We start from the raw sequence: 72,089 nt of genomic DNA on the forward strand, positions 1-72,089 counted from the left end.
TTCAAGGTTAATATACGCAATTTGAGATATGGGCTGTAGAAAACGTCCTTATCGTTTTGTTACTCAATATTCATTTTAAATGGATTTTATCAATAAAAGAGTTCGAAAACGTTATGTTAGGAAGTGATAAATTCCAGTTCTTTCAAAGGAATTATGGCGCGATCAGGCAAACATGTGTCGCAAACCGCCAAAAATGTGAAATCTATATTGTGACAAATCGCAAAATAGTTTATAAGTAAATTTCAAGTGGATTACTGTGTTTTGGTCAGCTTGATAAAGGAAAACCATACAATACGCTGTATAACTGAGATTTTTCAGAACTGCGAGTGGATTCCGCAACAGGTCAAAAACAGATTGGTGCAGATTCCGCAATACTGCTTGTTTTTCAACTTCTTTCCTGTTTTGGATTACACGAAAATACTGTATTGCTCCGCGTTGCTCCGAAAGCAAGCGAACATGCGGAATCAGCATCAAAACACGCGGGATCCGCAAGAAAGTTGGCAAAAAAGAAAATATGTGTATAGTAAAATTACGCTTTTGCAACGAATCAACGGAAATTTAGTCGTTAATCCACGTACATTTTCGAACAATCTTAATAACTTGTTGTTGGATTCCATTGACTAACAGACACCACAAACACAAAATTGTGCGTCATTCCAGTGCTTAGTTTGGCCTTGTATAGTGATTTGGCGAGACCCAATTTCAACTAAATTGATGGCGATATTTTTGGTTAAACTGGAGTTACATATTTTACTATCATTTCGGATGCAAAAGTGATACTTTGTATCAACACTGTAATGATTATTTAATTTTTTTCATTTGTTTTTCTTTTTTTCCCATTATTTCTTTTTTCTATTTTTGGGCATTGTTGGTAATATTTGCGGACAAAATAAAAAACAGACCATTTGGTCTGATGAAATTCTCTCAGGGTTACGACCGTGTTATAAGGTGTTCAATTTTTTTTTTGATTATACGTATGAAAAAAAAAACAATTTTTAGCTACATTTTTGGATAAAATAATGATGTCAGGAATGTTTTTTCCTCAGTTTGACGAATTGTTCCGTTAAAACAAATGTAACAAATGCTTTTTTTCGTGCCCTTCCTTTACTAAGTCAGGATTAGGTAAAATGGCGTTGTTTCAAAAACAATTGATAATTTCAGACGATTCGCGAAACTTGAAAATTGAAGAAACGTGGAAGAATTCGACATCATTAGAGCTCACAGTTGCTGCAAATGAGAGTGTGACTGTCAAAAAAGTTGACTGCTCCACTTCTGTTGGACTCAATTGCAGTGATAAGTACAGAAAGCAGAGTGAATCAAACACAACCATGTATTTGAAAATTGTGCTGCATGACTTGAACCCGGCCGAGCTCCATACCATTACCTTGACCTTGGAAACTGACCTAGGAAAAAAATTTGTCAAAGATGTGCTTGTCTGCATGGGTAAATATAATAATTCAATCAATCAATGGGCTGTTTAGTTTTCAGGAGAGATGATTAAAAATAACTGGGAGGCAAAAAGGCACATTTTGTCTCATGAAGCCTATTATATTCAGATCCTGTCAACGATCTAGATTGGCTCCATTCACCTAACACATTGCTTAAAATAACAGCCTCCCCGACCAAGTGTTCTGGAGAAAACAAGATTCTGGACCCAAGTTCTTTCCCGTCCCTAGACGATCTGGAGAAAGGTTGTGAATACAGGATTTTCTATGTCGCAGAGTGTCCATTGTCAGCCGGATCTCCCTTGAGCTCAAACTCTATTGAAAATGTCGAGACTGTTTGCACCAGTAAGTCCGGTTTCTCAATTTTGTGCCAAATTTTATGGTACTTTTTAAATTCTTTTGATTGCAAACCACAGTTTTTTTTGTCCAACCACTAAGTATGGGAAGCATTGACAACAAAAACTCGTTGCCAACCACAGCCAAAATTTATGATATTTTTTTTATTTCTTCTGATGGAAACCCCCGTTTTTGTTTCGTCCAACCGAAAAGTATGGGAAGCATTGACAACAAATAATTGCAAATTGTATCTCAAAGAATTCTTTTGGCGATTATATGAGTCATAGCAATTAATACAGAAGAGTCGGGAAAAATTTGCTGTAACAGTTGTCACAATGTCGAGAGAAAATTGATTCGTTTCCATTTTTTTGGGTGTTCTGCTTCTAGAGAAAAGTAATCTTATCCGAAGCGGCTATGTTTTACAGATGACTTATATCTAAGAAATTCAGTAACACCAAAACGTTATAATGAAAAAAAAGGTTTATAGTTGGAAAGAAACAAATGAAATAATACACTAGCAGAATCTTGTTAACTCCCTCCGACTATTTCGGTTTTCAGATATTCAACTTTGTTGCCAAATTTTGAAAAGCGTAATTTTTTAAAATTATGTCTCAATTAAACAGTACGCAATAGAAATAGAAACGCACAAAATTGAAACCTTAACTTTTACAGAAATGGTTGTCAAAAATATATCATGCATAGGAGGGAAAATATTTCACAATTTAACAATGATTAGGGGATTGGAAATAGTTAACAAGATCCCGCAGATTCCACTGGAAAGTTGATCTGTCTTCTGGATTAAGATTCTACGAAAAAATGATTAAACAGCATAGTGCTGCTTAAAATATATTTTTTAGTCTACCAACTCCGGAGGTCTAACCAAGAGGTTAATTATTTAGGTTGACATGAGCGCGTATATTCAGCGCCCTTTAAGCTATGACTTACTTGCAAGAGCTCACCTCACAAATTGCAGCGCACGTGCGATTTGAACCAGCAGCCATTTGATTGCTGCGCACCATCAATACCGGAGCGCCCTAATAATATGCGAATATCTGTTTTCCAAACATCTTCCCTATTCCCTATCGTTTTAAGTGAAAAAACCAATATAAGAACTAATCATTTTTTTTCGCTGAAAATCATGGGTGAAGACTTTTGAGCAAAAAACATGTGCGCTTGATGCTAATCCTACAATTGCTACTCTTATTTTAGAACTTATTATATGAATTTCAGAGAACTTTTGCTATCTAACAACTTTCTTATAAGAAAAACTTATAGGATAGTAACTTATTTTCAAAAAAACAACAAAACATTCAAAAAATCACCGCTAACCATTTGAATTAGTTTTTGTACCGTAATTAGGAAAAAATGTAAATTTTGGAAATCTTTGTTTTTAGGAAGATAAAGTTTTCAGATTGTGATTATATTGTATCCATTTTCTACAAAAATTCTGATCAAAAAATTGAAATTTAATTTCAGTAAACCTCTAGTTATACATATCAAGCAGTTCGAATCATTTTCGTGAAAAGAAAATCCATTTTACTGAACCTTGTCATTTTTGTTTCGGACGTGTTGTACCTGAACTTTGGATGTATATCCACAAAAATTCTAGAAAATGTAAGAACATAACTCTTAAAAAGTTAGTGGTCACTCCAAGAAAACTCATGGGGCAAATAGTTAACTTTGGTCTATGAGTTTTATTCATTTTCAACTGGGACAGTGGAAAACATGAACAAAAATGTGTAAAATTTTTGTTGGAAAAGTCACTATCTTACAACTTTCTGTTCAAAAGTTCCTTAATTTTGGAAGAAGCTCAGTTTTGTCAGAACTTGTAATGTTATCAAATATTTGTAAGAAAACTTCTAAGATAAAATATTTTGGCCGACCCGGCAAGCCTACGATACTGAGCTCAGTTTTCCAATAAAGTTTTTAACTGGTGATTTTTAAATGTAATATGCACGCGCTCTTTATGTTTAGAGCTTCTTTTCTCTCCAAAAAGAAAAAAAAACTGAAGCAAGTTTGTATGCTGTCTAAAAAATCCTTTTATTGATGAAAAGTCATACTTTAAATGAAAATATTTTTATCGACAAAAACGCAGGTGATTGCAAGTTTCACAATCTCACACAACTTTCTGTCTTTAAGAAGATTAAAATGAATCTGTTTCAAAATAATTGTCAATGACGAAAGCACACAAAAGTGTAGAAATCACTGATTTCTTGTTTTAAAACCTGTGCGTCCTATTTTCTCTTCAAAATATTGAATTAATTTGATTTTTGATAGAAAAAGTGCAATTAAACGAAAGTAACGAAAATGGTTCTCTTTTTAATATGATTCATTTTTACTGTTAACCAAGCATTAATTAAGCCGCTATTACAACTATTATTAAACACTATACAACTATAAATTAAAAGCTAATTCTTCTTTTTTTCTCTGAATTGCCTGTTTTCAAGAATGATTTTGGACAAATTTCACATAGATTATATGCAAAAACTTTACATAGATCAAGATCAAAAGATCAGAGCTGCCTCTATGAATTTATCAAAATTTGGTTTCAAAGAGTTACCAGTTTTTTTTCGGGTCTGAAAATGCCAGTTTTCACCATCTGCACAATTTTTGCATCATAATGGACTCTTTCTCGAATAAGCTGAATAAGTAAATTGTTCTGTGGCGTTAAACATTCTCAGCAAAACAATTAAAATTATCAGTGCCTACTTTAGTAAACTCAGCTGTTTCTTACAATTTCACGCGTTTTGAAAAATTTAGTGCGCAGCAAGATGATGAAAACTAATAATGAGATAGGCAAAGTGTGATAATTGTTTTAAATTGAAAAATCAGACGTTCCGAGAGGGTAATATACATCAGTTGCTGTTGGTCGATGTAAACATTTTGTTAAAATTCAAAATAAATATTGCCCAAAATGTTCCTTGAAAATATTTAGAATTTTTTAGAGAAGAAAAATCTTAAATTGCCTTTAGTTTTTTCCTTTAGTGCACTATTTATGTGTATGATTCTCTTCTATGTTAGGCAGTCAGCAAATACATATATTTCTAATCTATCCTAATATATATCCTAATATTCAATTTTCTAACATATATCCTAATATTCAATTTTCTAAGACGAATTTAATCAGTTTTATACATATATTTTTAATCTATCCTAATATATATCCTAATATTCAATTTTCTAACATATATCCTAATATTCAATTTTCTAAGACGAATTTAATCAGTTTTCGTGTTGCATGTGTTTTTAGCTATCATCAATATAACTTTCCTGATGTACTTTTTGAGGTTTTAATCTGAAGATAAAAGTTTAATTGTACAGCCACAGAACAGTAAGTTCAAACCCAAATCATCCCATTTATTATAAACCAGGAAGTTTTTTTGACAACTTAGCTGACGCAAAGAGATTAAAAAGTAAACTTTTAAATGAGATGAACGGATTTTCAAAGTTATCATTCATTCTAACTCCGCCCCAATCAGTCTCTAACTTCATTTATCTGGCTGCATTTTCATTTTGACTGTAGGGCCTGAAGCACCGGTTAATGCTATTCAACTTGTGGAAGCTACTTCAAGAGAGCTGACAATATCAGGTTTCGGTGTCAATTTTGACTCAATTGACGTGGAAATAGTTAGTCAAGATTGTCCTAAAAATAACATTACGATAAAAACTAAGTCTGGTAGTCTTACGGTGGGAGAGCTGGCTGCTGGCTGTAGCCACCACATGAGATATTCGGCCGAGTGCCACGCTAATCCGAGGTCAAATGACGAGATAAGAACAAGTGATTGGACTTCAGTTGGAGATACTCTTTGCACATGTAACTACATTAAATATTGTTAATTGGTTTTGGTTGAGAAATCTGGGAGTTGTGATTTTTATGACTGAAAAACAAAAATATAGCCAAAAATTTACGCCAAACTGAACGTTAATAACGCCAAAACAGTCTGATTTGTGCTCTCATTTATTTCTCTGAAATAATTTCTGGCGTTCGGTCTTTCAGACATGAGGTCATTGTAGTAACTTAAACATGAAACGCAGTCTTTCTGAAGATTTTCTGATATTGAATAACCAACTGTATTATGCGTTGCAGTGCCCCGTGGAATAGATCTTTCATCGATGTCCATGATACAAAAAAAGGACAGCGTTCTTTTCGGAGCCTCCTATCACTCTGACGTTAAACCAGTTGGTGGAAAAATAGGCGGTTTTAGAGTCAAATCAATCAAGCCAAATAGTTCGCTAAACTTTCCGACTGGTCTCACATTCGCATCCATGGACAGTACTGTTGCTGTGCGGTTTCCACCCGCAGAAGTTTTTTTGCTTCAATTTGAAAGTGTCACGTCGGGATGTGGTGGAAATGTAACATCAAATGAAATTGCTTCACTCAACTACTGTTCACGTAAGTTTTTTTTATCAAGTCTGATCTATAATCAACCAAAATTTTTCAAAATTGGCAAGCCTTTTTATGTTTTTTTTCTTCAAAATTTAGTGAGTTTTTCATTTCAGTTGAGGAATTTTTTTGTAATCGGCTGATAATCATTGTAGAAAATTTGTAACAGCTCTAAAATTGATGTACTTTCAAAATTTTTTAATCAGTGTGTTTTAAGGATTTTGTGAGCTGCGATGATCAAAACGCTTTGGAAAAATCATAAAATACAATTTTTAGCACTCATTACTGAGAAGACATACTGAATAATGATTATATTGGTTGTAATTTAGGACCTGATCCAGTTCGAGGCTTAGAGCAAACCCAGTCAACCCCAACATCTATCAAGTTGACCTGGAACGAACCCACCTCCGGAACTATCAAACCAAATGGTTATGAAGTCATCATTCAGACCCTGAACGGGCATACAGTGATTGCTGCTAGTTTTCTTGTGTTGTCACAAAATAATAACCTTGTTTCATTTGAGTCTTCGGACTTCAATCAACTCCCACTCGCTTCAAAGTTATCTTGCGCTGTTCGGCCGCTAATACCAATGCCGTGTCGCTACAGTGACGACCTCTTATATGTGGAATACGATAACAGCCCGAGTACCGTGGAAATTGAATGCGAAACGACAGGTTGATAAAAAGCCTTAACATCGCTACTTTATAAATACCCAAAAAATACCATAAATTACTCGTCCAATAAATCAGGATTTTTTCTAAAGTGCCTGGTAAAAAAAAATTAGTTTGAAATTTTTAAATAAAATTGAACTTAACCAAGCCTGAAGTTTATTGTTCGATCTATCTATAGTACTGATGATATATTTTTGATATATATATGGAATTTTCAAAATCATTTGCTCTTTTTATCTACAAAAGCTTCACTAAATGAAAAATACGAAAATAAAAAAATAAAAAACATTTTTAGTATAACTTCAATAAACGGTTTTCCATGATCTACAGTTACAATCACATTTAATTATGCAAGTAGAATTCAAGTGTAATTTTGTGAAACATTGTTTCGTAAATTTTTCCGGAAAAAAAAATTAAATAAAAGTGTAACTTTATGCCTTTTTTTCTCGACTTTCTTAAACCTTTGCTTTAGAAATCAAAAGTGTTTTTGCCCAAGTGTTTTTAGTTCAAGTTCATTTTTTCTGGCAATTGTTTATAAAAATTCTCTGGGTTTTTATGATGCAATTCAAAATTGAATTACTGCTTCACTTCTAAATTTGGTTGGACTACGCTAGTTTGTTTGAAACTTAGTAGGCTATTTCAGATATTTTAGATCACTAAACAAAAAAATAGACTAATTCAAGCTAGCTAATTGGCTAAACAATTTTCCCATAGACTTTTTCCCAATAAGCATGTAAAACAAACTGATTTTTTTAAGGTTTCGGTGGACTACCTCTCAGCTACAATTACTTTTTCCTCACCCCTACTCTAATCTTCATTGAATGGGATATCCCTGAGGATTTTTTCAACCAATTCAGCAACGACTACTACTCACTTCTGGTCAATGGACTTGAAAAACAGTCCATCAGACCGATTTCAAGAGGTAAAATACTTATACTAACCGAACCTACTTTAACTCAATTTTCAAGTTTCACTTAAAATTTAGGCCAAAAATTAGTCTTTTCAAATTAGTCAAGGGGGTCTTTTCAAAGAAGGGCAAAAAATTTCATTGAATCAATTTAGGTAGGTTATTTGTGATAAGGTTTGTATGGCTATTCAAACTAACAACAAAAGCTTAACTTTTTTTAAACAGTTCAAGTTCACTAATCATCAAATTTGAATAAATAAGAAAATTTATGCATTCAAATAAAAATGGTTTTTCCTATAAAAACGATGCTTCAGGGCTTAAATTGCCACTGAATAAAACATGTTTAGTTGGAGTTATTTTTATCAAAAAAGCATCAAATTTGTAACAGTTTGGAAATTTAAGTTTTAGAGAAGAGGTGTTCTAAATCAAGATGATTTCTTCTTTGAGGTCTTTTTAGCACTCAGCGTTCCCATTAACGTGGACCTGTGCATCTCGCAGAATGTGTCTATTGTACCAATGAGAGAAGGACTAAGTGCAGGAACTGTTGAATTCTCAATCAGAAACTGTTAGTGAAAAATGAAATGGAATCAAATACTTTCCTATATAGCTTTTTGATATTATCGAAAAATTAATTTATTTTTGTATGACATAATTTTGAATACCTTATTGAAGAATTTATCATATATTGCAGGATAGTTTCAAATGTATGCTAGGTGACCACGGTTTCAAAATGCAGATTGATAAAACTTGCGAGCAACACATTAAGCACAACCTTTTTAAATTTTGAGTTTTGCCGTTGGTATTCTGCATAGTCAAGAATTTGCAGGCACTTTGAATGTTTTTGGCTGATTTATTGCTATTTCGGTAGAATAATTTAATACCAAAATTTTTGACTTTTTTTGGATCAACCCTTTTAATCATTTCAGATAATGGCAGTTTATTTTCATCTGCAATGAAAACTGAGAAACAGTAACCAGAAAACTTTGAAAACTTGACGATTAAACCAATATGAAAATGTTAATTTAATTGGCATCATAGTTAACTGTTTTCAAAAAATCAATTCAAAATCGGTTTTTGATTTTTTTTAACTTTAATCCAATTATAAAAATAAAAATTATTTTTTTTGGTTTTTTTTTAATTATTTTGTTCAAAACTCAATCAATTCATTGTATTTTTTACTCTAAACGTCAATTTTTTTTTTCTAAATTAAATTTGGTTTCTTCTTAAATTTCATTAAATTTTTTTAAAAATCCAAAGTAAAACCCAAAAACATTGATTTTTATTGATGACAAAAGAGCGGCTCCAGAAGTTGATTTCAAGTTTGGCTATTTCTAGTTGGCAGCTGTAAAAGTTTTTCTGCACTTCAGTTTTAGAAGCCAGAATTAAATATCTAAGAACTTATCGACATTTGAAGGTCATTATTACCTAGATAGCCATATTTAAGTCCACCATACTTTAAAAAAAGCTGTGTACGCGAGCATTATTTTTCAGAATTTCAAAAATAATGATGCATTACTTAAAGTTCCAGTTGAATGTGACCTAGTTGTGTTATGTTTTAGGGGAAGATGAAAAGTTCATCAAACGGGATATGGGTAAATGCATTATTAAAAAATGGTCTCAAAATTCTCATTTTTGAAGCGGTTGTAATACATTTTTTTTTATTTAGAAAAATTCGGAGACTACGTTATGGGCGAGTCAATACTTCTAACAATTATATTCTATATGCTACATGTCAAAAAAAAATCAACCATTTTGCGTAATTTTCAATTATTTTCCATTCTGGCTACCCATTAAAGTACGGGACCAAACGTTTCTTGAAATTGATTCTCTGATATTGAATTTTTTCTCTTACAATTAAATTAATCAATGGTTGTTTTCTATTTCATTTTCAATTTCTTGCACCATTGCATAATCAATTCTCAGCTTTAAAAGAGTGGAGTTGCTTAACGCTTTAATGAAGTTGTTTTAAATGTCAAAGAATATCTTTTATGAAATAGGAAAAGCGAAAGGTATCTAAAATTCGGTTTTTGTTTATCTTTTTCAGAGCAATGTGGTTTCTGTCCTGGAATACATCTGGACAAACTGTGTGAAATCCCTTTTAAGCATGACAGACAACTTCACAATACTTGTATTCCCATCACAAGCAAGAACAACCTGCAATGCAGAGATAGAAATGGATATGTTTTGGATTGCTATTACAGCGGCAAGCACGACTACTGCAGTTAGTTATTAAAATATTTGAACAAAGGTAAGAGTTGCTTTTTGTTATAGATCAGATTTACACGAAATCTATTTCGGGAGTGGATGCAATTTATCAATTATCTAGATTTCTGCTTAACAAGTTATAGTCTTGAACTTTCTTGACAAGGTTTTTTGGGTCGATTATAGTTGAATGATAATTTGATAAAGCAAACTTGAATTTTTTAGAACCCACTGCACCTGAGCTTGGTGCCATCTTCTTTACTACTCTGGTAGCTGGCGAATCAGTCCGTCAGTTCTGGAATGTATCTTCTGATTTGTACAATGACTTTGAAGTCCTCATCAATGGTAAAGAGCAGGCAGTTGTGATCACAACAGGTGAGTTTATGAGCATAATGTCGATTGCCATGCAAAGATCACAACAAGGCTTGACCGCTATATTATAAAATGTTTTTATTAGTTAGTCAATTTTTAAACTTATTCGTTTTCAGCCTATCTTTTGGCAGTGATACACAACTAAAACAAAACCTTACACATATAGGAAGCAATCAAATATATTTTAAGCATAAAAACTCATCGGAACTGAAAATGGCAAGAAATTATGTGAAAAAAATTTTGTTTGAATGGTTGAAGAATCAGAGACTAGAGTCAGTTGAATTTTTTCATGAGTTTCGAGAATCATGTTTAGTTTCAGATTGCAAAACTAATAATACTCTGATTCTTGCATGGATTCTACATTTTCTTCACTGTTTTTTCACAAACACATCAATTCAAAAACAAATTGTGTTTTTGAACAAAATAATTTTCAAGATAAAAGGTTGAGTAAGCAATCAACAATTGCACGTTAAAAAAGCTATCTAGGTACTTGTATCTCGTGCAATATTTCCCTGTTTAGCAATTGAGTCATTTTTCAAATGAAACTGACGGATGTATTCGGAAAGCAAACAGACTTATCTTTTATCAGGTTTTCTTTAAGCTAGTGTATATGTTATCACTTGTTGCTCTTAGGTTACTTCGTATGATATTGAATGAATGTAGTTCTTTTTTGATTTCTAAAGCAGCACTCATATGCGCAAAAAACATGAAAATTTGAGTTTTTCAAATGTTTCCTTTTAAATGTTACCATAAGCTATGGTATTCTTATAGCGAGGCTGAGGATTTATAAAATGAAAAAAGGAGGGCATTGAATAGACCTAATACAAACTTAAAAACAATCAATTCTCCTGATAACAAAGACAAACAGAAATTGGAAAAGATGGATTGAAATTGATTTAAAATCTGTTTGGATCTTTTTTAAGCTTGAATATAAGATCAACTTGAATCAATTCTTATTTTTTCATTGTTAATCTTTTGTATCTAAAATGCATACTTTTTTCATAATCAAACCCTTTTCTTCAATTTTTCTATTTGTTTCGTGGTGCTGGGACAACAAAACTGCTCGATTATTAGCTAAAAAAGTCCCGCTAGTCGAACGAAAGAATCTAGTCAATTAATGAAAGGCAGCAGCACAATTTTTCCTTTACTTAAAAATTAAATGTTTTGCAGAATACAACGCAACCAACTTGACAGCTGGAGTGAACTACGAGGTGCAAGTGTACATGAACAGCTTTCTAAGGAAGATCGGGCCCCAGATTTTAGTGTTTAACATGAGTAAGACACCGCAAACTCTCACAAACGGATATACTGAATTCAAAACCTTGGTTGAAAAAATTAGAATTTGAAAAAATATATATATTGTACAAAATATTCTTGTTTCAAATTTTATTTTTTTAAGTTAATTTTTTTAAAAAATGATACTAGTGGTTCAAAACGGATTTTGATTAGTGAAAATTTGGTCAAGAACTATCATTTTTTTTAAAAATATGGCTATGTACTCTTGCAGATTGTATCAAGCTTCCAATTAAGCTTCAAATTGGAGTTTCTTAGCTTCAATTTTTTTATAGTTTAAATGAAAACAAGTAATGTTTTGTTTTCAGCGAACTCGACCGATAACTTGGCTGCTGCTGATATCACTTCTCAGTCCGCTACCTTGATTGTCGACATAAGCAAACAAACTGGCTCTCAAAACTCAACTCAAATCTGCTCAATTGATCATCTGGAACTAAAAACAGAAATCAAAACAGCTGACTATGTGGCATTATTTCTATCTGAAACTGAAATTGAGTCCAAAAAGTCCACCAAAAGGATTGAGCATTCTAATGCCCTGAAAGTGGACGGATTAAATTCTGGTATAGTTGTCTGCTTCGAAGTGTCTCCAATTGATGCGTGCACCAATGAGACCATGCTGAATCGAACTCTAGCTAGCTGCGCGCCAATCGGTAAAGGTCTTAAATTATATGTTATCAGTATTATAACAATGGGACGCCAAGAGCGTAAATAAAAAGATTAGTCCAAAAAAGAAAAAATTAAGAAAAACAAAAAGTATTAAAATTTGTTTTTTTTAGGATATTTTTCTCTAAAAGTTCTTTCCTATTTTTAGCACTAAGTTTAATTTTTTTGTTCAATTTTCTTAATAAATTTCTAGTATTAAAAATTTAACACGCTTTTTGATTTTTACGTTTGAAACAAAAACTTTTATTGTAGCTGATAGGTTCAACTCAGAACTAAGTGAACATCCTAGCTCTTAAACGTATTTGTGTTTAATTGGTCAGTTGTAGATGCCAGATAGCTCGTGGTATAATAGTTTGGAGTTCGTAGGAACTCAGAGTTACTTGTTGCTTTTAAATATATAAGTTTTTATTTCAGTTAGATTTTGGACCCGTAGTTTTACTAAACTGCTTTCGTCTTTTTTAGTTTTCCATTGCCTCTATATGAATGCTGTGGAGCACTTCTGAATGCCGTGAAGCCCTTTTGAATGCCGTGAAGTACTTTTGAATGGCGTGAAGCACTTTTGAATGCCGTGAAGCCCTTTTGAATGCCGTGAAGTACTTTTGAATGGCGTGAAGCACTTTTGAATGCCGTGAAGTACTTTTGAATGGCGTGAAGCACTTTTGAATGCCGTGAAGTACTTTTGAATGGCGTGAAGCACTTTTGAATGCCGTGAAGCAATTTTGAATGCCGTGATGCACTTCTGAATGCCATGACGCACCTTTGAAACGTTTGCTATAGTTCCAGGCGAGTAGCAATACATTTTAAACGTGTTGTGTATTTCCAGTACCGCAGCCTCTGAACAAATTCACTAGCAATTTGACCTTTGTGATTGACCCCGCAGAATTCTCTGAGGGAGAAAAAGGAGGGGGAGTTCACATCAAAGCTTCCCTAAGTCAGTTCACTGCTGCGGAATTCATCGACGTTGTCATCTCATGCAGTGTGCCAAACGTGAAAATTACTGACAGTTTGTATTTTGATGTTGGTTACCTCTTCTCTTCATTAAACATTTTTTACTGTGATCAAAGCTAAGAGCAGAGAGAAACTCTTAGTGAAAAATGTTAGTTTTTTAACCTGCTCCATACAAAATGCTAACCGTTAACTTTGATAATGCAATGTATCCGTTGTTCTTGTCGAGGATTATTTCATAAAAATGTAGGAAATGATTAGTGGTGGTTCAGACATTTTTTTGTTTTTTTACTTGATCATTAGACCTCACGATTTTTTAATTTTTTATCATTAGACCTCATTCAAGTTCCAACGTTTAAACAAACCAAATGTAGATTTATTTGATAAAAATCAAACCCTTTTATAGACATAACGATTTAAAATTGTTCATACAACCAGTAAACTCAGTCATTACTTATGTGTTTCATGGTCACTCTGTGGATTTCGATTTTCCCTATACATTTCAGATTAACAGTTAAAAGAGTTTCCGATGATGAAAATTTGATCAAAATGTTAACAGTTTTTGAACAATTTAGTTGCTCATTTTAGACAATGGTTTCAAACTGATGAGCGAGAAAGATGGAGAAGTGGTGAAAAACACAACATGGACTGAGTGTAGAACTGCCTCTTGTGTCTTAAAAACTGATTCGGGTGAGGTTCTGTTTGAATCTGAAGTTGTGTCACAAAATAGAAGAGAGCCGGGTCTGAGGTGCCATGTTGACATCTTCACTCGAACTGGACCATCCGAATCAGATCACACAAGTGTTTCTCATTACGAAAGTAAGAGGAGCTTTGAAATTGTTAGAATTTTTTGTTAAGAAACAAATTTACATCAATATTGTACATATATCCTTGCAGTTTTTTGTCAAAACTTTCTGAAAAACGACCAAAAAGCGCAATTTTGGATTTTTTTGTTTTAAAAACAATCAAAAATAGGGATAAGTTTGTATCTGTGTATGTTTTTATGTATTCTTGTATGGGTATACTACTTTTGAGTGACAAAACAAAAATAGTTAGAAAAAAATCTATTTGAATGGCTTTTAAAGAGATTATAATTAATTTTAATTTTGAAAAAAAAAATCAGTGGCCTATCGATTTGCTTTCCATTTTGATGTATGGAAGCAATATGGGAATCAATTATAATGATAAAAATTTAATAATTACTCACAGTAATTCTTTTCCATTTGGTCTCAATAATTTTTTTTTACTTTTCTCGGATGCGGGCAAGCTAGCCAAAGAGGCGCAGACCAAAATTCTTAAAGTTTGTCGGAACTTGTTTAGCAAATGCAATTCAAATTTTTTCAAAAGATTTTTTTTTGATATATTGGCAATAAAGTTTTTAAAATTGCAGGACAGCTAAATCCAAAACTTTTCATACAAATGGCCCTCCTGCTCAACCGTGCAAAGACTAAGTATAGACTACTGTCTGATGTCGATTGTTTTGAAAGGTTTTTTGACCCAATAACTTGACGCTTCATATAAAAATCACGCTTTATTTTCGTTTAGCAAAATTTTACACCTCTCAGACTTACGGGAAAATGAAAACAAAATTGTTTTCATTTTTTTTTCAAAAATTTTCCTACAACCAATGTAAAAATTCACCGCAGGTTGCAATTACGGAAACTCGTAGACTAAATTATTTGACATGTAGCTGACACACACCGGGGAAGAAAGTTATAAGATAAAGAAATTTCCCGCAAATCTTGTAAGATGTTCGGGGGATTTTTTGTAGTTTGATCAACCCAGGCATGAAAACTCATAATGGTTTTTGAAATGAGCTGAACTTTCTAGCGCGGAGTTATAAATTTGCAAACTTTTTCAAATCGATTCATTTTTGTTCTAGAAAAATAGCAGCAAACGAAATGTCTAACTCAATGCAGCGATTTATATAACTGCTCATTTTTGAAAATCAATCGAAACATGACAATTTTTTTAGGTTGTGAAGTTTTCTTTTTGTTGGAAAAATGGTGACAATATTAACGTGCTAATTTTGTAATAACATAATTTTCTCATAGTTTACGGCTTATTTGTCTCATCATACATATCGCTCAATCGTGCTTTCCCACTGTATCTTAAGTGAAATTTTTTTATGCTTAGTGATACATTTGGGCTAAGCGAATGAAAAAACTAGGGTTGAAATAGATATGTTCTGAATATTTGATTGAGTAAGGGGTCAAATTGGGTAAAAATGGAAGGTACTAGCAAGACAAAACGGACAAACTGTGTCAAAGCAAAAAAAATTGAGGGGCAGAACAAGTCAAAAGTTACTTTTTAAGGTTTGAATTTTGTTTTATTTTCTATTTTTGTTGACTATAAGGCAAGTTACACTCTCCACTGAAAATACCGCAAAAATGCGAATGAGTTTTTCAAGTATATTTTATTCTTTCGATCAACAGTGATTGGAAAATTACTCCAGATTTCACAAAACTGAATCAGTTTTATCAGCGTTATCAGAAAGGTTTCATCATAACTGTGATAAAAGTTCATTTAATGCTAGCCTGATATATGCTTTCTTCAAAAATCAAAAATTGATTATTAATTAAGAAAAAATTTATTTTTGGTTATAGTAAGTTCACTATGTTATTGAATTTTTTGTGTCTATTGGCATTGTTTGCTGTTTCTCTGGAATTGGAAATTCAAATTGAACTGAAACAACTCTGGCAACGCTTAGACACCTATTGCCTCATTGTGCCTTTTTAAACAAACATTAGAAAATACCGTTTAAGATATCTGAGTTTTTGGTTTTGTTTAGAAGATTTAACTTTAACGCTGCTTTTCTTCTTTAGTCAGTTTCAATTAGTCTTTTTGTATCATGAAAAGGCTGACCAAAACTGGAAAACATCAGTTGCGTTTCCTCCGATCGCTAAACAAGAATCCCATCTACGATCTATAATTAACTTATTCTTATTGACACGTAGAAAACTGCTTTGCAAATTTTCGAACTCAAAATGTTACCCTAAAAGCCATAGTCTTTGACTCTAAAAGTTTTTTTTGTAATCTAAACTTGTAGTCTAGCCCATCCAATACTGAAAAGTCCTTGAATATGTTTCGTGCAAATGAAGAATGCGCTGGATAACGGTTAACGAAAGAGCAAGCATCAAAAAATGTAACCCACAACTTTCTCTAGTGATTGGAATTTTAATTTTTTTTTAGTACCGAATCCTGTAGAAAATGTGAACATATACTTGGTGGAGGAGACTTCCCTTGGTTTTTCCTGGTTCCCGCCATCAATTGGATATTTTGATCACTTTCTAATAGAGGTGACTCTGCTGAGTAATTTGATATCATCCGAAAAAATGTGAGTAATCGTTGTCTTGTTATTTTTTTTCTAATTAGCTCTAATTGAAAGTCAATTTAATTAAATAGGGTAGCATTCACAGGAGTTCGACTATCTGATCACCCAAAGGGTCCCTTTTTGATACTTTTTAAAATATCCATGCTTTACTGGCGATAATTTAAAAAATATGCAATTTTGTTATTGAAAACTTCCAGAAACCGCCCAAAAATGAAAACACAATCATTATAATTTTGTAAGATAGCTCGGAGAGTCATTTTGGCGGGCTTAAGCGAAAGCAGTCAAAGCTCCAAAAAAACAATATCCACCCGCCTCTCAAGAATATGTTCGAACATCGCCCGTTGGTTCAGCTTGAAAAGCAGTATCTGAGAAATTACAACAACCTTGAGTTTGAGTGCAATTTTTTTTGGGTCCTTTGAGTGCATAGAAAAATTACAATGGGTGATTTTTTAACCATCAAACTTAAAAGAAATTGGACAAAACACAATCGTAGAATAAGAGACCAGTCACTTACAGCACAAATGGAATTCAAAAAACAAAATAAAAAACTCAAAAGACTGGAATTTTCAAAAGTCTGTTTGAGTAATGTCCGAGTATTAATTCTCAGTATAATCAAGAAAATCAACACTTTCAGTTTGTTTTAAACAGAGACAATTACTTGCAATACATTGTGACTGACCTGGTGCCTGGTACAGAGTACAATATCTCCATCTTCTCAGTCTCAGACTCCCAAGGTCGAGTGAGATCGACTCCAGTCACAATAAAACAAGACTCAGGCAAGTGCGCAAAATACTAGTTGACACTATCTTTTCATTTTTTATCTGCGAACAAGAACTACACCCTCACTTGAAAATGAATCAACCCACAACAAACCCTTAACACCCAATTTGGGCTCAAATAGAATTCACTGACCCAGACTTGCAATGCAGAGGCAAAAATTGTCCTCGTCTCAAAACCGAAAACCGGTTTGGTGATGAGAGAAGATATTGTTTAGACTTACCTTTTCTGATCCGGCAGCTTTGAACAGTTTCATATAATTGAGTTTAGCTCTTTTAATAAAACTTCCTATTTATCTGTAGGCTCATTTCTGTCACCAAGACGGATGAAAACTTTTCGCTAATATTGTATATCAATTTTGCTTGAGATATGCTCATTCATTTTCACTGTTTCTGTATAAATTCTCAGAGAAAAATTCTCAGAGAGGTGGGTAAATTCTCCAAACAATTCTCAATGAATCAAAATAAAAATTTTCAGAAAAAAATTAAACACAGTTTGCAGCTGCATAGACCAAGTTTTTTGTTATAGCTCCATTGGAACCACAAAATCTATTAGTTGATGTTCTGCCTAACCTCCGATTAATTAAAGTAACTTTTGATCCTCCACAAAATGGGAAGTTCGGTGGTTTCCAAGTTGCATTATACGAGTTGGATTCGGAAGGAAAAACACTGAACGAAGCCCAGAATATTCTAGAAGACGGTTCTGTACAACTGCCTTTGAATTTGACCCAAAGTGAATTGACTGTCGAGCTTCAGTTCGCAAAATTCGCAACAATGTACTCATTGCAGGTCAGAAGTTTAAGCGATAATGGACAACTCAGCATTCGATACCTATCCCAGTCCATAATTACAGGTATGCACTAATACGATCTAATCAGATTTGAAATCAGCCGAAAAATCACGTGGTTGAACAGTTTGAGGTTATTCAACTGCCAGAAAATTTAGTTTCAAAGCAAGCTGATTGGTGAACCAAACAAAATTTTATTTTTTGTGAAAATGTATGAAAAAAAAAAGATTTTTGTTCTGTTTATTTGAAGCTTATAACTTTGGTTGTTTTCAAAACAAATTCCTAAAACATTTAATGTTGCACTTTTTGAAGAAAGTGCGGATTTTTTGTATAGTCTATTTTTTCAACTTAGCAGTTAGAATTTCAAAAAATTAGTCATTTCACTTTCAATTACTCAAAAAAGACAAATTATGTATTTTTGTAGTAATTGAAACTCTGCGTGCGTTATTCACAAATGAATGTAAATGATATAAGTTTTTTCTTTCAATGCAGATTTCTAAATTCAGCGGATTTGTCAGAAGATTCAAACAAATACATTTTTTTGCTGATGCAATTGTTTTCTTTAATTTGCTTAAGTCTAATGGCTGCCTGTTGGCGTCGTTTGATTATTTTTTTTACCACGTAAAAGGTTTCCGGGGCTCTAGCAAAGCTATAGAATTATCCATACACTGTCTGACTACCCGCAATGAAATGCCACGGATAAAATCTACTAAAATGTTTTTATTGTTAGTGTCTATAAAAATGAAAATGGTTCTATAATACTCAATTAAAAATGAACTTAGTTGCTGTCATTTAATGAAGCGTTAAAATTCATTGCAAATCCACTATAATTCAATTTTTTTTTCATTTTTATAGATAAAGATGATAAAACTCCATGATAATTTTTTTTTCACTTAATTAAGATTCTCCGAATCAGATTTCAAAAACAATAGGTGAGAAAAATCTGTAATTTTGTATTTGAATTTATAGATTGAGAGGAAAAATTCTATCTCTGAGCACTTTTTAGCCCTCCCTCAAAATTTCGAAATAAACTAAGAACATGGTACAAAGCAACAAAATCGAATGACATAAAATGATTAACAGAAACGAAAGCGCGATTTATCTCAAAATTATTATATCCATACAATAAAGAGTTAATTGCTTTTTTCAGTGCGCGCGCTCACTCTCAATTTAGTATATCATACAAACATTTATAATAACTTACAAATATACAAAACTATCCCCCTCTTTAATAGCTTTTTGAAAAAAAATCTAGAACGCCATTTTTTGTCTTCTCAAAGTTATGAATTTACGCGCATTAATTTAGCGTATTCCATCGACAAAAAATATTTTCCGGAAGCCAACGTTGATAAAAAAAAACGAGCTTGGTGACTTAGTCACAAAATGTACATACATGTATCAGTTAGTGCTCAAAATAATCAAATGGTTTTTCGTTGAGAAAAAAAAACAAGAAAACTTGCAATCGAAAGAAAAAATTATTTGTCACTTTTCAAAAACTTGAATTGAATCTTAAATTGAATCAGCGTAGTTAAAAAATTAGTTTCTCTAGTTACTTTTAACTTTATCACTGATGTTTTTTCTTTAAGCTTTGTATTATTTTTTCTTATTAGCTATAAATTTTTTGTGTTCTGGTTTTTAATTTAGGCATTCTAGTATACAGCTTTTTAGGGCTGCCCAAAACAAATTTGTTGTTGCACATGTTATCCAAAAATTCAAAGTATGTGTGCCTAATGTGGGAGGCAACTAATGAGACAGGGGGAGGAATCATGAACAGGATGCGCACTCGATTGTTGCAGGATAACAGCTTCCTCAGACAAAGCCAGTCATCTAATGTGACTCTACAATCAGCACAGGTGACTGCAAATCTGCGATAAAAAAGATCAACCTGACACTTGGAACCACAATCGTCATTTTTTTGAAAATGTATTGACTGCAAAAAAAGTTATTTCAAAAATCAGTATGGAGATAATAAGAAAAACAAGTCATCACAGCTCATACGAAAGAAAATCTTATATTCTTAAATTCATAAGAATTCTAATTAGTAATTTCTTATATTCATAATCTTATAAGTGTCGAAAAAGAAATCTTTTAAGATGAACTACGAAACTCATTTCTTTCCTTCTTTTGTTTTCCTGTAAAAGCAGATGTAAGAGTTTGCTTGCGAACAATCTGTGAGCAAACAAATTGGATAGCCTAAAACTATAATGTTAGTTTTTATGTATCAATTTATAGAACGAAGATTCTTTCTTAGATACGATAGGGGCGGTGGGGAGGGGGGATTTTAACTGTATGCTTTTTCTTGCAAATCGATAGCTTTGAGATAATTCATTTTTTTTTATAACTTGGAAAAAGACCTTTTTGTTTTAGCGTGGCATTGGTCTTAAATGTCTTGAGTATGACCACAATTACACAGAAGACAATATCACACTGGAAATTGTTTTTTCGAGAGAACACCCTCCAACTGGATTGATGACATCTGCCCCTGTCAACCAATTCATTCTTTCACCTCGCGGAGGTACGGCCATATTTCTACCTGAGCTAACTTGCAGCTACCTGTGCAGCAACAGCTATCTTAGCTAATTTTTTTCTAGCTGTTTTGCTTTTCTTCTTTATTTTTTGCTTTCAAAGCTTATTGTGGTGGATTTTTATTATCCTATTTTTTTTATTCTAGGAAGTTCATTATTCAAAATATTCTGAGGATAAAACCAAATACATTAGGTTGAAAGTTATTAAAAAATCACCATTTGTAAATGCCTTAAAAATGACATAAAAACCGTGTTAAGCCATTCGTATTTTGAAACTATCTACTTTCTGCTTAGCGCACTTTTTTCTTAATTTACTTTTTGACTTCAGTTGTATCATTGATCTCTGTTAAATCTCTTTCAAAGTTTCGATTGTGGTACGCATTTTATCAACTGAAAGTTTTATACAGTAACTTTTTGTACTCGATTTTCACATAACTTTTTGAAAGATTATCATAGACTTTAATTTGATTTTTTATTAGAGTTATGTAACAATCATAAAATCAATTTCTCAAGATAAACCTAATTTTGCTACGAACAGTTGCAAAGGTAGAAAGTATTTCTCTACGAACAATCTCAAATTCAATTTAAATTTTTATGAAAAAAGTCACAAACCCCTGTTTATTTTAGCGTTTACAATGACTCCTAGAAATGAGAAAATTGTGGTTGCAATCAATTTTAATCAATTTTTATACGGAATGCACAGTAAAAAATCGGTTTACGGTAGAAACTCACTTATGTAATACGATTTAGATTGACTCAAACTGGTTTTTACAGCAGTAAAAAATCAATGTCTGCGATAGTAATTCAAGTTGGTTTGCGTAGCACTTAGACCTTTAAAAATCTTGACAAAAATGATTCAAACTAAGTGTCGTTTTGCTTCAAAATTCGAGCCAATTTTGTACCCAATAAAAATCTCCATCAGTGTAAGAAACATATAGATTTAATCGAGGCGAGTTTCTGCGTTTGTGAGATTACTTTGTGAAAAAAAATTATGAAAAAATTTTTCATACAATTCTGGGCGCAATTTTGGTTTTGCAAATTAATATATAACCGATGAACTAAATTCTGAACAGTTTTTTGACTGCAGAAAGTTTTCAGATTAGTTATATTCAAAGTTTCTGTATTCAAACATCAACACAACAAATGAACTGAAGAGCAGACGTTTTATTTTAAATCATTTTTGCTCTTATGGTTGATAGTGAAGAAATTCTGAATATAATCAGTAGCTAATCTTTATAAGTGACCATATAAAAAGTGGATAAAAATTGATTTGAATTCCGTATGACAATAAATACCAAAATCCGTATGACAATAAAAAAAAAGTTGCAAATCAGGCTTTCAAATTTAATTGAGAATTGAAAACTGATTTATAAACTGCGTTTCTATGTAAAATTAATCGATTTCTATCCTGGCTTACAACTTTTTGCTACTTGATCAGTATAACAACGATTGCAATTCATGTCAGTGTAGGTCATTTTCATTAGATATCAATTTGCAAAGTTGAGATTAATGATTCCAATTCGTCTGAGCCATCAATCAACAAACCTGAAGAATATTTGAAAGGCAAAATTTTAATAATCTATAAAACAGCTCTTACAACAAAAAAATGGGAAAAAATTAATCTAAAATGTCAGGTTTTTGTGTGATTTATTTGTTTTTTTAGTATCTTTTTCCAATTGAGATTGGAAACTATCATATATGTAGTTACAAACAAAAAAAACGGGAAAAGCATGAGTTTACCGCTTTTTTTTAGAAATCAATTTCACCATGGTCATTACCTTAGACTGCAATTCGAATAACTGCATGCTCACTCTCACACTCCAGAGCTATCTTCCCCATAGAGACCAGTTTGTATTTGAAACCAAGGTTGGTGCCTCAAAAAAAGAAGAATTTTTTTTATATAAGAATGATTGAAATAGCTAATTTCTTCTTCCTTCTTGTTTCATAGCTCTTTAATTTCGAGTCAGGAGAAAATGAAGAGCAATTGGCTCTTGAAACTCACCTTAATGGTTCTATGTGCAAAATGGCTCCCGTGGCGTTTTGCGAATTCAGTTTGGACGACTTGATTCCTGATTCAAACTATTCTCTGGAGATTCAGCCATCACTGTACGGAGAAAAAATGCCTCATGTTTTCACAAGGCATTTTTATACGCTCTCAGGTAAATTTAGCTGTTATCGTCATTTTAATTTTCACAAACAAAAACATTCTCCTCTATTTATGAAAAAATCAAACCTTCTGGAAGGAGTATTTTTAAATTCATTACTTTCTTGCTTCCTCCGGATTTTCTCGTTTAAATAGAAAACTTTCTCGTTTAATAGAAAAGAGTTCAACCAATGATGAGATTTCAATCCTCCGCATCGTCATTAGCGTCGCTGTGTCGGTTGCATTGGTGGTGTTAATTGTTATCGCACTTGTGACGATTTGTGTTGTTCGCTCCTGCAACAGGTAACGATTGTCATCTGCTTTTGTTCTCGTGGCTGTCGAATATGAAGTAACGTTTTTTTATTCGGTAAATTTTATTCACAAAAAAAAACTAATAATTAATGTTAGAGATAACTGTAAATGGCAAAGTTTTGAGAATAATTTTGAGCAAAAATAACATAGGATTGTTAAAACAAAAATAAATATTCTTGAATGTTTCTGCAATGTTTTACTTAACTTGTTTTAATTGAAAATAAAGTCCAAGCGAGCCAATGTTAGTCAAAAGGATGTTACAAAATCCTATTAACTTGGAAGTGAGCAATTTATTGGAACACATTTTCAAATCATCCGCTGATTTTAACACAGGATAGTTGGTAGCAGGGGCGGATCTAGGATTTTCTCGAGGGGGGGGGGGGGGGCGGATTTTCAAAAAAATTTCCAAAAATTTAACGACCTTTTTTTTAGGTTGACCAAATTGATTTTTCGAGCTCTCCCAAAGCACTGTGTTTGCCACTACTTTGGCCAAATTTTCTGCGCTGCAGGCAAATTTTTGAAAAAACATTTTTGAAAAAACAGGCACTTTTTGAAAAATTTTGACAAAAAAAATGCGTTTTATTTTGGCGCGCGCTCCCCCTCAAAGTTAGTATATACTGGTGCCGACGGCGCCTTTAGAAAAATTTTAGAGTCAGTTGGCCAAAAATGGGTTTCTGAAAAAGTATCAAAGGGGGGACCCTTTGGGTCGGCAGGGGGTCGAATCCCTGAGAGGAGGCCGAATCCCTGAGAGGTAATGGAGACAAACAGATTTTCTATCAAGACATATTGTTTTGAAACCCATGTCAAAATTGAACGTGTTTTAATTTCCGGCGTCCAAGGACTCAATCTGCACTTAAGGTGTGAAACATGCTTTTGCGCACAAAAAAGACGACATAGGTCATAAATTATTTCTACTATTTGATATTGGTCAGAACAAAGCTGCTTTTTGGTATAAAATTTATCATTTTTCTATTTTTTTTTGTTTGTTAAGTTCGAAATAACAATGATAAAATAATTGAAAAAAAAATTAAAAAACAGTATCAAAGTATCTCACAATCCTATGCAAGCAGTTAGCCAACAATTTATATCTCCTGACTTGATATTTGCTGTTAAAGTCACAACACCGAGGCTGCTGAGAAACCAGTAACTGAATACGACAGTCCAGACTTCCAGTTAGTACAATTTTTTTTTGCATGTTAGACCACTGAAAGAGGCAAACAGCGTTGAATGGAAAGACTTCTGCCCCTTTTTGCTAGAGTTCCGATCCAATGTTAAAATCAGGTATAATTAGAGATAAAAAAAGTTAAACATCCCAAGAAAGATCAAATCATGAGTGGTATCAGTCAAAAACTAACTGAATGAATTCAAAAATCAGCTAGTCAAGCATTTATCAGTAGTATATGTCGGGTAGATTCAGCCGGGGAAGGGGGGGTTGAAGAACCACTTGTAATAACACAGGCTATAGACTATCCGGTCCTCAACCTATGTATTAACATAGGGAATAGATTTCCCAATGTAATAAGATAGGGAATAGGTTTCCCAATGTATTAAGACGCCAAATTTCAGATGGTAACTTTCAGATTGTAAGCTTTTTTCGGCGCTCGAATTTCCCATGTATTAGGATATTGTATAGATTTCCCTATGTATAAGACTTATTAATAGAAATTCATTGTATTAAATTAGGGAATAGATTTCCCAATGTTTCAGGATAGGGAATAGAATTGGTAAGGTTTCAGTGTGATGGTACGAGAACGGAAAGAAAAACGTTATTTTTCCGGATTTTGTTTAAAATGTCTAGTTTTTCGCAAAAAATCTTGGCGCGCGTTACCTAATTGGTAATTACCATTGATTTTTTTTTGTATAGATTGTGGAATGAAGGTATTATGTTTGTTTGGTTCAAGACACGATAAGATTTGATATAATTTAAGTTAATAAATGTTTTATTAGATGATGTTAATCTTCTAAAAAGTGCTCTATATACTTGGAAGTGCTCAATAAAACTTCAAGACACGATAAGATTTGATATAATTTGACCTATTAACTACTTTAGTAGATGATGTTAATCTTTTGAAAAGTGCTCTTTATACCTGCACTACGCTAAAACCTAATTGAAACGCAGCTGAAATTTAAAAAATACTCGGAAAAATTGTCAAATTTTAAAATTTGAAAACTGTTACATACAAGTCATCAAATTAGACTCAGCATCTGTCCGAAACTTTTCTTTTTTAAGCTCTATATCTAACTTGCTAATAACTTTATGTCCTAGAGGTTAACTTTAGTGTAAACAACATCAGTTCAAAGAACTAGTTTTAATATTAATTTTGAAATGTTGGTGACAGTTTCAACGATTTGAATCTTCAGAAATGGACTTTTATTTAAAATTAATCAAAGTTAATTTGAAGGAGACAACTTTAAAACTTTGATATAAAAATCCAAACTAATAAAGTAAAGTGTGACTTCTGAGCAATATTCAATTTTCTGCTAATTTATCATAAACAATTGTTTTATCCAGGTTTTTATCTTCGCTATCATCCTAGGAGCGTATATGAAACAGATTTGGAGGAATGTTCTATGTCGAACTTCGAAAAGTATATGTTTCCTAAAGAAATTTATGGATATGTACACTTTTCTAAAAATCTGAAGTTGTTCCACACCTTCATCAGTTCTTGTCATCTTTAAGCCCTGATGTTTTTCAAAACTATTTCTACAGCAGAGCTTTGTAGTAGTTTTTCTTTGACAATTCAAGTAAATATATAATTAGTAGGCATAATTTTGGCTACTACTCTATCTCCTTTTTCCTACAGAACAAGAAATGAAATACTAAATGAACTTTTTATGAAAAAATTGTATCAATTCACCGATCATTTTCATATCCAAATTAATTTTAAATTATCTTCCATAATTTCACTTAACTCATTTAAGTAAACGATAGAAATAAAAACACAATAAAAATTTTAAGATGTCTATACTTGAGTGTTTTGACTTTCGATTCTTTCTTAGACTATTATACCTAATCTAAAACCAAGAACAATTTTTCAAAAAATAACCAATAAGTGAAATGATTTTCATTATTATTTTTCTGTCAAATCAAAAATAACATATTTTTGGTTTCTGCTTGATCTACCTCCTCCAAATTCTAGTGTTTTCCAATACAATTTGAAAAAAACTTTGCTCAATATATGATTTTAAATGGAAACTGTATCATTTGAACGAACGCTCTCTAATCCAAATCAAACTAGGCATCAAAAGATTCCTTTTTTTTCTGAGAAATTCTGAACCAGATTACTATATATTCTTCTGTTATTCCTTATGTTTTTGAAGTGACTTTTAGTCCAGAGTTATACAATTTTCAATCTTGAAATTCTAGCAAGACTTCCCAATTTTCTCGTTTATTCGTCAATTGATAATACTTTTCTGAAATCGTAGGAAAGCGATAGAAATAACTAGGATTCTCACTGCCTTCAACATTCTGTTAAAAAACACGGTTCTCCATGAACGTGATCAACGACTATAATCTACGAAACTTATAAATTGATAGCTACGCAGAACAATTCAGTAAGTCGACATTTTATAAAAATCATGTACTTTTTTAGTAAGAAGTTTTGTCAAATACGTTTCGACTGAGTAGTTCGTAGAATAAATTTTTACTACAATTTAAAATCACTGATTTGCTGTAAAAAAAATCTACTGTTTCAGCTATTACTGTAGAATAAAAATTGGATCAATTTATTTTGAAAATTTCACAACAATTTGAACTCGATTGTCAGAAAATACTTTGTTCCAATTCTTTTCAGTTTTGTTTAAAATTCAGTATTTCCTGGTTTTTGTTGATTTTTTTTCCATAACTTGAGTTTTCGATTGGTTACAGCAATTGAAGATACTTGTTAGAAAAAGGAAAAACATTACAGTTTGTTGAGTGTCTTAAATTAAGCTCATTTTTATAGTAGTAATTTTACTTGATTTCAAGAAAACAATGTAGATGTAAAAGTGGGAAAACTCTATCATTTATATGAAAATTTTTGACTCGGATTTGTGTTTACTTCAAGGAAAATAGCCTTAAATTATCTGAATTTTCATGAAACTTTACTTAATTCATCAAATGAAAACAAACCTTCTGATAATTTACACATAAGTACCAATACTTGATGGTTTTTATGTTAAAGTTTTCCTTAAGCTTTAACTTCAATTAAATTTCCATTCGATTTTGTCAAAAAACTTTAACTTAAGATTTTCTTGGTTTCTGATTGAGCTACCTTTTTCCAATTAAATCCAATTTGAACCGAAACTTACTCGAAAAATGAAAGTTATATGTGAATTTGTATCATTTCAAAGATTGTTTATTTTTTTACGATGCGAAGTTTTCACCAAAAAATCCACTTGCAAAGAAGCGTCGGAGAGGACTTTTTTTATCCAAAATAACTTTATGTTCTTGCTTTATCTTTAACGTATATAGTGAATTTACAGTGCATTTCTAGGTATTTTATTATCTGGATAAGGTCTAACAAAATGGTTTTTATGTTGAATTTTTCCTCAAGCTATAACTTAAGTTAAATTTTCATTTGATTTTGTCAAAAAACTTCAACTTAATCTTTCTTGGTTTCTGGTTGATCTACCGTTTTCCAATTGAAGCAATTTTGAACCAAATACTCGAAAAAGGAAACTTATATGTAATTTTGTATAATTTCAAAGATCGTTTGTTTTTTTTCCGATGCAAAGTTTGCACCAAAAAATCCATTTGCAATGAAGCTTCGGTGAGGACTTTTCTGATCCAAATAACTGTACGTTCTTGCCTCAAACTTAATTTTTGAAGTGAAATTCCAGTGCACTTTTAAAAAATTTAATATCTGGAAATGTTCAAAATCCAATAAAATTATCAAATTCTTATCTTTTTGTCATCGTCAGTTATCAAAAACAGTAGGAAATTATTTTTTTTTGATTCATAAGACACCCTTTGTCTGCCTAACAATGCACTACTCCGTGGACTTAATCCAAGAATTAATTTAGAATGATTATATAATTAAAGCTAGGCAAAACGAACCAATTAGTCTATATTTCATAATTATCCCTTATTTTGTTACAAATTTTGGATAAAAACGTATTCATTTTTTATTTACTTTTACAGCAAGTTCAAAACAACACAATCCTGTAGACAAGCAACAATTGCAATTCTCACTCTTGATTAAAAAATTTGGATTACTTTCCAATATGATTTTCAAGATAATTTGAACCTGATTATTTCTCAAGTTTCTTTTATCATCAATCGGAACCTTTGAATAAAAGCATAAATGAACAATTGAGAAATGCGTTGAACTTAATTCGTACGATTTGTTAGAATCAAAGGATGTCACAATTCTATACAAGCAGCTATCAAACAGTTGTTTTTATATCTCCCGACTTGATTTTTTCTAATAAAGTTACAACGCGAAAAACTAACTGAATGGTTTGGAAAATCAGCTAGTCATGCGACTATCAGGAGTATTTGTCGGGTAGATTCAGCCGGAAGGGGAGTGAAGACCTCTATGTAATAATACTGGCTAGAGTCTATCCGGTCTTCAACTTATGTATTAACATAGGGAATAGATTTCCCAATGTAAAAAGATAGGGAATAGGTTTCCCATTGTATTAAGATATCAAGTTTCAGATGGTAAGTTTCAGATTGTAAGTATTTTTTGGCGCCCAAATTTTTCATGTCTTAAGTGGTGTATAGATTTCCCTATGTATAAGGATAAGTAATAGAAATTCATTGTATTAAAATAGGGAAAAGTTTTACCAATGTATTAACATAGGAAATATAATTGCTAAGGTTTCAGTGTGATGGTAAAAGAATGGAAAGAAAAACGGTATTTTTCCGGATTTTGTGTCAAAATGTCCAGTATTTTGCAAAAATCTCGACCCACGTTACCTAATTGGTAATTATCCTTGGTTTCTTACCTTTAGATTGTGGAATGAAGGGTTATGTTTATTTGGTTTGAGACACGATAAGATTTGATATAAATTGACCTATTAATTATTTTATTAGATGATGTTAGTCTTCCAAAAAGTGCACTATGTACCTGCACTACGCTACAACCTAATTGAAATGCAGCTGCAATTTTAAAAAAAACTCGAAAAAATTGTTACTTACAAGTCATCCAATTAGACTCAGCATCTGTCCGAAACTATTCTTTTTACGCTCTATATCCAATTTGCTACTAACTTTCTGTCCTGGAGGTGAATTTTAGTGTAAAAAACTTCAGTTCGAAGAATTAGTTTTATTATGAATTTTGAAGTTTTGACCGTTTCCATGATTCGAATCTTCAGAATTGGATAGTTATTAAAATTTAATCAAAATTCATTTGTAGGAGAATTAAAAGGTGATTTCTGCGAAAATTATTCATTTTTCTGCTCTTTTACCATAAACACTTGTTTTATCCAAGTTTTTATCTTAGTTATCAACCTAGGTTCGTATATGAAACAGACTTTGAGGAACTTTTTATGTCAAATTTCAAATTTTTTTTTTTATTTTTTAAAAACTGGTGGATGCGTACACTTTCTTAATAATCTGAAGTGGTTCTACATGTTCATCAGTTCTTGTCATCAATGAGCCAAATAATTAAAATTAATTCTAAAGCAGAGCTTTTTGGTAATTTTTCTTTGACAATTCAAAAAAATTTATAATTTGAACGCATATTTTTGGTTACTACTTTATCTAATTTCCTCTAACAGAACAATAAATTAAAAACTAGAAAAACATTTTAATGGAAAAATTGTATCAACTAACCGATCATTTTTCATCTTCAAATTAATTTCAAAGGAAATATGCGTGAAAACTGTACGCTTTCCATAATTTCAACAAACAAACTCATTTAAGGAAAAGTGAGAGTTTTGACTTTCAATTTTTTCTTAGAACATCATTCTTAACTTAAAACCAAGATAGTATTTTTCGAATTTCACCGAAAAATGAAATAATTTTTAACATATTTTTCTACCTTCTCCCAATTCGCGTGTTTTCCCATACAATTTGAATAACATTCGGCTCACAATTTGATTTTTGGATAAAAAACAGTATCGTTTGAGCAAACATTCTCTAATCCAAAGAAAAATTAGCAGCAAAAGACCCTTTTTTAGTAAAAAAATTTCTCAACCAGATTAAAGTATAATTTTCCGTTTTTCCTTATGTTTTTGAAGTGACTTTTAAATCAGAGTTATATAATTTTTAATCTGGAAATTCTAGCAAATGCATCCCAGCTTTGTCTTTTATTCGTGAATTGATAAATACTTTTCTAAATTTGTTGGAAAACGATAGAAAAAACTCTGATTCTCAAAAACCTTCAAAAGACTGCTTAAAAACACGGTACTCCATGAACGTACTCAAAGTCTTTAAACTACGAAACTTATAAAACGACAGCAAGGCAAAACAATTCATTAAGTGGATTTTTTTTTATAAAAACAGGTATTTTTTATTAAAAAACTTCAGTGAATACGTTTCGAATCAATGTTTCCTAGTATACTATTTTACAGCAAATTAACACCACCGATCTGCTGTAAAAATTTTTCTACTTCAGTTACTACTGTGAAGTGAAAAAAAATCTGGATCAATTTACATTGAGAATTTTTCCAAAAATTGAACTCGATTGTCAGAATGTAGATATATTTCAATTTTTTTCATATTTGTTTAAAAATCTGTATTTCATTCTTTGTTTTCAGTTTTTTCCATAATTTGAGTTTTTGATTGTTTACAGCAATTGAACACACTTATGGAATTATTTTTGCCTGACTTCAAAAAAACAATGTAGATGCTTTAGTGGGAAAACTCTATCATTTAATTGGAAAGTTTTGACTCGAAGTTGTGTTTACTTCATTGAAAATAGCCTTGAAACGTCTGAATTTTCATGTATTTTACTTCGTTCATCAAATGATAACAAAATTTCGATAATTTACACATAAGCACATAAGTACCGATACTTGATGGTTTTTATGTTGAAATTTTCCTTAAGCTATAACTTAAATTAAATTTTCATTTGATTTTGTCAAAAAGTTTCAACTTAAGTCTTTCTTGGTTTCTGATTGATCTACCGATAATAATTTAAGCTCATTTCGTTTTATAGGAGTTTTTTACTTGATTTCAAGAAAACAATGTAGATGTAAAAGTGGGAAAACTCTATCATTTATATGAAAATTTTTCGCTCATGTGGTTGTGTTTACTTCAGTGAAAATAGCCTTCAAACCTCTGAATTTTCATGTATTTTACTTCGTCTATCAAATGATAACAAAATTTCTGACAATTTACTCATAATTACCGATATCTGATGGTTTTTTTGTTGAGTATTCCTTACGTAATAACTTATAATCTGAATTGAAGCAAAATGATCTCAAAACCTTAAAAAATACTTGAAATTTCCATTTTTTTTTAAACTTCAACTTAGACCTTTCTTGGTTTCTGCTTGATCTACTCTTTTCCAATTGAATCCTTTTTGAAAAAAAAACTAATCAAAAATTGAAATTTACATGTAAATTTGTATCATTTCAAAGATCGTTAAATTTTTCCAATGCAAAGTTTTCACCAAAAAATCCACATGCAAAGAAGCGTCGGAGAGCACTTTTTTGATCCAAACAACTAAATGTTCTTGCTTTATCTTTAAATTAAATAGTGAATTTACAGTGCTTTTCTAGGTAATTTATTATCTGGAATTGTTCAAGATCTAACAAAATTATCCAAGTTTTCATCTTTTTGTCATCGTTCGTTTTCGAAAACAGTAAAAACAAAACATTATGTTTGATGCATAAGCCACCATTATCTGCTTGAAAATGCACTACTCTATGGACTCAAACAAAACACTAATTTAGGAATGATAGCTAAGCAAACCGAACCAAGTAGTCGATGTTTCATCAACTACTTTTGTTACAATTTTTAAGAAATACTCAACCAATTATTAGTTCATAATTTGTACTTTTAGAGCAAATTTAAAACAACAAAACAAAAACCCCGTAGGCATGCAACCATTGCAATTCTCACTGTAAATTAAAAACTTTTGGATAAATTTCCAATAAGACTTTGACGATAATTTAAATCTGTTGATCGCTCGAGTTTGTTTTATCATCAATCAAAACCGTTGAACAACAGCATAATTGAACATGCGTTGAGTTTGTTTCATACCATTTATTAGAATCATTCATGTCAAATTTATCAAACTATTAGAAATTTGTACAGATTTCTCATTTTTTCAGGTTATAATGGCTCATTAAAAACCTTTTTTCAGGGCAATTTGTTCTATGTTTTCATATATTTTTTAAAAATGTACCTTGGAGGTTTTTAAGCGTTTTTTCCATCAACTTGAACAACATAATTTTGACAAGGGTAATGTTTCTTCTTGGAATGAATATTCAATTCCTCGCTGCTATATGTAAGAAAAAATTCATTGGGTTACTTTAAAACTCCACAGGTTTTACAATGTTTGATGCCTATTGACGGGTGTAACATCTACCACACTCATTTTTTCAATTCTATTCCTTGAAGACAATTCAATAAATAAGAAAGTAATTGAGAACAGATAGGAAAAGAAGAAGGTCCTACAAAAATTCAGTTTTTCCTTATGTTTTTGAAGTGACTTTTAAATCAGAGTTAAATAATTTCAATCTGGAAGTTCTAGTAAAAGACTCCAAGTTTTGTCTGTAATTTGTCAATTGATAAAAATTTTTCTAAAATCGTTGAAAAACGATAGAAAAAACTGAAAACTATGATCTTCAAAAGCCTTCAAAAGTCTGCCTAAAAACACGGTACTCCATGAACGTATTTTAAGACAAAAAACTACGAAACTTATAAGATGATAGCTGGAAAAACAATTCAGTAAGTTGATGTATTGAAAAAGCTTTAGCGAATACGTTTTGAATCAATATTTCCTAGTATACAGTTTTACTGCAAATTCATACCACCGATTTGCTGTAATAATTATTCTATTTCAGTTACTACTGTAGGTTAAAAAGATCTGGACCAATTTACATTGAGAATTTCACCAAAATTTCAACTCGATTGTCAGAAAGTTGATATATTTCAAAAATTTTTCGATTTTGTTTAAAATTCTGTATTTCTTTGTTTTCTTTCAGTTTTTTCCATAATTTAAGTTTTTGATTGGTTACAGCCAATGAAGACACTTGCTAGGAAAAGGAAAACCATTTCTTTTTATAGAATTGTTTTTGCTTGATTTCAGTAAAACAGTATAGATGTTTAAGTGGGAAAACTGAAAATTTTTGACTCGGAGTTGTGTTTACATCATTGAAAATAGCCTTTAAACCTCTGAACTTTTATGTATTTTACTTCATTCATCAAATAAAAACGAAATTTGGGATACTTTACGCATAAGTACCGATATTTGATGGTTTTTATGTTGAAATTTTTCTTAAGCTAAAACTTATAATCTGAATTGAAACGAAATGAACTAAAAACCTTAAAAAACAATTTGAACTTCCTTTTTACTTTCCTCTTAAATTTTCAACTTAGACCTTTTTTTGGTTTCTGCTTGATCTACCGTTTTCCAATTGAATCCTCTTCTAACAAAAAATTACTCAAAAAATGAAGATCGTTTATGATTCCGATGCAAAGATTGTATCAAAAACCCTATTTGAATAGAAGCTTCGGAGAGGATTTTTTTGATCCAGATAACTGTATATTCTTGCTTTAACTTTAACTTTTGAAGTGAATTTCCACTGCATTTCTAGGTATTTTATTATCTCGAATTGTTCAAGATCTAAGAAAACTAACCAAACTTTCATCTTTTTTTTCATCGTCAGTTTTCAAAAACAGTAGAAACATCATTAAGTTTGTTTCTTAAAATGCGCTTGATTTGTCTGCTTGAAAATGCGCTACTCTAAGGATTTGAACGAAAACCTTAACTTAAGCAGTTTATATAATGATAGCTAGGAAAAACGAACCAATTAGTCGATGTTTTAAAATTATTCACTACTTTTGTTACAAAATTTTAAGAAATAGGTATCCATTTTTTAGTTCATAATTTGTACTTTTACAGCAAATATAAAACAACAAAAACCCCGTAGGCATAAAACCATTGCAATTCTCACTGTAGATTAAAAACATTTGGATCAAGTTCCAATAAGATTTTCACAATAATTTAAATCATTAATTGTTTTATCATTAATTGAACCCGTTGAACAAAAGCATATCTGAACATGTGTTGAATTTGTTTCGTACTTTTTATTAGAATCAAGCTTTTACCAAAATTTATCAAAGTATTAGAGTTTTGTACAGATTTCTAGATTTTTTCTGGTTATATTTGCTCATTAAAAACATTTTATAGTAACTTGTTCTCTGTTTTCATACCTTTTTTAAAATGTACCATGGAGGTTACCCAGCGTTTTTTCCAACCACTTGAAACATGATTTCGACAAGGGGAAGGCTTCTTCTTGGAATGAATATTCAATTCCTTGCTGCTATATGTAAGAAAAAAATAATTGGGATACTTTAAATTTATATTACTTTTTTTTTTACAGGTTTTACAATGTTTTGATGCCTATTGACGGGTGCAAGATATGAAACCACATTCAAGATATGAAACTATTTCAATTATATTCAGTGATGACATCTCAATAAGTAAGGAAGTAATTGATAACAAATGGGAGAATTAAAAAGTCCCACAATTTTAAGTAGAAGAATTACACTAATTTTCAATCGTCCCAAGAATTGATTAAAAGTAAGTTAACAGTCATGCAAGCTTCTTGCCGTTTTTATTTCAACGTGACGGAAAATCAGAATTTGCTTCATCATATTTAGTGCAGCTAAATTAAAATCAATCAATCAAGAATTATGCCTTACTTATCGCGGAACTCTCAGAACTTTGATAAAAACGAACACAATCGAGTTTTACTTTTCAAGGATTTTTCAAAAGTTTTGATATCAACCATTCAGAGTCGAGCTTTACTCAATTTGGGTTTTTCATTAGTTTCAATATCAACCCATCAGAATGAGGCAGTGTTTATTAAAAAATTATTAGATATTTTGATGTCAACCAATCGGAGTCAAAACTTTTTTATCATGGATACTTCAAATTTTTGACAACAACCAATCCATTTGGAGTTTTTTGAATCAAGGATTTTTCAATACTTTTGAGTTCAATCAATCAGAATCAAGCTTTTCTTATTTGGGAACTTTCAAAAATTTTAAATCAAAAAAAAAGAATAGAGTTTAATTTATCAAGGATTACTCTATAGTTTTGATGTCAAATAAATAGAATCAAGCTTTTTTATCTTGGAAATTTCGAAAAATTTGATATGAACCAATCAGAATCGAGTTTTACTTGTCTTGAGTTTTTCAATAGTTTTGATATTAACCAATCAGAATCAAGTAGTAGTTTTCACAAACTATTAGATGTTTTGATTTCAATCAATCAGAATTAAACTTTACTTATTATGCAAGTTTTAACGAGTTTGATGGCAACTAATAAAAAATGAGTTTTTCTCTTTTTTAAAAAAGTTATCACTTTTGACAAAAACTAACAGTACAAAGTATTCACAGATATGATTTTATTAGAATAATAGAACGGTTTTGTGTAGGTTTTGGGTAAGACACTCGGAGACTATTAAAATGGTTTAGTGTAAAAAATTTCAAAACAATAGCATCGATTCACTCAAAAACAATTTATCACCTTTTCTTAAATTTTTTTATTTTAAAGGATTTTCCATTTGTTTGTCATTTATTTTTTAAGAAGTCAATCTAAGTCTTCTATTTGAAAACTTTGTTCATAAGCCTGGAATTACTCTTCTGATTCGAGAAAACATATTTATACTAAATTAATGGGTTCCAGTACAACAAAAAGCTATCGAGATCCTCTTCAGCGTCATCACTCCATCATTCTTATTTTTTCGAAGACAATTAGCTTTGAAATCTGATAAATATCTATTTCAAACTTTGAGAGTTTTTTTGATAATGAAATTTTTCTAGCTAAATTACACGTCTACTGTTGAAAAAAATTTGACAATTTTTTACTTTTTTTCTAAGTGTTTCGTGTTAAGAAATATAACAATTTGTTTTATTTTCCTCTGTTTAGCATCTGACTTGTTTTGATGTAGTCAATCAAAAAATCGAAATTGCTCGAAAATGAATCACAGTGATCAGTCAAATAGAAAAATTTGAAAAATTGCGCGAGTTTTTTTCAATTAAATTTAAGTTTTTGTTTGCTATAAAGTTGAAGTAAAAGAGTTTTCACCTTAATTTAGATGGAAACAGCAGAACACATATGAAATTTTTTGAACAAACACTGGAAAATCAACTGATATTCGCTTAATGCGTTCAGTTAGTTTTGACTCGATTATTTGTTTTGCCAGAAATATTCTGAAAAATCCAAGGTTGTATTTCTAAATAGACACTTCAGTCAGAAAAAAAACATTTCAATTACCGAAAAAAAAGCATTCCAAAGCATTGCTGAGCTTTACAATTATCAACAAACAAAAATTCTCCCTAATTTTGGGAAATTTCTTTGAAATCATTCAAAGTAGAATTGACATAGGCAACTTGCTTCAACCCTTCATTTTTCTTTGCAGTGAAGAGTCGAATCTGAGTGTAGGGTGGATTGTTCATGCTGCTCTTCTCGATTTTGAAACACACCCTTCTCATATCGTATGATGCTATTTCATATATTCTATTGCAGATGTCGAGTACCATTTCCATAATTGATTCTTTACCAGATAGGCTTCACATATACATTGAAGTACAAGCGTTTCAGCATCAAGAACAACAGTATTCCTTGTTGATGATGTTTTTTCTCCTTCTTTTTCACCAAGGTTGGTTTTTCGAGTTGCCCCAACTCATTTTTCTCAAAAAAATGGAAGCAGGGTTCAAAATGAATGTTCCCCTTACAGGGTTTTTGGAACCGAGCAAATCGCCCAATTCTTTTTGTGACTTTTTGAAATTTCAATGTGATTGGGACCACTGACTTTTCTTGAGTGCATTTTAAATAGAAGCGCAAACTGATCAGATCAGTGGAAATGAAAGAAATATTTTTGAGATTAAATGAAAAACGAAGTAAACAGTATGAGTCATCATAATTTCCATATATGAAAGTAGCACCAAGAATTGAATGTTTTGTACAAAAATTACAAATATGGAAATTGTGTAGGCCTTATTGATCCTACATAAATCCACCATTCTCTGCAAAAAATTCTTGTTATGGATGGCCGCTGCTATGTGTTAAGCTCTTGTTAGCTTTTGTTCAGATTATAAGGAAAAATCAAATGGTGTTTCTCTTTTGAACAAGTTTTACGAAAACCACATGGTAACCCAAGTTCTTTATGTCTCTACTCACAACTGTCTATGTTCTTTGAAGAATAGTAATTTTTATTTGGTTTCAATTGCAGAATCATTTAGCCAATATTTGCAGAGAATAGATGAAAAGAATTATATATATCAAGAAAATGACTGTCGTTACACTTTGTTCAAACAAAGATTCTATTCAAGTATTGTTACATCAGGTTACTGCAGAATTTCAACATATTTGACGACGGAAAGGAGCTTAGCGTTGCGAAGAAACGACAAAATTGGAAAAATTCACGAGACAATATCTAATTTCTTATCAAAAACTTGCTTCCACATAAACTCTTGGTTCAGAGTTTCTGGGCAGAATTGGAAAAGTTCAAAGCACAAAATCAGAATCTGATTTGTTCAAGATTAATGATTGTTTTAATTATTGTTGTTGTTGTTGTTAGCCCACGCGGGTCGGGTTGGGCTCTTCTGTCTCCAGGTCAAGGAACTTAGCAACCTCTACCGGCCGAAGCCACAGGTCTGCTGGGGTGAGTGGGGAGGGGTTTTGGGAGCAGTTGAAAAGGTGACATGGTGTGTGGGGTGCAAGGGAACAGGTTGGGCAAAGGTGGGAGATGGAGCTGTCGAGGCGGGATAGGTAAGTATTAAGGAGCCGGCTGTAGCCAGACCGGAGTTGGGAGAGAAAATGACTGTCGTTACACTTTGTTCAAACAAAGATTCTATTCAAGTATTGTTACATCAGGTTACTCCAGAATTTCAACATATTTGACGACGGAAAGGAGCTTAGCGTTGCGAAGAAACGACAAAATTGGAAAAATTCACGAGACAATATCTAATTTCTTATCAAAAACTTGCTTCCACATAAACTCTTGGTTCAGAGTTTCTGGGCAGAATTGTAAAAGTTCAAAGCACAAAATCAGAATCTGATTTGTTCAAGATTAATGATTGTTTTAATTATTGTTGTTGTTGTTGTTAGCCCACGCGGGTCGGGTTGGGCTCTTCTGTCTCCAGGTCAAGGAACTTAGCAACCTCTACCGGCCGAAGCCACAGGTCTGCTGGGGTGAGTGGGGAGGGGTTTTGGGAGCAGTTGAAAAGGTGACATGTTGTGTGGGGGGCAAGGGAACAGGTTGGGCAAAGGTGGTAGATGGAGCTGTCGAGGCGAGATAGGTAAGTATTAAGGAGCCGGCTGTAGCCAGACCGGAGTTGGGAGAGCTTACAGCGAGTGGGACGTGGGAGAGATTTTTCAGAGGGGTCAATCTTTGGGGGAGGGATACAAATAACTTTAGACGGAGGGGTTTCGGCTAGGAACTTGGTTACAAGGGAGGTATGGTTGTCTTTTAAAATTGGTTTGTAGTAGTTAAAAATAAAAGTGGAGACTTCGTCTCGGTCGTCCAGAACTAGAGGTTGGTTTGCGTAGACTGAAAAGTCGGTTAAAATTTTCTGGGTGTCTTCTTTGAAGCAGCTTATAATTGAGGGGCGAAGTAGACGGGGAGGAGGGGGATGTGAATGTATAAAATTAATGGGATGGTGGGAACGATAGGTAGAGATAAAAAAATTGAGATGACAGAAGGGTATGGTGGTCTTTGACCGTTAGGATTTCAGATTCACTGTGCAGGTGAGCAGTGGAACTCATTAGATTTGATCCAGTAACAACGCGAAGGGATTGGTTTTGGGCAACCTGCAGGCAATTTATGGAGGTGTTACTTGATGCGTGGGACCATGCGGGGGCTGCATAGTCAAGTATGGGGCGAATTAAAGCTTTAAAAGTTAGGAGGAGGGTTTCTTTGGAGTGACCCCAGGTTGATCCTGCTAATGCCTTCAGGATTCCGATCCTGCGTCTGGCCTTTTCAGCGGATTGTTTGCAGTGAGTGGCAAAACAAAGTGTTGGATCAAATGTCACCCCTAAGATTGTTGGATTTTTGTTTAGGGGTAGCGCCTCGTTATTTAAAAGAACACTAGGTGTTTTATTAAATTCTTTGTTATAAGAGGAGAAAAGTGTAACTGATCCTTTAGAGGACGCAAAACTTAGTTTTAATTATTGTCATGGTTTTGTGCATAGTGATTATGTCTCTAAAAATTCTCCTAGTAGTTTGCCCTGTTACGTCTTTAAGAATTAAGCTTTGGATCAGGAAAATTTAATTCCGATAAAAAAAACCCAATTTAAAAAACTGAAATTTTTTTTTAAAAGTGTAATAACTAAGTTTGAATTAAAAACTGAGTTAACTTTCGAGTTCGTTGTAACTTTCTTATTCATGTGCCACAATTTTGATTGAGTTTGTTCTTTAGAATTTGTTCCGAAAACCTAATCGACCAAATGTTTGATGCACATTGCTAGATTTTAAAAAAGTTTAGAAATTTCTAATCAGTAATCTGGAAGGTCTTTAAATCAATTTCTACGAGCTAAAGTGTAGATTATAATATTTAGAAGATTCTAGAAGTGAATGAGTCATGACTTCATTTTCTCTGTGGACTTCCTTTTTTTGCCTAAATAATTCAAAAGACACCTTCATTGATCTGTCGAGGATCATGTCAGACTCTCGGATCAGCTTTTTATAATATCTTTTCTTTTGAAAATTGAATATTTGTTATAAGAATCTTGTCAAAATTAAAATTTTTCCAGCTTAAGCAACTTTTACCATATAAAACTATGTAGTTTGGACGCGCGTGAAAACAAAAATTAAGATTCCAACAATTTAACTTTGGTTCTCAAGCAAAAATGTATCGTAAAAAATTTTGATCTTATTGCTAAGAAGTTTTCTATGTTGATGACTCGGACCGCTATTAAATTTGTTAATACGTTAGTTTTTTGTTGTTTTTGATCAACAGTAATGCAAAATTAAATTTCTAGTTAATTAAATTTTGAACAAAAGTTAATAAAACGTACTTACTAACAGTGCAAAAAAAAACAAATTATTTTTTTGTCAAGACGCAAAAAATGATTCAATTATTTCGACAATATTTCAAAAACTTTTATTTTTTTCACAAGGTGCGAAATTGTTTCAATTGGATCAACAGGATGCAAAAAAAAATAAATCACTTTTTTTACAAATTGCGAAAAGTGTTTCCAATTTTTGACAAGGCGGAAAAAATGATGAGGTGTTTCTACTTTAGTGCAAACTTTTTGTGTTTTCTCTGTCATGTGTACAGAAAATTTTTTTGATATGTGTGCAAACGTTTTATCGCTGACTTGTTTCGTGTTCTAAATATTTTCAATCAGTTGGTGGTTTTACCCAGAACTACTCATCCACTATTCTCACAGTTGAAAGGAATAAGAAAAAAGATAATAATTTTTAAAAGATGAAAGAATTGACCAGCAACAACTATTGACAAAAAAAATTAATCAAAGAGCTGTCAAGAGTTCTGAAGGTTCTCTATAGATCGCAGAGCTGCTCGAAATTGTAGTGGTGGTTGAGGTGGGGTGTTTTGAGGCCTTGTTTCGGAGAACCCCTCATCTTCGTCTATTGCGATGAGAGTTTCGGCAAATCCCATCTCTTCTTCCCAAGGAGACAGGAAGGCCGTGACTGGTTGAGCCTTATATCTAGAGTCAGGAATCTATGGGTAGTCCACTCCCACATGCTCAGACACTTCCTTCATCCTTGTCATAGTTTCAAGATGGTTCTCTGTGATGGGTATTTGCATCATACGCTGTTCGTTGAAGTCCCTTCGCATCAACTCCACCATGTGCCAGACTTGGATTGAGATGTCCATTGGTGTCAAAAAAATTCAAGAGACTGTTTCTTGCAATTGAATTTGTAGCAGATCAGGCGAAGTTTCTGTACATGAGGTTGCTGTTTTGCGTTGAGAAGATCATTTTGAGCAATAAGTTGAGTGAAAGATACAGTATATAAACAAGAATTATGACTAATTTAGAGCTGAGGGAGGAAATAATTGACTGTGGTTAAGTTGAAATTAAAAAGGTTAAAGCTCAGAGCGGAGGTAGTTGACGGTAGTTAACTTGAAAACAAAACGATTTTGAGTTAAGAGTCGGGGATTACTTCAACTCAAATCTGTGGGTTTAACCAATCGGAAGAGATTTTCCTGACTTGGTCTGTAGTTGTTTCCAATCAATTTTCAGCTCCCTTCATATTAAGTTGTATCCAATCAAAAAGAAGTTGCGTTTTAGAAAAATTTTGACATTGTCCTTACCTATCACTAAAACTGTTCAAATTTACCTTCAAAAGACTTAAATCTTACAAAAAAAAACACAAAGGAAATTGCAACTACAAGTGTCCACAGGTTGTTTGGTCTAAAAATAAGAAATAACGCCGATATGAGTAACACAAGCAAAAAAATTATAACAAGTAGCATCTCTGAAAGTTTTCTCATCAAGTCAATTGATTTTTTTGTATATGATCAAAGAAAAACTGTCGATTGTTTAGTAGATAGTCAAGTTCTTTGATTTTGATATGAATTTGAGAGATAGGTTGAAGTTGATGATTTTTTCATTGCAAATCTCTAAAAACTGATTCCAAACCTGATCAGGCAGGATTTTGAACTTTAAGAACCCTTAAAAAATGGACGAATAAAGATCCTTGTTTGGAAATTTTGACAAATGTGAGAAATGGGTAGGGGATAAAAGGAGTCTTGGATAAATTATTATACGATTTTTTGATCATTTTCAAGTTTTCGAGAAAAACAATTCTTCCTTCCTTGTCAGGTGTATTTCAGCCATTATTTTAAAGCTCTGATACTCAATACATGATTCAAGAGTTAACTCTTTGATTGAGAAAGTTTCTCTAAAGAGATTTTTAATTAGTCGGATAACTCTATTTTGTACAATAAAACTTTCAAAAAGTGGTGAAAAAAGTTAGAGTCAGCATCTATTTCATTAATAATAAAGTCATTTTAAAAATATTTGTTTTTTCTTGTAAAGTAGCTCAAAAAAATTCAATTGTTTTTGATTGACATTTTTCGAAAAAGGTTATACGATTAAGTTTTTAAGAAACGAATAAAAAGTTCAATTTTAGAAAACACTGGACTCTGATTGGTTGATCTTGAACAAATAGTGCTAAGAAACAATGCTCAATTCTGATTAGTTGATTTTCCCTGAGCAAAATCAAATAAAAGTTATTTCAGTCTGATTTTTATACAACAAAAGCAAACGCTCTATTTTTTTATAACTACTTGAAATTAATTTCAATTACTCTGAACAGTTCCATGTAAGTATGAAAAAACTATTTAATGATTTTGGACCCTGTAAATCTCCTATTTTTTAGGTACCATGTACCTTGAATTAGTTTAGTTACAGGCTAAATCTCTTTTTTTAAAGCCCAACATCGCAAAAATTGTGTGCAGGGAGTTATTTCCTTCCGGAATGTAATACTGCACTTACAACCAGCAAGAATTGATTTTCCTTACGAGTAAGAAGCACGTAAAGTAATCCCAAAATCAACAAAATGTGTATCGTGTGAGAAAGAATTACCGAGCTATCAATGACTTCAACAACATTGCAGAAAACAAATGGCTTGAAAACGAGTGATTCTTTTGCTGTTTTGAATAAAATCGTGGAAAACGAGGAGGATTGTGATCAGCTACGACACTTCTTGACAGATATCGAGATGGAAAACAGGCACCACAAGGTATTCAACTTTCAACTCTGCAAACAAGAAGCTAATCTAGTTAACAAAAAAACAGGATAAAGTCTTTGAAACACTTGGTTGTGCAGCAAACATCAAAATTGCTTTGAATTTGTGTTACTTAATATAAAAGCCTGTTAAAATCTTTGTTTCAACTTTCAGGAAAAAAAAACTTTGTGATAAATCTATGCTGCTTTGGGCTTTGTACTAAAGCAGACTTGACGACTATTCAGAACAAGGCCAAGGAGCAAGATTTTCGGTACAAAAGAGAGTCGAAATACTAAATGGCAATTCAAATTGATCAGAAATGTGACCATTTTTGCCGCCTTACTCAAAAACGTACCCAAGTGATGTCCAGATTCAGTGATTCCCGAACCACTTCAGAAGAGTCACCATGTTAATTGTTTGATTTTGGATCAAAACGCAAAACAACCATACAATGCCAGTTTTTGTTTGTTTCGAGCGCTTACAGTTCTTTTGGATGGAACAATTAGTCTTAAAACATCCACCTTCAAGATCCTAAATGAAATTCTTGAAAAATCTGTATGTGATCACAAACTGTTTCGTTGAGTTTCGATGGATAATCTGCCAATAGTTGAAGATGTAATAGAGAAAAACACTTTCATCTAGGATATAGACATTGAAGTTGGAGTCTTCGTAGGATAATTAGCTCATCAGAATATCGGTAAATACGAGAATACAGAGAAGCTTCTACGATACATCTACCACATTATTTATGTTCATAAAACCGATAACTTCCTCAATTTTTTACGCTGTCCAACTTGCGACACATTTTTCACAATGTGTCATCACTTGATAAACTCAGGTTATAAAGATCCACAATTCCTCATTCCTGAATTTGCTGCAAACTTGGAATTGTTGAAGGAAAAAACGTCGAAATGCGATCAAAGTTTTTGGAAATTGAAAGCAACATTTAAAAATGGATACATCCAATTTTCAGCCTTCACAACGAACGACGAAACTTCAAAAAAAGTGAAACAAGTGAGTGTGAAGACGAATGTATCGAGGACGAGGAAGAAACAGACGCATCGACTCACTTTCTCAGGTTTGAAAAAAACCAATTGATTGACTTGATGCAACATGTAGAGAAATACATTAATACTCCACCATTATTTGGATTCAACGGTGGCCGGTATGATATAAACCTCATTAAGTTAGACCTCAATTCAATCTTCAGTCATCAAGAAAGCCAACGATTTTAATTCCTTCAAATTTGGAGACATTCAACTTCTGGACATTGTGAATTTTTTGGGTGGAGCTACTTTTTAGTCTCTTTTCTAAAAGCTTAGAAAGCCGGTAAGATGAAATAATTTATGCCATACGAGAGGTTTGATACTCCCAAAAGCTTGATGAACACCAACTACCCTCGTATGATGACTTTTACAGCAAACTGAGAATAGCAACCCTGTCGATAAAGAGTTTGATGATAATCAAAAACTTCTCAACACTGCGATAACTGAAAAGTCAGCAATAAAAAAATTTCGGTTGAAAAGCAAACCACCCCAGGGACTGAAAAACTACAACTATCTGAAATTTATCTGGGAACAGGAAACGATGTCAGCATTCCGCAGTTTTCTACAGTGATATAACAAAAAAGATTTCGTTCCTACCCTTCAAGTTATGCGGAAAATGATTGAACTTTAGCAGGTCAAAGGGATAGACATGCTATAAGTTCAGCTGCACAATGCCGAATCAAGCGAACATCTGTCCACACAAGTCAACCTACTATAAATTTTACCCATTCTTTTCGTGCGATAAGGAATTGCTTGAAAAGGCAGCAAGATATCACCGGTGGACCCTCTGTTTTTTCACAAGGAAAGCAGTAATAAACGAGGCGTTAATCAAAAACTAAACAACCTGTGTATATCAATCATTGCGATTGATGCCAGTCAACTCTATCGTTATTCCATGGGTCAGGATATTCCCATAGGCTTGCATTTGAGATAGGGACAAAAATGAAGAAATAAAAAAAATTAGGGCAAGGCAAAATCGAATTTGTACGTTTAAAAATAGAATCATGTCTTTTTTTCAAGCATCCAGACCTCCAGGCAAACTTGAGAATTACTGCACTACGGGATAACAGAATAGAATGATTGCTTCAGTGTTGATGGTTATTGCAACCTTTGTTTATGTAGCACTGGGTTGTTATTTCCACTTTTGTCCATGTCAGGAAGCTACACCAAGCCTAACTGATGATGACATCAAAAGAAGAGCCATGAAAAGAGAAATGAACGAGCTTCGAAAAGATTACATTCGAGAAAAAGGATACTCCTTTGAAGAAATGGGGGAGTGTAGTTGTTGGGATCAATTTAAAAACAATCTCAACGTAAAAAATCATGTTAGAGAAAACTTTCCCTTCAAAAGACTTCTAACTTCCAATTAACTACTGCAAAAAATTAGAAATGACAAAAAATTTGAATGCATGCAATGTGATCTGAGTATTCCAGATAATAAAAGCAAAGTTCTCCAACTTCCCTCCTATTTTCAAAAATATTGATGTTACCAGAAACAACATTGGGGAATATATGATGACATATTCGGATAAAACTATTTCTTAAAACAACCGCAACGAATGTTGATATCGAGCTTCAAATTAACCAGCGGAATTTTTTTATTACCACTTTTTAATTTTTACTTCTTTAATTTTTACAATCTTGAACTAAAGTGTACTAAAATTCATCGATTTGTACGATACACACCGCTTAAAGTATTCAAGAGTTTCATTCATCCTGTTGTTGATGCTAGGCCACTCGATGATGAAAATTCATTATATGGTGTGTTAGCAGAAACGATGATTTTGCTAGGAAACAGTTGCTACGATTACCAAACATTGGACATATCACAAAAAAAAACAAAAACAAAATATACTGGAGTCGAGAAAACCCATAAAGCTATTAATAACAGTTCACCAAGAGACTCAATATCGTAGCTAAAGTTTTGTAAGAAGTGGTGCTTGTTAAGTCTACTATAGAGCATCGTGGACCAAATTTAGTAGGATTCTTTATACAACAGTATGTCAAGTTGAGAATGTTGGAGCTGTATTATAAATTTTTCTATCAATTTTGCGACGTCAACAAATTTGAAGAACTCGAAGCGAATACAGATTCCCCCTCTTTGGCTTTGGCAGATGACGATTTAGTTGAATGTATCGTTCCCAGCAAGCGAATAGAAAAAAATTAACAGCAAATCAAAGACTGACGATTTCAGAGCAGATGCGAAAAACAACTTTTTCCTCCTTACTTGCTGCGCTAAACATATGAAACATGACAAGAGAGAACCAGGATTGTTCATGGATGAGTTGAAATGCTCACAAATTAGGTGCCTGTGTAATAAAACTTTTGAATAATGAATAAAAATTTAGCAGTAAAGTATTGGGCTCTTTTTCCTTTTCCCCCCACCTCACTCAAATATGATCTTTATGCTCTAACGAGTGATTTGACAAGGTTATTTATGAAGACCAAATATGTTTGTCATAGCCTATTAAGTCTGCATGTCAATTTTCAAAGGGAGGGAAAAAGAGCCAAGTATTGTGAACAAACGTGCATTGAAACACTCTGGAGATGGCCCGATGGCAAAGTATCGACAAGTACTGGACAAGGCAGTGAGTTTGATGTCAACTAATAGAGGATTTAAAACTATGCAGTTGCCACTTTTTAAAGAAAAAAAAACAGCTATTTTTACCCTAAACGGGAAGCTGAATTTGATGGAATGCAAACTAAACCTCTAATTTGTAAGAGTTTATGTTGTAAAATTGTAAATGATACTGTAAATTTGTACATGTTCTCTTTGACTTAATTTTTTTGAACAAATTGTTTGCGTTTAGGTTGACAATTTATTGTCTTTTGATTAAGAAAACGTTTAGAATCTCAACCATCGGCATAATCGGGAGCCAAAAATTTTTTCTCGAAATTTACTATTTTACCATCTGAAACCTATAACTTAAAACCAATGATAGTTACCAATTAGTTAACCCGCGCCGAGATTTTTGCGAAGAAACTAGACATTTCTACACAATATCCACAAAAATACCGTTTTTCTTACCATTCTCTTACCATCACACTGACACCTTACCAGTTCTATTCAATATCTCAATACATTGGGAAACATTTTCCCTATCTTAATACAATGTATTTCTATTACTAATCCTTATACATAGGGAAATCTATTTACTACCCTAATACATGGGAAATTCGGGCGCCGAAAAGAACTTACCATTTGAAACTTGGTATCTTAGTACATTGAGAAACCTATTCCCTATCTTAATACTTTGGTAAATCTATTCCCTATTTAATACATATAGTGAAGACCGGATAGCCGACAGCCCCCCGGATAAAACTACCCCACATATACTACTATTAATTTAAATCCCGGACCAAGGGTGTGGTCTTATGATCAGACTGTTTTTTGGACTACATTAGATAATTTTAGATAGCCAAGAGTAAAGTTCTTGCAGACCGATTAGCAGGTGCCGATTTGGTGCGGGTTGGTCTGTATGTGTTACAGTCCCCCAGAGTTTTGACCACCTGCCGACCCAAAGGCTGACCTAAAGTTTTAACCCTTGGTACCGCGTTAAGACAATTTTTTTTGGCTGATTGATTTTGCTACATCGCTCATTAACAGTTGGGGAAAATATTAGTGTTACAGCGCTAGATTTTAATCCGTGGACAATCTTAAACTGCATATGAATGTACATGAATACGTTTTATTACAGTTTCTTGGACTTCTTTAATTAGGAATTACGACTATACAGAGGCAATGGCGGACAACGAGACCGATAATGCGGAGAACCCCTATAACGAGTACAGGGCTGCAGGTAATTCTGAAGAACCATCCGTGGTTTGCAACCCAGTGATGATCAGCGGCATAGAGAGCCACTATGAGATGAGGGAACCCACATTGGACTAGTGCCATTGAAACAACAATGCGTAGAACTGGGGAACTTGGGTTCAGATTACATTAATCAAAAATCTGATGCTGACACACTGTAGCTTTGATGGAATGAGTAGCTCAAATTTGTCACAAACAAATTTTTTAGTTTCGATTTTCAAAATTAAATACCAAAATTACATACAAACTTGTATTACTAAAAATTTGTATAATTGTATAATACAACTAGTTAAGATAAAATTACAAATATGTTTTTCTTTCAAAGCTTTGGTAGAGCACATTTTTGTAGAGAGGTTCGTTTATTTTGTGTTCGTTTCAAATTCGTTTCACTTCGAAATCATTGTTCGAAACAGTTTTCAGACTCCAAATGTAGACACCATAGCAATTCTTTCACCATAGCAGTGCATAAACAACGAACTGACAAAATTTACGATAAATTAAAATAGAAAAGTCACCAAAAGCTTTGTTTTTTGTTGGAGCTGATGTTTTTATGGATCTAAGAGTAGCAAAAACTAAATGAAATAGCAACAGATTGCCATCTCAACGAACGAAATGAAGGACGCCGACCAGGGGCGGATCTAGAGTTTTTTCGAGGGGGGCTGATTTTCGAGGGGGGCTGAAAAAAACTTCAAAAACTTTGTCGACCTTTGTTTAGTCGAACAATTTGATATCTGAGGTTTCAAAAATCACTATAAAAATGGCGTTTCTAGGCACTTTTTGGAAAGTTTCGACCAAAAAAAAATGAGTTTTTTCGTCGCTCGCTCCCCCCCCCCCCCCCCCCCCTCAAAATTAGTATGATTTGGTGTCAAAGGTGCCTTTAGAAAAGTTTTGGGGTCAGTCAGTCAAAAATGGATATCTCAAAATAGTACAAAAAGGAACTCACCATCCCGCCCGCACCGCCCCCCCCCAAAAAAAAATCCGCTGGTGACTACAACTCCAATGGAAGTTTCGAGATCACTGTAACTCATAAACAGAGGATATCAAGACTAGTAATGTGCTCATCATTTTACAATACAAATTGTTAAACTTAATTAAAAGCTGAGGCTATTATGAGGCAAATTCGATCCTTAAAGGGCGCAAATTTTAAAGCAGAATTTTTGGTTTTGGCAGTCTAAAAATTATATTCCATGAAATTGCTCGAGACCAGTTAAAATGTGTCCCAACATTCAGGGATTTGTCTTGTTAATAGGACATCGAAATAAAATTTTTCAATTAAAAATTGTTCTGTACCTGATACCGTTTGTCATAGTGTTTCTATTGAAATTGTCCCGCAATTTTGCTTGTGCCAAGTCAATAATCCCATTCTGAAACTTGTTCGAAAAAAATCGGATGCAAGATTTTTGACCTTAATTACCTATGTCATCGCAAAGCTTAGCATTAACAGTTTTTTTGCAGAATCACTGCCCAGCTGACAGCTGAATTTTTGATTTTGGCAGTCTAAAAATTATGTTCCATGAAATTACTCGAGACCAGTTAAAATCTGCCAGAACATTCAGTGGTTTGTCCATTTAATTCCATCTCAGGACCATCCTTGAAGCCATCACTAGAGCCAGGCCTGGCCTGGGAAAAAACAGTTCAAAGTCTTGCAAGGTTTACCAAGGTTGCCAACAAAACTGGCTGAAAGCTTTAAAAAAATGGTATCTATTGAAAAACGTATCAATTGACGTATCGAAAAACAGGTTCGAAGTTATACAAGTTTGCATCTAGTAGGAGCTGTAAACATTACTCAAACCTAAAAAAAAGGTATTCGGATTCATGCTTTATCAAAAGTAAAATAGTAAAAACAAAATTTCAATAACTTCAAAAGTCAACTTTCGCTTTGAAAGCAAAAAAAAACATGGATTTTCCAACTGCTTATGAATATAATCAGGGAACATGTAATGAGTGTTTAACTAGAACATCTTCCAAGTAAAAGCCGACTGTTGCCAAATTTATTTAAAAATCAAAAAACTAACACGGCTTGTCACTACTTTCACTCAGATTTTAATAAACTAAATAACTTTGAACTAAGGGCAATCATTTTTATAGATTATTCCGTAAATTTTTAATACATTTCACTGTTTCGAAATTTTAATATTGCCACCAAATCTGTAAGTTGGTACAAGTTATTGGTCTAGTTAAAAGTTAATATTTTGTGGTTAAATCAATTCTTGTGTCAAATCGGTAAGCATGTATGTCAACAAGAATGCAATATTTGCTTGAATTATTTATTAACTTCGAGAAACTGGTTCATTGAAACAGAATTTTGTTTTTGCAAACTAAACATTTGATGAAATCTCCTCCTTGGAGAAATGCAACGTCGAAGAGATCAATTTGAAATGTCAACCGAGCCAACGTGATTTTGCTAATTGAATCGCATGTAATTAGGCGATTTACATGTCTCCTAATCTTTTGGATTTCGGTTTAGAATTTATAATATTGAGAGCAAAGTTCCAAGTTATGTTTGTTGATCAAAGTTTTTTAAACTGTGTTTAGAAAACACAACCTTGTACAGATTATTGTAAAATTTGGAAGTAAAGAGTGAATGAAACAGTTTTTGGTTTGTAGGACAATCTTTTAGTAGTTTTTTTTTATTCGTATTTTTCAATGGCTATTGAACATTTTGAAGGCGTTTTGGTTAGTTAGATTTGTTTTTAATGTCAGTGTCAGGGTGTATATGATCTGGAGCTCTTCGTTTTTTTGTCTGTTTGAATTTTTTTGAATGCAAAATCAAAAACCACAAATGATCACTAGATTGTTTGGTGAATAAACTACTTCAAGGTTCTGGTGTGAAGAAAATTAAAAAACTTAAAAAAACAAATCAGTGGCCAAAAAAACGGGAACGGGTTCGAGTTTTTTGCTTTTCAATATGACCTCGTGGAAACGAGAATTGATTATCTAAGCAGTAAGAAAACTATTTGAAACAAATTCAGTTAAGAATTATAGAAACATTTCGCAAAAAAACAAAGAGGCAAATTTGAAGTATCAAGTGACTCAAGTGACTTTAATGTGATTTTTAAAATTGAATCGCATGTAAATAGGCAGATTCTCATTACTCTTACTCTTTTTGGTTTTGCTTTTGGTTTTATTTTGGTTTTATTATCAAAATATGCCGGGGGAAGACCTGAGACACGCAAAAACGTGCGTTTCAGGGCCTGAAACGCACGTTTATGCATGTCTCAGGTCTTCCCCCACCATATTTTGATAATAAAACCAATTTATAAATTTTTGGTTTTATCTAGTTTTCATCTAGTATTAGTTTTTGAAATTCTAGTGATGATTTTGAAGAAGTTTGAATTTTTTTCGATCAGTTCGAAACTCGTTTCGAACTTTTATCAGACTTTTTTTCACTGCTGTCAAATTCAATGAACCTTTGTTTCCGAAAAAACTGTGCAGCAATGCTGAAATGATTTTTTTTGTTAACTGTAAAGAAGGATTGGTACGTTTGTTCTTTAAAGTTGTTACCTTGAAGAAAGTTTTGAAAGCATATGAAGTGGAAAACGCAAGTAGTAGTAGAGCAAAACAGTTGCTAAAACATCCATTAAAACCTCCTTTTCCAAACTCAACCAAACATTTCTGGATGCGCTCTATAAAAATTCAACTCAGAACTGAATTCCATGTAAAAATGTATAAGACAGATTTAATGATTTAGTGGTAAAAGCACCATTATAGGATTAATAATTTCGAGTTTATTGACCTATTTTAAGGATAGAAACGAGTAAATAAAAACTTTCAACTGCTTTCGTCGCATTGAGGTAGGTGTTGATTAGTGTGAATACTAATTGTTTTCCTAGCATATCACGCACAAAAAATCGCTCAAAGATGATTAAAAAAACCAGCTTATTTTGCTACTTGCATAGGACCGACTCTTCTTACGATTTTTTGTGCGATTTGTTTTGATCAATTCTTTCGTTTTTGTTCGATTCGAAAGTAACAGAAAATTTGTGCTCGGCGTGGGATTTTTTTTCTTCAGACAAATTTCGACTTTTTACCTAGCCTTTTTAAACAGAATTTTTGATATCATTTGAAAAGTATTGTTGTCCTGAGCACAAACTTGAAAAAATATTTCACCTGTGATCTTTTTTTGTTAAGTTATGGGGGTTTAAAGGTTGCCATTTTGGCCAATTTGGGACAATGATATATTTCGCGCTATTAACGCGTAAGCGGAGAATTAATCCGTCTTTTAAATCAATCAAAATTGGTCGAAAGAAGCTTAATTGCCTTAATTGATTTGTTACAAGGAGCGAAATCTATGCTTTTGTATTTTATATGGCGTGTGGGGTGATAATTTTTGTTTAAAATTTCAATTTGAGGAAAAAAAAATTTCTCTTTTTTTTATTTCATTAAAATTTTTATTTTTATTACTGCTCCAGAAACCTTAAAAGGCAGCCGGTACATTCAGGGCTTCGCCCTGATACGAGCAGTGTTGTTCTAATATATGATTCAAACTGCGAGAAGCTTCTGAAGTACACATCTGGAAATAATCAGGACGGCCATTTATAATAAAATATAGGACACCCGTTTAACACAGAAAAGCGTTGAAAATGTGTCCTATTCTATAATGAGTAAAGAATTTTGCTCTCATAGAGAAAAAAAATTCTACAAAATGAAAAAAGCAAAAAACAACTGTCATAACAGCGGCTTAAGAGTCAAAAGCAGATCAGTATCAATATAATATTGAAAAATATTCTTTTTTACCCCCTGAACTTGTGAGCATTCTAATTGGCTTTTTTTATCTTCCAGCATTTTTTGAACAATTGAATGATGTGTTGGCTCACCATGGAGCCCGGATAACCGAAAAATAAAATATTTCCAGGATGGACGAAAAAAGCTGCCGGGAATAACAAAAAGTGTTCTTCCCGATCCCGATGCCGAACTTTTTAGTGGGCTAATCTATGTTGTGTTATCCCAAAAGACTTTAAATAATGTATTTCAGCAAAGTAATTCGACTAAATTGGCACTTAACCGAGATTTTTTGTACATTTTGATTGGTGCGTGCTCCCTCTCAACCCAGTTGTTTAACAGCTGGTCACTTTCTAGAAAGCCGGTTTTCTAAATGAACAGTTTTTGATGAAATTTATTCGGTTAAGTGAAAAAAATATATGTTTCTTTTCAGAAACGATTAATTGCGTAAAACCAAATTAAAGTTTTTTTTGAAAAAAGCATCATATTTCCTGAGGCCTGATTTTGTCAAACCGCTAATTGTTTCATTCACCACCGTCAACTACCTCCTCTCGTAACACTAAATACCCTAAAATCAATTTATTTTCCATCAAATGCCCCCTGTCTCAGTTCTTTCTTGTTTTTACCCTTTTACTCAAGTTATTGCTCAAAATGATCAAAAGTTATTTCTCAGTGCAAAACAGCAAGCTCATGTACTCTGTAGAAAGTCTGGCACATGGTGGAAGTGATGCGAGGGGATTTCAACGAGCATCTTATGATGCAAATTCCCATCACAGAGAACCAACTTGGAACAATGCAAATGATGGAGGAAGTGACTGAGCATGTGGGAATGAACTGCCCCGAGATTCCTGACTCAAGATTTATGGCTCAACCAGTCGACGATTTCCTCCTTCCTTGGTAGGAGGAGATGGGATCAGCCGAAAACCCCTTCACAAAAGATGAACATGAGGGTTTCTCAGAAGCAATTACACCTCCTGCTCCACAACAACAACCACTACAACCTCGTCCAGCTCTGCGTTCTATAGAAAACCTCTAGAACTTTTCGTCCAGCTCGACAGCTCTTTGATTAAAAAATTTTTAAAAATAATTGTTGTTTGATTTTAAATTTGTTCTTTGTAATGAATTAATTTTTTCAATTTTATTTTAGTTATGAAAATAGATGAGAGATTCAGGGTAAATCGTTGAAAAACAATTAGAACATAATTCAGCGCTCCGAACTCGAACACGCAAAAATGATTAATTTTTGCACCCATAATAGAAAAACACTAAACTAAAAAATGTACACAAGTAATAAAAACCTGATGGTCCGTTGCATGTTAACAAAATAAGTCAAACATTTTTCGCGCTTTGAAGAAAAAAACAAACACTTTTCGCATTATGTTGAAAAAGTGAAACTTTTTTCGCATTTTGTTCAAAAAGTGAAACAATTTTCCCAACTTATCAAAAAAAATTGAAACACTAATTGCATTTTGCTAAGAAGTCAAACAGTTTTTGCAACTTGTTAAAAAATTTGAAATGCTTTTTTCAACTTCTTGAAAATCAAAAGAAACACTACATCATTCTTACAAACTTGAAAAAAAAAATTGCAAACTTTTTACTAACGGTTTTTTTTTATTTTTATCCTTTCCATTTCAAATCGTGATGAACAGCGCAGTCAAGTTGATTAAAAACTTCGCCAGTTGATGAAAAAACATTCGAATAAACTCTGTATTTGTACAGAGTGTAAAGACAATCATTAATTTGGTATGTGAAATAAAAATTACCCAATCGCGTTAAAATTTGATCGAAAGATGAACCAATCAGAAGAATGTGGAACTTAAAGTTTTCCAAAGAGCAGTAAGATATGGGTAGAAACGCAAAAATTAAGGGTTATTATGTAATTGGTGCAAAAATTACAGGAAACGGAGATAATGAGCAATTTTTAATTATAATCTGAATAAATTATAATCATTATAATTATAATCATAGCTGCAGCCATCTGGAACAGTGATTCTTGCTGAAAATTGTGGATTTATATAGGTTCACTAGCACCTACACGATTCCATATTTGGAAACTTCACAGAAAAATTCCATTTTTAGTTCTATTTACTTTTATTGTTAATTTAACGACTCAAACATCATATTTCCTTACTTTCACTTTCATTCAATCTCAAAATATTTTTCCTCATTTCTCTTTATCTGATCAGTTTCCTCAACAAAAATTTACTCAAGAATAGACACTAGTCCCAATTATTTTAAACTCTCAAAAAATTAAACAAGAATTGGGAGATTTGCTTGGTCTCAAAAATCTTACAAGGGGAAAATTGATTTTGAACCCTGCTTTCAATTATTCAAGAAAATTGAGTTGGGACAACTCGAACAAAGACAACAAGTATATCTTGAGAAAAAGAAGAAAAAGCAATCTCGGCAATCAGAAATACTGTTATTCACGATGATGAGAATCTTGGACTCTTTCCTATATTGGAACTCACTTCTGATCAGGAGTCAGCTATGGACCAGGAACTTGCACTGCAACAAAGTGTATGACATAGCAACTTACAATAGAAGACAAGTTTGCGTCAAGATCAAGAAGTACAATGTTAACAAACCTCCCTACATTCAGATTCGACTCTTCACTGAAAAAGAGAGTGAAGCATTGAAACAAGTTTACTATGTCAACTATACTTTGAACGAATTCAATGAACTGTCCCAAATTTTGGGAGACTTTATGTTTGTTGAGAACTGTGATGTACAATAAATTGTGGTATTTATGTTTTTTGTCTTGTAATTTAAATAGTTATCCTCAAACTCATTTTTCATTTAGTATTGGTGTTGAACAGTATGAGTTGGCATAATAGTTTTTCAAGAAATTAATCTTAAAACTTCACAATAAATAGGTACTTATTCACATTGTTCTAAAAGAAACGTCTCAAAAAATATCACTAACTTTTATACAATCACAAAATTTACCAAACTTGCAGAATTTGGACGTGGACTCACAAAAATCTGATTTTGAGTGGACTCTGCATAATGGTAGAAAAAAACTTCACACAAGATACCGATCTGATACCAAAAAATAAAACTTGTAGAATATCGTAGAAACGGAAATCAATGGAAAAATAATCAGTCTTTACAACTACAAAGAGAAGAACATGATGAATTACTCGATATACTTCCTTCATTACTAGGTTATGTAGAGACCTACAAAAAATCTAATATCACTATTGACGAGTGCACGGTGGAAAATGAAGGCACAGAAATTGATTGAAATTCTAAAAGTTTTTGAGATTATTTAGCAGGATTTCTCATCAAATACAAAAAGAAAAAATTTATTTCTTTGAACCTGTGTTGTTTGGAGCCGGACAGAAATTTAAAAGAAATGGACGAAAAATTTCCTTTTGGAGGACTAATTGCATACGGAAACTCCTGTATGGATTACTTTTTTGCAAACTCTAAATTTTTTAGACTACATGCAATTCTACATGACTCTGCTGGATCTGTGACACCTACTACGAAAAAAGGTCTTGGGTATTGTTATGTTGCACCTAGTCTCCCCAGTTCATGCTTTCGTGGTCAAGTGACTGGATCACTTCTATGTTTATGAGTTAAAATATTTGCTTCATCAGTAAATGCATTGTTCGATTGTTATTGATTTTAACCAAAAAAACTCCAGAGAAACCAGTTAACAGAATGAGCCTTGTTGATTTGGATTTTGAATGTATTTAAAAAGATATAGCGAAAGAAATAGGAGTTTATAAGGATGGAAAAACTGTAGGATATTCTTTTCCCAAAAAATTCAAACAAATATCCCAATCTTCTTGATGTACGAAGCATCTTCATGGAATCAGTTGGAGTACTGGTTACAAAAAAATAGACTGAAATTGAACAAATAATGAAAAATCTAGAAGCCAGAGAAACAGAATTTTTGCAAAAGATTATCAAAAATGTAAGATCCTGTCAGAATTTTTGGAAACAAAAGTTTCTAAATTGGATGACTACTCTTGCCCTAAAATTCAGTTTCTGATAATCAAGGATGAAGAATACGATTGGCGATGTAGCAACTACTCATTTCGTCATGCAAAAACTATTCACTGTGCAGAAAGAAAAACATTTGCATACGGAACTTGGACTCGATGCTTTTCAACAAATGGTAAATCATAATAATCCTATTGTACTACCTTTTTTATTCTTTAATTAAATTTCATTGTCAACTTTTTCTTTTTAGGGTTAGGATGGTCAATCAATGTGACAAGCCCGTAAGTTTAGGAAATTTTGTTTTTGATGAAGAAAGTCTCGAACAAAAATCATGGAAGTTGTTTGGGCGTACAAGTAAGAGATCTCTTTTTGTTTTTCTGAGCCAATTTTTTGATATAGTTTTGATGCTAGTATGTGCTAGTATTTGAATTATGTTATCCACAACATGTGAAGAAACGACAATTTGGGTAGCTATCTTATCAAGTACAGTCGGTTATATTCTACCTTCTACAAAGCTATGAATAAAATAAGGTCTAGCAAAGAACAAATTTTTATATCCTTAGTCGGTCCAAGTGGATCTGGAAAATCTCATCTTATTTTTGATTGGTTGAAAGTTGGTACTTTTATCAAAATTATCAACCTCTTCATAGTCAAATGCAAAGAAAATACCTTAAATTTTTTCAGGGAGTAGATTTTGACTTGGTTGAAAATCTTCCCAACAACGGAACTAAGTATCTGCTTATATTTGATGATTCTTGTGAAGAAATTTCAAATTCCAAACAATTTTGTAAAAATTGCCACTGCTGGGAGACACAGGGGTCTGAATAAAATATACATCAAATACAATTTATTTCATCAAAGCAAACTGGAAAGAGATGTAGAGTTGCAAAATACACATAGTCTTGTTCAACTCACCGAGAGATGTTTTACAAATCAATACATTAAGTCAACAACTACGGATAGGATCTCAATTGAAAGAGTGGTAACAAGATGCAACATCTGTTCCTTATGGTCATTTACTGATTGATTTAACCCCAAAAACAGTTGATTGACTTAGTTATTGCTCTAATAGTGGTTTAATTCTAACGAATTTTGTTTTGCCAGCTAGAATAGAGACAAAAATTTTGGACGATGAGTACACAATACGTCTCTTTTCTCCCAGTAATTCAAAAACTTTCCCTAAGACTTCGAAAACAATCCATTCTCAATTGTCCAAAAGGTTTCATTCAGTTTCTGGGCGAGTGTTTTGTAAACCTATTAAGAGGAGAGGTTCAAGATTTTCAGAAAGAAGACGTAGTAAAATATCGAAAAAATTTCAGAACTAACACAAAAGAAGAATTATTTCAAGTTCAACTAAAGGGTTACAATTGATATCTATCATCACCCCTTTTGTCATTACGCGATTGACGTAGTATGGAACAGTATGTTTTAATTCCGTACTCAGTTAATCAAACACAAAGCACACTTCCCAGAAATCAGAAATTGGAGCAAAGGCAAGAAAAAGAGGAGATTGTACCAAAAAATTTTGACTCTGTTTACAGTGCTGTAAATGGAGGTTGAAAACGAGTAACAGTAAGCACATTATTGATATAGTTTTGAATTCTACTGGAATTAAACTCAGCCAGTCAGACATATTATATTAGATAATTGAGACACAAAAGATTCTATTGTAGACTTTGTGTGTGCACTAAAGCAAAAAAAATACACCGATATTCCAGATATTTACTTTACTATTTTGGAAGCAACTCAACTTCCACCTAAACTTGTTTTTAACAAGAATGCCAAAGCAAAAGACAGAGGAACTAGGATCCCTTTCAAAATCTGAAAAGGTAAGACTCAACAGTTTGTATTCTAGGGGTAGAGCTGCGTACGTTTCTATTTAAAACTTGAGTAAAGCGAGTGGTTTATCAAAAAAGAAAGTAGAAAAGTTTTTACAAACCAAGACATCGTATAGAAAATTGGTCCACCAATCAGATGTTTCCGAACACTTCAAGCTTTTTTAAATATAGAAGTGAAATCTGGTGTATGGACTTGGCTTTTGTAGACACGTTTGCTAGTCGAAACAATGGAGTCAAGTATTTATTAGTTGCTTTAAAGATTTGTCAGAGTTCAATCAACGAAAACAAAGTATGCCAAAGACACTTTACAAGCTTTCAGAAAAATGACTTCTCGAAAAACTCTCCCGGATAAAAGAACAGAATATGGGGGAGCTTTTAAAAATTTTTGCAAAGAGAAAGACATTGAAGATAACCCAACAATGAGTGAAACAAAAGCTGCACTTGCAGAGAGAGCAATTTAGTCTATAAAACATACAACATATCATTACATTTAAGATCATGATGAAAAATTTGTTCCCAAATTGCAGCAATTTGTTTCTACATTGAACTCTCGCAAAAATCGATCAATTGGAAAATCTTCGAGAAATGTGGAATTATCAATTTTGTATCAATTTTGTATAACAAGTCGTTCATGAAATATACTAAAGCAAAATTCACTGTTGGTGATGGAGTTACAATTTCCAAAATTGATATTCTGTTATGAAAATAAAACAAACCACAGCTTTTAGATGAAATTTTTGAAATTTCGACAATATCTACACAAAACCTCCTACATATATCATCAAAGATCTCGGAAAAGAAGAAATTCTGGGAAAATTTTATGACAAAGAGCTGAGAAAATGTTCAATTTAGAGGTATGTCTTTTTTTAAATTGAATTTCTATCGATCATTTAACATGGATTCTTTTACTATTGAGGTAGTTTCTAATGCTTCTTTTAATTGTTATCCGAATAATAGTCTTAGTTCTTTTACAAATTTTCTACCGGAACAAATACATCCTAAAGGAGAATGCGAGGTTGCTATTTCAGAAATATCGTACCCTTCCTTGTACCAAAATGTTACTGAGGGAAAGTTTACTTTCGTAGATGGGCGAGAAAGTTCTAAGGAAAACACTCAACCGATGCATTTTGAACCTGGATTGTATCCAAGTATTGTTGATATAATTTTAGCCATGAATGACAAAGTTCGAAAACGTATAAGTGCACAAAAACATGTTTATAACGGATTTTATGTATCAGTAGATAAGATTACAATAGCCATTCAATTACCCGAAGATCAATCAGTGTTTATATGTCAAAGTGCTAACCACACTTTTGGATACAAAAACTCTTTTACTGCTTAGTATTTCTTTCATTTTAAAGTAAAAAATGGAGACATAATTTCTACAGGACAGTACATGAATCCTTTATAAATCTAAAATTTAAAAAATTATTAAAAAACTCTTTCCATAGCATGAAAATGGGATTAATGGATACTACTGGTGAAAAAAATCTTTTTGTGTCCGTAGGAATTACACGAGTTGTTCTCTTGTTTCGGAAGATTTCGGATAATCATTTTTGATTTAAGCTTCACGAGAAATGGTTGCTCAAAGTTCAGCTAATTTTTCTATTTTTCGTGGACATGCAAGACAGCGTGGAAGAGGTTTTGGTGCTCCTGCACAAACTCTTGGGAGAACTGCAATTCCTTTTATGAAAAAATATATAGTCCCAGCTGCAGAAAGAATCGGAGCAGATTTATTTGAAATTGCTGCTCCAGAGATTGGATAAGTTGTCAGTGGACGAAAAAAAAACTCAAAAAATTTGCAAAAGTTGTTGAAACAAAAAAATTTTGAAAACAGGTGGAAAAAAGAAATCTAAGCGTAGAACAAGAAATACCAATTCTCGAGGAAGTAGTTCAAAAAGCAGTCGGTCTCGAAAAGACGTTTTTGACAAGATAAAATGAGTGTAAATCGAAGTAGTCATTTTTGGTACGTTTTTTTTTACAAATACTTCTTTGGAGGTTTTTGATAAAGTCCCAGTTTTGGAAACAATTATTTCATCTTACACGCAAGAAGTATTTCCCAGTACTTCTCTAGATGAAAGCAGTATTGAGTTTGAATTTGAGACGGATCGTAATCAGTATTTAGATATGCGTGAAACCCACCTCAGTTTAAAGCTTCAATTATCAAAGGAAGATTGTTTGATGCTTTCAAAAAAAGCAGAACATAAAGCCAAATCAGAGGACGATTCAGATGAGGATCCACAAACTTACTTAATTTATGTAAACAATCTACTACATTCTCTATTCTCGAATTGTGAAGTTAATTTTAATAACATAAAGGTTTACAATGCCAATGGATTAAATCTTCATAAAACACAAATATAGAACGATTTCCACTTGTCGGCAGTGAGTAATAAAGGAATACTTGCTTGTCACTGATAAAGTTTTGAAGAATATCCGGAAGCATTTGATATGTATCAGTTCACTGTTAGAGCAAATTCTTTAGGACCAGGGATAACTTTTTTACTTTATGGCAGGCTAGCCATTGACTTGTTTACTTGTGAAAAATTCTTACTACCAAAAATCAAAATTCGAATTAAACTAAATCGAGCTAGTCCTTATTTTAATCTGCTGACTCTTAATACAAAATTTAGTCTGAAAATTGTTGATTGTTCGCTGTTTGATAGAAGAATTTTAGTATCTGAACCTAATCATCAATACTTCCAATAAAATCTGGAAAGCGAACCTGCTCAATACAATTACATAGAAACTATAGTTAGAACATTTATCATTCCATCTCGTCAAAACCAGTTTATCCAAGAAAAAAGCTCTCAATAATGCCCCAATCAGAAGAATAGCTGTTGCAATGAATACAAACTCAGCTGTTGCAGGATCTTTTCATGAAAATCCTTCCAATTATCAACAATTTTATCTGAGAGAGCTTAGAGTTATTCGGGGCGGAAGAGCAAACATTTCATTAGATACAATTTTTCCTTGTCGCCCCTATGTTACCACAATGAAAGCAATGCAATTTAACGAAGATTTTTCAGCTCTTCTTACAGAAGATTGTCAAAATCACTCTATTTTAGTTTTCGACTTGACTTCACTACAGGATGCAGCTGAGCAGTTGCATTATCCAGAACTTAGTCGAGAAAGCTTGAGATACGAATTTTTTTTCCCATTTCCCTTGAAGCAAGTAACGAAAGTGATAGTCTTGGGAGAAAGACCATCAAACATTCAATTTGACAAATTCGGAACGGTCGCTAAAAATGTTTAATTTTTTAAGTTTTCAGGTTCCTATAAAAATATTGTTAATTTTTTTGAGACTTTCCATCGTTATTGTCTCTGTACTATCTATTTTGATTTTCTTCAGAACTAAATCTCCCGTAAAAGCAGAAAATGAGTGCTGTTCAATTAAAAATCCGAGACACTTCTTCAACCTAGACTGTAAACCAGTGTTCAATAACCTTTGTCCAGTTCACAAGTTTTGTGTATGGGATTTTGTTGATTCAATACCTAAATGCGCATAAGTCAATAACTTTAGTTTTTACCCTAAATTACACTATCAAACTATCTATTTTTTTGTTTTAGATGTAAATCAGCTAAAAAAAGCAAAGATTGATAATTTTTCATTTCTGCAAATTATTGGAAGAATTCCTTAACTCAGGTTCAAGTAAATGGGATCTTACCCTTCTGATAAAGTACCTCAACTAACAAAAACTCAGCCCCAAGCAATCATAGAGGAGAACACTGGACCTAGATTGCTTAACTGGATAAAAATTACTACTTTGCTGATTCTTTGGGTAGAAAGAGATCAACTTACCCCTTTTTGACAAAAAAGTTTCGACGAATGGTTCCTCGAAAGCTACAAAAGACTGATAATTTGTGTGGATTTTACGCAACTTATTCAGCATTTCTTCTTTTTAAATTCTTCCAGAAAAAACTTGAATAATTATCATGATATGCATGTTTTGAATTTTATCAGTAATTTTATGTAAACGTACAGTTTTTTTGTAAGTGTAAACTTTGCAGTAAATTTACTATACGATGTAGTGAATTATTTGATTACTCATGTAATTTACCTCTTTAAATTCCTATTTTTTTTTACAAAAAGCAGCTTAGCAACTAACTTTTGATGAAATACACGGAAAATGGTGATGGAATATGGATGTTGTAGTCCCCAATTGAAAGAATTAACGATCGAGTAAATAAATTTACGAAAATTGTAACCAACTTCTAGTAAATTGTATAATTTTCCTAAAACTTTACTCTGAGAAAGATAGAAAAAATCTTATTCAAAAATATCAGACACACAAAAAAATTAGAATACTATATCTTTCTCAGGGTAAATTTTTACCGTGGCAGAGCAATTGACAAATTTGGCTGATATTTTGTGGAAAATTTTGGAAATTTCAAAGAGTTTTTTCAAAGATTAAAGGCAAAGTGATAAAAGAGAACTGAAATTAATCGTAACAAGAAATGTGACAGAATAAAAAAAACAAGTTGAGATAAAAATGAGAACTAGATAAAAACATCTGATTGGTCCAAACTTCAAAACTTTTGCTAACATTTATCTTACTTCCAATGATAAGTTCATGCAATTTTGATTGGATGTATTTCAGTTTGTTATGAAAATTTAAAACTTTGATCTATCAGGAAAGTAATTCACGCTTCATTAAATCTGTGGGTAACTACTAAAAGGCATCTGTCATTTGATCGTGGGATGAAAGATAAAGTAAGAAATAAAATTATTAAATATAATGGAGCTGTCATCCGTTCTCCAGATAACCTGAGGCATAAAAGATCAAGTGGGATATAAAATTCATCAACCGTGAGGAGCTGTCAAGATTCCCCTGACAACCCGTGGAGCGGAATAATTAACCTGTCAAAGATAATCTCCTCATGAAAATTTTCCCCAGATAACTTGAGGGAATATAAATATAAAGTATTTTAAAAATTCTTTCGAGAAAAAACAATTCTGTGATATATAAGTTTATGATCCCATGCACTAAATCGAAACTTAACTTTTGTCGAAACTTACCATCTGAAACTTGCCATCCAAAAAAAATTTTCAATGATAAAAAAATGTTTTTTCAAGATAAAAATGTATTTACAAGTAAAACTTAGTAATTTTTCGAAAAAAAAATTCTGAAACCTACCATCTGAAACTCACCATCCACAAAGTTTTTTTTCAATTTTTCAAGATAAAAAGTTTTTTCAAGACAAAAAAAGTATTGGCAAGTAAAATTTAAAAAATTATCAAATAATTTTTTTGAAACTGGACATCTGAAACTTATCATCCAAAAAAAATTGATTTTTCAAGATAAAGAAATTTTTAAAAATAAAAATATACTTGCATATAAAATTTTAAAAACTTTTCAAAAATTTTCTGAAATTTACCATCTAACCATCTGAAACTATAACCCAATCTTAATACACTGGAATATCTATTCCCACGTAATACAACAATAATATTTTCCCATTAGGTAACGCGCGCCGAGATTTTTGCGAAAAAACTAGACATTTCCACGTTTTTCTGATCATTATCTTACCATCACACTGAAACCTTACCATTCCCTATCTTAATACATTGTAGACTCTACTCCCTATGTAAATACATAGGGTGATGACCGGATACTCTATAGCCTATGTTAATACATGGGGGTCATCGTCACTCCCCCCCCCCCCGGACGATTTTGCCGCGACATATACTACTGTTACTGCTTGCGCAGTGCCACCCTGTACAAAATGACCAAATCTGCTCTTTTTTTGTTCATTTTCCGGCAAACATTGAGCTCCTACGTCGTCTACAAAAGTCACCCCCTCCGTAGATTGTACCTTAATCAACCCAAAATCCCTCAGCGCAATATTTAGTTTTGTTTCTGTGAAAACAACTGAAGAAAAGGAAGTGGAGATAAGGAGCGGTTGTTAATTGTTTATGTCTCCGTCTCTCAATTGGAAGGTCCGATGTTCCACGCCCACCCTAATCCGTGATCCATGCTCGCTGCTTGAGGTTGAGGCAACATCAACCAGCCCAAAAAGTAACCAAAAAAAATACCTGTTTTTCAAATACCCATTTGAAAAAACATGTTTAAAATACCCTCTTGAACAACTCGTATACTGGCCCTGTCCCTTGCGGATAAATCGTCTGAATTTAAAAGGTATTTTATGCCACTGGCTTTTGATGCCTACGGCCAACCTGGTCCTTTATGCCGCAATCAACTCCTGATTGCCCTGGTCTAAAATTGCCAGAAAAATTGGGAAAGAAACTCGTGATCACTGCGAAAAAGCCTGGCGCGGTCATGTTTCTGAAGCAACGCCTATCAAAGGCTATTCAAACATGTAATTCTAATTGTATACTTAAACAATCCGCAATATCGACTCCATGGAAAAATTATTTATTGTATTTTCTTAGGTTTACAAAACCAGACTGATTCGATCCAAATTACGTAGAAGGATACTAATTTGTTTTTTTTTAGTCCATTCATGGCTAAACCCAAAATTCAAACGTTCCAATGTAAAGCATGAAGCACAAGTTTGTTCAAAATTGTAAGCTCAATCACCATGCTAAGTTTCAGTTCCTTGTTACAATTTTCAGGTAGTTTTTAAATAATGATCTTTTTTATAGTCATTATGGTCAAAAATTGCAATTCGTAGTCATTAGCTATAAAATTACAAAATCGATTCTCATACATTAACAATGGATTTTAACCCATTATCATCGACTATAATCGATTATTATGGATTTTCGGATGAAAAGTTTTAGATGAATTTTTCAAATTTGTTTTAAATTTTGTCTCATTTCCTGTTTAGTACAAATGCTACTTACTTTGCTTAAAAAAGTCTCACTTTTTGTATTTTATATTTTATACACAATTTTTTTAATATACTTTTATTGCTTTTTCAATTATCATTTCATCGCAGTTCAACATTTAACTTAAGTTTTTTTAACCATAATTGATATTGCCTACCCAACGCCGTTGAACGATTGAACGTGAGTGGTAGGTCAACGGCTGATTCCAATGATTGTTTTTTTCATCGACCACGGCCTTCCCAGTTTGAATTTCTGCAAATTTTCTGCGAAACAATCGATGTTACTTCACAAATACAATTGGGGTATAATCGATTTTAATGAAATATGATGTATTTTTGTTGTAGATTAAATATGATGTAGATTTAATGAAGTATGATGCATTTAAGGGTTTCTTTTGAAAAAATAATCGATGTTAGTGCCAAAAATAAGGGATGATTATCAATTACAGTGGACTCTATAAAATTGTTTTTTTTGCAAAAAAAAATCAATTGTAAGGGCAATATAATCAGGGGCAGATCTGGGATTTTCTCGAGTGGGGGGGGGGGGGGACGGCGGTTGAAAAAAGCAATTTTGGGGTCCGTATTTTTTTAGGTTGACCAAGATGATTTTCTGAGCCCTCGCAAATCACTATCAAGAATAGAATCTGATTTGACCAAAAAATTTTCGCCGCTTTGCGCACTTTTTTTCCAAAAAATTTTGCCCAAAAATTTGCATTTTTCGACCAAAAAACTTTCACCAAAAAATTGCGTTTTTTCGGCGCGCGCGTTTTCCATCAAAATTAGTATATACTGGCAGCGAGAGCGCTTTTGGACAGTTTTTGCGGTCAGTCAGCCAAAAATGGATGTCTCAAAATAGAACGGAGGGAGTCTGAAATCCATTATAATTGAGCATTACGAGGCCAAACTGTGCATTGTTTGATTTGTAAGCGGATTCCTCAAGAGGCAAAAATCAAATTTGTCGCGGAATCCGCAGCTTTGCTATTTTGCTTTGATCTTCTCTGCTGTTTTGCATTCCGCGGACAAATACCTTAAACACTGTATTGCTCAAAATTGCTCCAAAAATAAGCAGCTTTGATAGAATCCGCAAAAAAAATGTACGGAATTTGGAACCATTTTGTGGAATCCATGAGCAAATATTAAAATATGTGTGCAGTAAACTTGAGCCGTCGCGGAATCCGCAACTGTAAGTGGAATTCAAAAATTGTAAGTGGAATCCGCAAAATGTACGAGGATTCCGCAAACTGTAATCGGAATCCGCAAACTGTAAGCAGAATCCGCATGAATTTGCGGATTCCACTTAAATTTGCGGAACCCGGAACAACTACCTATATTCGCTCGTTGCGGAATCCCCAACAAAATCAATGTGTCGAGAAAGTTTACCTTCCAGATATTTGTACGCAGAGTCCACTGAAGTTTTGTAACTAGAATCCACTTACATTTTGGAACATATTTAAACACTTGTCTCTGGAATCCAGGAAAATACAGACACAAACTTGTGTGCGCCTATCCAGTGCACAGTTTTCAGACTTGGCGTAAGGCGAAGAATTCACTACGCTTGGTGCGGTAATAAGCCGCTGTATGTCATTCAGAAAGCAAAAAATGTGTTTCAAGTCTGAAAAGCTGATTAAGGAAATCATTGTATGGAAATTTTATGACTAGTTTTTGTATAGATTCCGTTAAGGAAATGTACTACAAAAATTTTGTTCTTTGAAGGTCAATTCAGACTGTAGGTCAGGTCATCAAGAACAGTGAACCAATTCTTAAAAGATTCAATTTGTGCTCATTGCCGTTTTACCAACTTTAAACAGTATTTTTTTGGCAATTTACAATAGGGGACTCATTCTTACACCTGTTTCGCAGAAAATAATGGCTTAATTTTTCTCAACTTTTGAAAAAAAAATTGCAGTTCCCTTTTTAGTAACTCAGCTCACCACAACAAATTTACAAAACTGTTTAAATGGGTAAAAAAAATTACACAATCAGTTAGATATTTCTTATTATTAAATCTGTATATCGGAATTCTGATCTCCATTTTTCTGATTAATTTATCCGTAGACTGTCTCATCATTTGAATCTTCTTTGACCCCATTTGCAATTTTTCACACATCTCTCAAACATATCTGTACCATAAAATAGGCCCCCCTCAGCCCATTTTGTGTTGCAATTGACGCAAAAACTGTTCATGGGATCTTGCTAACTTATCCCCCCTATGCTACCTATAACGACCCCCCCCCCCCCCGAGATTTTGCAAAAGGAGGGTAGGATAGTTAACAAGATCCCTGTCAATGTCCGCTTGTTGAGCACTTCTGGAACTCGCAACTTTATCTTTTTCGATCTGTCCCAACTTAACAAAGTTTGCTAGAGGATCGGCATTATTAGAGCACAGACTGAGCGCACAGTTTAGCATCAGATTCGTCATACCATCATCTTCACAGCTCTTCGCAAGTTCACCCAGTGGCAAAATTGAACAGTTTAACAATTGAACGATGCCTACACATTGAGTATTCTTCTAGAAGTCTCAACTTTTTTCAATGCACCGGTTCTTTGAGTACAAGAATGGCTCTTTCATTTTCTGATGTCCTAAAATTGACCGCCTTTTTCTCCAAAGATACCACTACTTGAGCAGTGACCACCAGCCGACTTAGGGTGGGGGGTCTAAGCGGAAGCCTGCCTCCCCCCGCTCCCCTCAGAAATTCTACCCCCTGCCGACCCAAAGGGTCCACCTTTGTACTATTTTGAAATATCCATTTTTGGCCGACTGAACCTACAGTGGCTCTTTTTCCTTCCTTCCTCCCCCCCCCCCCCCCCCCCCCCCACCTTACACGACCTTCAATATATTAGTGTAACGAGTGGTTTTACGAGGTTAAGTATGAAAACCAAATATGTTTGTCGTGGCCTTATTAGTCTGTATGTAAATTTTCATTGAAATCGGACGATGTGGTCAAAAAATTTACATGTAAAAATTTGCAAGTGGGGGAAAAGGAAAAAGAGCCGATTTTTTCCAAAGATACCACTACTTGAGCAGTGAGCACCAGGCGACTTAGGGGAGTCTAAGCAGACGTCTGCCCCCCCCCCCCCCACCCGCGCCTTTCAGGAATTCTACACATACTTATTTTGAGAAGGGTGCGGCGTAGAAAAATTGGTCAAATTAAGGTCTTCCTACATTCGTAAAGCTCAGAAAATCAATTTGGTCGACCTAAAAAAAGGTCGTCAAAATTTTCGATTTTTTTATTGACATCCTCCCCCCCCCCCCCCCCCCTCTCGAGAAAATTTTAGATCCGCGCCTGGTAGCGAGGGTGTTGATTTCTTGAGATGGGGCGATTTAGATCCTAAGTTGAACTTTTCAGCCAATCAGAAACTAGTGTGTAATACGGAGAGGCTGAGTGTAAAAAAACAGAGGTTGCGTCGACTTCTAAATGGATACCCAAAACTGGCCGGCAGTCGCCGCTGCGAACTCTCGAGCACATAAGCTCTGTCTTTTCCTTGTTTCGTTGTATGTTTTCCGTCATGAAGTAAATCATAAACGTTTTAAAAAGTTGATAAATTGAGAACATAACTAACTAGAAATGGAAAAAATGGAATATTATTGTTAGTCTATACAACTTTGGGTATATTTATCAAGAACTTATCCTCAAAAAATCTAACGAACTGAAAGGTTTTCCAATTATAGCCCCAAACCATGCGCATGTGTCCAACAATGAGCTTTAATGGTGCGATGGAAAAAGTTGCAGTTAAAAAAATTCAAGAAACATAGAGGAAAAAAAATTTTCTTCTTTTCTCGATTTTAGCCAGCACATGATATGGAAGAAAAAATAGGCTCTTTTCCAGATCCCCCCTTAATTTTTTTTTTTCTGAGCTCATTTGAATAAAATTTATTTTAAATGCCTTTTCATGTTATAAGCTGCAATAAAAAGGCGTCAGCATGAACGGCTCTTTTTCTTTTTTCCCCCACCTCACATGAGCATCAATTTTATTGTCTAGCGAAAAATTTACCATCCCCCACAAGCCATATAAAGTACACAGCCATACACGCTATTAACGCGTAAGCGGAGAGTTAATCCTTGTTAGAAAACGTTCCAAATTGTTTTAACGAAGCTTATTTGCGATAATTAATTTGTTACAAGTAGCGAAATCTATCCTTTTCCACTTTATATGGCGTGTGAGGTGATGATTTTTATTTAAAAAAATTCAAATTTTTGAAAAAAAATTTCATTTTGTTTTATTTTTTAAAATTTTTTAATGTTATTACTGCTCCATAAAACTTAATAAGCAGTCGGAACATTCAGGGTTTCGCCCTGATACGAGCAGTCTTGTTATGGTCTTATACGTGATGTTATGATGTGAAGTACAAAAATCTGTTCACATTTGTCAATTTGTTACTATGCTTATTTTCATTGCAATTTGACAACGTTAAATAGAATTTAACGTTGTAGAATTTGAAATATAATTTGAAAGTGCGGAACTGGAATTAAGTCAAAAGTTGTTTTTTTTGCTTGTATAAAGCTCTTCATCCAAACATAGAGACGGTCCAAATTGGGTCTTTGGTTTTTGAAAAACTTCCAGTCCTTGCCCTACAAAAACTATTGACTATTCCCCCCACACCTCATGAGAGCACCAATTTTATGGTCTAACGAGTGGTTTTACAAAGTTGATTATCAAGGCTAAATATGTTTTTAATAGCCTACTAGTCGACATGTCAATTTTAAGTAATTGGACTATGTGAACAGTAATTTTAATTATAAAAATTTGCAGGTGAGGGAAAGGAAAAAAAGCCAAACTTTTTTTGGGATGTTTCCAATTTTTTCGTTGTTTTGCATATTTGACTTCTCAGATGTTTGTGCGGTGCTCCGTATTATTAGAATTTGATGAAACCAAATTTTCTGCCTGAGTTAAAAAGTGAAGGATTTAAATCATTTCATAAGCTTGATAGTAAGAAGTATTTTGCATGCTATTCGGCCCAAAGGAGCCAAAATGGCAGTTTTTAAACCCACAAAACTCAACAAATGACAATCTATTAATTTTGGAATTACAACATTTCAAGTATTTCATCTTATATAAGTAACCCATCAAAAATGCTTTTTAAGAAGACAGAATTTCATGGAGAAAAATTGATCGACCCAAACAGAAACATTCCGTTGCTTTTGTTGAAAGTCGTAACTATGAAAGCTTGATTTTTGCTGTAACGAATGCGTTCGGAAGAACGAATGCGTTCAGCTTAGTTTTTTTGTTCACCAAGCAACTACTAATCATTTTGAATTATTATATAGCAATGTGAACAAAAATTTGAAAGTCATAATTTCGCAGTACGGAAAGAGAAAAAAGAGCTGGTTTTTTGCGTTATGGGAACTTTAAAAAGGAATGTTGACATTGAAAAAGATGGCACTAAAAATAATCAAAGAAAATAATCTTTCGAGCATTGTTGCACAATTTTTCGAATATATTGTAACAAAAAATTAAAAGAAGCACGTGTTGGTCTAATGTTTTTGTACACTTGCTATTCTTTACAAAAAAAAATTAGCTCTTCTCCGCGTAGAACTTTTAGTCGCTTGCAAAAAATATTCACCCTTTCTCATAAAACAAAACTCTGTGTTGCTTTTGGTTTGTAGAAGGGCGATTTGGAAGGTTTGGGAGTCGCGGCTCAGTAAATTGAATTCATTGACAGCGTTTGAAAAACCATCTGTTAATATAAATTTTGCCTGAATCTCTATCATCAATTTTAAGTTGTCTCTCCGTAGCTTCTGAAAACAATAACTTTTTTAAAAATTAATTGCAATTGCTACGCTTATTCTTTTCCGACATATGAAATTAGTGACGGAATATTTAAGTTTGAACGTTTTTTCTATTCATATCAATTACGATTTTTTCATTCAGCATTTTGTCTGTGAACTTGTAGAGTTTTGGGTTCAACTGCCTTGAACAAGCATCCCCTTTTCTGTGCCTCTCGCTTAAGTCCGTGTAGACGAATCACACACTCATTTTAACTTCATATACAATTAAGATCAAGAGTTTTACTGTAAGTTTGACGTGAAATACAACCTCATTAGGTTAATAGTTACATTTCAAAACTCAAGTTTGTATCATGTGGGTGGAAACGGCAGAAGAGCCGATAGTAGCATGTAGCCCGTAGCTGTAGCTTGGATAATAGCTTGTAGCTTGAATTTAATTTCAAAAACAATCGACTAGGGTAATTGATCATAACAAAGCGTTAACCGATGCAAAATAAGTTCGTTTTTATATGGTATGCAATGGAGAAGAAGATTTTTTTTAAATGTCTTTTGTCAACTGTTTTTTTATAATAAGAATGCTTTGAATCTTTATTTACTTCGAACTTCAGCCAGAATTTTCATACAAATGTACTTGCTGCTTAAAACGACCTAAATTACTTCAAAATTTTTCTAAAAACCAAAAATTGATTGGAAAATGTCGTTTGTATCCGTTCAGAATTATAATAAAGTGCCCTTTCAAATTCGTAACAACCACACAAAAATTGACATTTGAACAAACTTTGAAAATTAGTTCAGAAAAAAAACACATCCTGAATTCCTCAAAATTCACGTCTTTCATTGTGGGCATTTATTCATAGCCACGAGCTTCATTTTTTATTTTCAACGTTATCTAAACTATTTAAAACTGAGCGTAATCTCCCGTGGTACCAGCAACAACTAATTTTCTAAACTAATTTTTAAACTTGATTTTATATCAAAAATAGTCTGCTCGTATCATGGCGCAAATTTCGACCGCTTTTAATTGTCTTTAATGTTTATGTTTTTTGTTTCGACTTTCGTAACAAAAGTTACATGAATATTTGTGCTCGGGTTGGTTTTATATTTTTCAGACAAATTTCGACTTTTTGATTGAGAACTTTTCACGGAGTTTTTTTTAACAGTCTAAAAGTGTTGTTGTCCTGGAGTTCAAATTTAATAAAAAATTTTTTACCCGTGATCATTTTTCGAAATGTTATGATGGTTTATAGATTGCCAATATGGCCAAATTTGGACATTTAACGCGCGAAATATTTC

The 72,089-nt window shown here is 32.9% G+C and overlaps 1 protein-coding gene across 1 annotated transcript; it reads left to right on the forward strand.

The window, feature by feature from the left end:
- Positions 1–22,697: 22,697 nt before the first annotated feature.
- On the forward strand, positions 22,698–47,949 carry LOC134855386 (uncharacterized). Its single transcript, XM_063871891.1, has 4 exons — positions 22,698–22,799; positions 22,960–23,086; positions 24,211–24,267; positions 47,671–47,949. Exons 1-4 carry the CDS (start codon positions 22,760–22,762, stop codon positions 47,840–47,842), a joined length of 396 nt encoding a protein of 131 aa, XP_063727961.1. The 5' UTR covers positions 22,698–22,759; the 3' UTR covers positions 47,843–47,949.
- The last annotated feature ends 24,140 nt before the right edge of the window (positions 47,950–72,089 follow it).

This window comes from Symsagittifera roscoffensis, chromosome 10 (assembly GCF_963678635.1).
Source record: "Symsagittifera roscoffensis chromosome 10, txSymRosc1.1, whole genome shotgun sequence".
Lineage (NCBI taxonomy): Eukaryota > Metazoa > Xenacoelomorpha > Acoela > Convolutidae > Symsagittifera > Symsagittifera roscoffensis.

What these genes read in the sequence shown, in the direction of transcription:
- LOC134855386 (XM_063871891.1), top strand. Translation starts at nt 22,760, where the DNA reads ATGCCTCATGTTTTCACAAGGCATTTTTATACGCTCTCAG. An exon ending in GTTGTTCGCTCCTGCAACAG is followed by an intron (nt 23,087 to 24,210) that starts GTAACGATTGTC and finishes TTGCTGTTAAAG; the next exon opens with TCACAACACCGAGGCTGCTG. An exon ending in TACGACAGTCCAGACTTCCA is followed by an intron (nt 24,268 to 47,670) that starts GTTAGTACAATT and finishes TTCTTTAATTAG; the next exon opens with GAATTACGACTATACAGAGG.